Below are 72,089 nucleotides of genomic sequence, written 5' to 3' on the forward strand. Positions count from 1 at the left end.
CTCCAATACAAGGTGAGGAAGCTTAATTTGCAACCTATATTCCAATTCTTCAAGCCAATGCACAAAATCAAGTTGAAATCACTCCAAACCTCTCACTCTCCTCTTTTGGTCGGTTCTGATGTTCAATTGTGGCTAATGAAATGTTGCCTAAGTATATAATAAGGCTCAAATATGGTTCATCTAGTGGGCCACTAGTGTGGTGTTTTGGTAATTAAGCCAAACTATGCAATTTATCAATATTTAATCTAATTTAATCATACCAAATCAGTTTTCAAATAAATATGCCATAAAATCCTATAAATTCTAACGAACACAGAACATTAATCAATTTCAGATATGGCCGTCGATAAGGCCTTCAATTTGTAGTTTAAACATAAAAACACGAATAGATCAATTAATAATCAATAGATAGAAATGCAATATAACAGATATACTTAATCAATTCAATTCCAGATTCCAGTCAGTCAGTCCAGTATTTCAATCAGTTCAATTACCAATCATAATCAGTCTCAGTTTAGTAGTAATCAGTAGTTTAATGGTAAACAGTGGTGAGGGTTGTTACACTTCAATAAGTGAAGGATGCACACACCTCAAAAGGGGACCAGTAAAAGACCTTCTGTAGAGATGTCCCTCTGCTGTCAGACTGAATCTTGCTGACTTCAGTCTAATCTTGTGTGCTTCTTTATGATCATCTGGCAGTTTTCCTTCTTTAAGAAATTCTATTATTACATCCATCCAGCTTGGTCCCATCTCCACACACATTGCTTCATGCTCTGTGTTCAGTGATTCTATGCTTAGACCTAACAAGTAGTCCACCATTATCGTTCTTGCCTCTCTAGGTTTTATTGCACTAGCCAGGTTGGCCAGAGCATCAGCATGGATGTTGTCATCTCGGCTGACCTGTTGTAGTCTACAATTCTAGAATAAGGCCACTAGTCTGCCTACCTCTTTTACATAGGCCAACATCCTTTCATCTCGGGCTGCATATTCGCCTGTTGCCTGGTTGACGATAAGTTGGGAGTCACAGAAGACTATTACCTCGTCAGCTTCTATTGCTACTGCCAATTTTAATCTTATGATCAGTGCTTCATACTCTACTTCATTGTTTGAGGCTCTAAACCCCAAACGAATGGATTGCTCCAATACCTGACCATCTGGCGATACTAGCATTACTCCTGCCCTCGCTCCTTGTCGGTTTGAACTCCCATCGATAAACAGCCGGAAGGAGTCACCAATGTAAATACTGCATGGCCTGAGTTTCTCTTCTTTTCTCTGTTTGGCTATCCCCATCTGGGTTCCTCTTTGTTCACCTCGGCTCAACGGAGCCCGATGTGTGATGGCGCCTGGTATGAACTCGGCCACTAAGTCGGCCAAAACTTGGCCTTTGATTGCTGTTCTAGGTCTGAATTCTAGGTCATATTGGCCCAACACCACTGCCCATCTGGCTATTCTGCCTGTCAGATCTCCCTGCTGCAACAGGGATTTCAAGGGATGCTCAGTTAACACCACAATTTTGTGGGCTTAAAAGTAATGATTTAGCTTCTTGGAAGCCATTACTAAAGCCAGTGTTAACTTCTCCAAGGGTAGATATCTGATCTCTGCATTTGCTAGGGTCTTACTCACGTAGTAAACTGCCCTTTGCTCTCATTTTTCTTCTCTGATTACTACTGCACTCACTGCATGTTCTGAAATTGCCAAGTACAAAAACAGCTTCTCTCTTGGTACTAGATCTAAGAGAATTGGAGCTGTGGTTAAATACTTCTTCAAGTCGTCCAAGGCGACTTCACACTCTTCTGTCCATAAGAAGTCTGTGGCTTTTTTCACTAAGCTGAAAAAAGGTTTACATTTGTCAGAGCTTCTGCTTATGAATCTATTCAGGGCTGCAGCCCTTCCAGTCAACATCTGCACTTGCTTTGCCAATGTTGGGCTCTCCAACTCCAAAATGGCCTTGATTTGATCGGGGCTAGCTTCAATGCCCCTTTTGGTAACTAAGTATCCTAAGAACTTACCAGGCCCGACTCCAAATTCAAACTTCGATGCATTGAGTCGGAGCCGATATGTTCTAAGGATGTCAAAAACTGCTTTTAGGTCGGCCAGATGATTTTCAGGTTCCTTGGTCTTTACGACCATGTCATTTATGTATACCTCCACTGTTCTGCCTATTAGATGCCTGAATATCTTGGTCACCAATCTCTGGTAAGTTGCTCCTGCATTTTTCAACCCAAAAGGCATCACTCTGTAGCAATATAGCCCTTTTGAGGTGATAAATGCAATCTTCTCCTCATCTGGGGGGTACATAGCTATCTGATGGTACCCTCTGTATGCATCCAGGAAGCTCATCCTTCCATGCCCTGAAGTGGTATCCACCAATTCATCAATCTTGGGTAGTGGGAAACTGTCTTTGGGATAAGCCTTGTTCAGGCTGGTGAAGTCCACACAGACCCTCCACTTCCCATTCTTGTTATTCACAACCACCATGTTTGACAACCATGTTGGGTAATTTACCTCTCGAATGGCCTTGGCCTCCAGAAGTTTATCCACCTCCTCTTTTACTGCATCGACATGCATCAACGTCGGCCTTCTTGCTCGCTGGATGACAAGTCTAGCCGACCTGTCCATATTTAGGTTATGACAAGTGACCTCAGGGTTAATGCCAGGCATCTCGTTCGGCGTCTAGGCAAACACCTCAAGGTTTGCTCTCAAGAATGCCTCTAGCTCTTTTTCCTCATCCTCGGCCAAGCCCGAGCCGAGAAGGAAGTAGCGCTCCTCATCTCTTTGCTGGACAAGGACTTTCTTCAAGGCTTCCTCACTCTTCTCGGCTGGCTCTTTGTCGACGTCCTCCAAGACTTCCATGTCCTCATTTTCAATCTCTGTTGGTTCTATTTCTCATATGTTGCAGGTGGATTTCATTGCTGTCATGGAGCAATTCTTTGCCTGTACTTGATCCCTTTTGACCTCCTCAACCCCGTGCTCTGTTGGGAACCGCAATAGCTGTTGCAATGTTGAGGGAACAGCCCCCATTGCATGCAGCCATGGCCTTCCCATGATAACATTGTAAGGGGAGGGAGTGTCAATTACTGTGAACTCAGTTTTTATCTTCTTGGTGCTAGCCTGCACCTCCAAGCTAACTGCTCCCAGGGGCCATGTCGGCGTTCCATTGAACCCGACCATTGAACCATTGGATTGTTCCAGATCATCTTGGTGGAGGCCAAGCTCCTTGTAACACCTGACATACATGATGTCACAAGAGCTGCCCTGATCGATCAGAATTCGCTTTACCTGGCATTCTCCAATCTAAAGGGATATTACCAGGGCATCGGTGTGTGGATGTTGCACTATCTCCAGGTCTTCCTCAATAAAGAACGCCACTGGTCCCTGACACTCGTCTGCTCTAGGTTTTTTCTGCCTGACCTGGTACACATGTTGCAAGTGTTTCACCTTCTGAGTCTCCCCATGTATTTATTCTCATTGACTTTCGAGTGAATCACATTGATCACCCAAGGTCCGCCTGCCTGCGATTGTGGTGCTGGAGGAGGCGGTGTTGCCGGTGCCTGAGGCAGTCTTGCTTGCTCTTCCCTTGTTCTGGTCTCGTCTACAAGGTCCCTTAAATGACCTTGTCATACCAGGTCTTCTAGATGTGCCTTCAGGGCTCTGTACCCCTGAGTCAGATACCCATCTTCATTGTGGTAAGCGCAGTGCTTGCCAAGGCTTCTTCCCATAAATTCACCAGGAGCCCTTACTGGTGCTCTGTAATATGGCTAATTTCGGATTTTCTCCAAGATTTTGTAAATTAGGATTCAGAATATGGTTGTGACTGCCTGTGTAGCCCTTAATCCTATTTCTGGCTTATTGTATCCGTCATTACCTCGGCCTCGCTTTGGCGAGCCATTTCCCCTCTCTTATTTCGACGCCTTTGTCCCCGGCGTGTCTTCCTTAGCCCTCGCGTACTTCTCAATTCTGGCCATCAGTTCCTCCATACTTTTTGGCAGTGTCTTTGCCAATGATTTTCGAAGCAAACAATCATCTTTCAGGTTGTTCTGAAAAGACACAACCGCCACCTCTTGGTTGCATCCTGGTATCCGGTTGAATACCTCATAGTACCTCTTGGCATAGGCCCTAAGGCTTTCATCCTCACTGATTCTCAAAGCCATTAGGGAGTCCACCCTTAATGGCTGCAGCTTGTTTGTCACAAACCTAGCCACAAACGTCTTGGCTTGGCCTTCCCAGGTTTTCACAGTTCCTTTCGGCAACTTGTGAAACCAGTCCGATGCTATTTCCCCGAAGGATGAGGGGAACACCTTGCAAAGTAATGGCTCGTTCCCGGTGTATAGTACCATCGAGTTCAGGTACAAGCCGAGGTGAAAGTTGGGGTCTGATTTACTGTCGTATATCTGGAACCTCGGCATACTGAACCTTTTCGGGGCCTCCAATTTGTCCAACTCTACCGAAAACGGTGTTCTCGGCTTAACTGGGGAGGTTACCTCAGCATTTTATTGTTTCCTCTGGAGGTAATCCCATAGATCCTCCTTGGTCCGTCCTGGAGCTCGGCTATCTCCAGATTTCAGCCTTTTCGGTACGTTGCTTCAGGTGTCATTGTGAGTCCTCTTGGACCTCTCTCCGTTACTTGCGTCGAAACAGAGTTCCTTCCCTTGAACATGCCAATGTTCTTTGGGGTCAGCTTTTTGGTACGATGTGTCCTCCGTGAATCTCCCTTCATTGATTCTCCTCGCCCGACCTCCCTTGAAGGCCGGTGAGAGTGTTCCTTGGTCCTGGTGTGTTGGGGGGCTATTGGGACTGTTTTCTGCCCTCCGTTCTGGGTATTGTTCTTGGCCGCTGGAATCGGCGTGTCTTGCAGCGGGAATGGTGGCTGCATGACGTTATTCTGCATCATGAAATTAACGACCGTTTGTAGGTTTGCCAATTTGTCCACCATTCCCTTCATCTCTTCGTTCCTCCGCAGACATCTATCTTTTCATACCTGGAGGTCATCCTCGTTATAATACCCGCTTCGGTCTGATTTCTTTGGTACGTCGCCTTCCCGGCCAACGTCTTTTTCTCCATGATTCTCATTACAAGTCTCTTCGTTGCAGTTGTCTTCTTTGATGTCAAGGTCAATATATTTCCTACTCCCAGTAGGGATGTCGTCCCCAGCCTTTTTTTTTCATCCGTTGTTGGCCATCTATTTTTCTTTCGTTCCCACAGACAGCGCCAAATTGTGTGTGATAACCAAATTGTGTATGTCAATTTCCAACCATACTGCCAAACAAGTACTCAGCTGGAGAACACTGGCAGAATAGATTAAGCCTAAACGACCTGTCAACAAAAAGAAAAGATTCCGACAGTGGTTCGTCCACCCGGGGACACTCCGACGATCAAGTCAGTTATCTCTCAAAGATAGCAAAAGTGCTTAACTCGCTATTCAGAATATCAAAAGCGTACCTTAGACCCATGAGGGTGCCTCTTTTTTATAGCCAACACTGACCTAATCTCAATAGAAGCCTAACTTTAATGGTCTCTGGAATACTACTAATCTTGGACTTCTAGTAGGATTGGGATAAACTCTTTAAGAGTCTTATCTTTATCCAAACTGAAGTCATCGATTATTCTAGGACTCTTGTTCCTTATTTGCTTATCCTGGATTCCGGTATCTTCGCAGATAACCTTGGTCTATCCGAGATGATCTCGACGTCATGACCAGGATACGTGGCACCTCGGCTGGCACTTTGGTGCCACCTCGGCCACGTGTTGTCACTCAAAAATTATGTCCCCACAATTACATATGCCAAAAATATAATAGGGAGTGTTTGGAAATACACCTTTTTTTTAGTCTTTTTTAATCTTTCTATAAAAAGACTTGATAAAAATAAAGAGATTGATTTAATAATTTTTACGATTTTTTGACTTTTAAACTAAAAAAAATTCCCAAATAAGATCTAAGTACAGTTTTGGCACACAATTACATTGGATTCTAATTACACAAAATTTGAGTTACGAGACATATTCCTTATAAATAAACGTAATACTTACGTCTTTCTTTGTTAATAACTTTTTAATTATATGAATGGAAAAAAGTCATATTTTTTATACTAAAATACATATTATTTTTTTCTTATTTGTCTTTATTACTTTATACCATTTACCTTAATTTTGATCCTTTTAACTTTATTAAAAATGGAATTAGTATAATTATGCTAGAACTATGATATTAATTATATTTTCTCTAAATCTCAAAAAAAAAAAATCTATAATTTACGTGAATAATAATAATATTCTCTTAATAGTTATGTATTTAAATCCACCTAAAACACTACCAACAATAATCATTCACCAAATACGTTTGTTGGACCAATTTTTTTGAGATTTTTAATTTAAAATCTCTAATATTAGAATTTTATAATATAAAAGACATTCAATATTTTTATAGTAATTGGGATCCCTTTACATTTTCACAAAAAAATTGTCTTCAAAGAGAAATTTTCAACTCTTCACAGAGAAATTTATTTCTTCACAGAGAAATTTCAAATTCACAAAGAGAAAAAAATTTCTCTAAAAATATTATTGAGGGACCTTAATTAATAAGAAAAAATATATTGGATCTTTCCTACTACTCAAAGTTGGAGAAAGATGTTTCACTAATTTTCTCAATTTTTTTTCAATTAAGTTACTTGTTACATGAAATATAAGTTTTTTTTTTCTTTTTAAAATTTTTATTTAAATTTATGACCAAATCACTATGTAAATATATATATTTCTCCAAGAGAATGGTTTAAAACACTTGAATTTGTTTACATAAAAAATAAAAATAAAAAAGCTACATGCGTGTGCTGTCAACTGTCCCAAGAGTTTGACACACGTGTCACTTTAATTTCTAATTTTTCAATTGTGATACATTTGATCATAAATTTTGAATTTTATTTTAAATGAGAACAATTAAAGATATCATTACTCAATTTTAAAGGCAAAGATTTGATAAAATATAAACTAATTTGATAAAAATAAATGTCAAAAAAATATTTTTGAATTGTTAAAAATAATTTCTATCTACCAAAAATAAAATTATGTAAAATTGATAAATCTTTTAGACATTTATTTATTTTTTATTTTTACCAAATTAATTTTTATTATGTGTTTGGATGATAATAATGTAATGGGCAATTGTTAGGTTTTTAATGTGTAATCGATATATTTAATATATGAAATGTTTTTAGTTTTGAATTTTTTAATTTAATGGATTGGTTTAATAATAATATCAAAGTTGTCGCTATATTTGACTTTTGAAAAAATAAAAACTAATTTAATGAAAATAAAAACAACCACCTATTACATGATCATTATCCAAACACATAATAAAATTAATTTAGTAAAATAAATAAATAAATAAATACCTAAAGAATTTATCAATTTTAAAATTCAAAAATATTTTTTTGACATTTATTTTTGTCAAATTAGTTTATATTTTATCAAATTGATGACTTTTCCCTTGAAATTGAGCAATAGTATCTTCAATTATCGTTATTTAGGACAAGATTCAAAATTCATGGTCAAATGTGTCACAATTGAAAAGTCAGGAATCAAAGTGACACAAGAACCAAACTATAGGGACCATTAGTATAATTTTTTCAAAAAATATCTATCCTCATTTATTGATAATTAAACCAAATTTGCTGCTTTAATAAGTTAATGATATTGACTACATTTATAACTTACATCCTGGAATAATTATTTGATTGTCTTACCAATATAATTAGGAAAATGTTTAACATCACAAAAAAACCTTCCATAATTAGGAAAATGTTTAAAAAACCTCATCTTATATTCTTTTCTCACATATTTAAGCCTTGTTTGATTTGTCTCTTGAGAAAAAGAAGAAAAAAAAAATTGAGAAAAAATTTCAAAAATTTGTTTAGTTGAAAATTTGTGAAAAAAACAAATCTTAAATCATTTTTCTCTCTGTTACACATCAATCAATATCTTTTTCTTTCTCATTTCTCATTCTCTCACATTCTATACATCAGTCAATCAGTTTTTCTCTCACACCCATCAATTCAATTATAAAATAAATAAATAAATATATCATTCCAAACTCTAAAACTATTTTCAAAATGAGAATAGCTTCTGTCCAGTCCTTAATCGGACTGGACTGTGCTGTTGGGCCCGTGGAGGCCCACCACGGGTCCCGTTTTGATAATCTGAACCGTTTAATGTGTAGAACTCGTCAAGTACTATATGCCTGTAAAAAAATCACATTGATCGGATATCGATAGCTATGTAATCAAAACAGATTTTTGTCAACCGTTAATTTATTCACCGTCAATTTTTTTATACAAAACTGATTTGATCATATAGCTATCGATATCCGATTAACGTGATTTTTTACAGGCATATAGTACTCGACGAGTTCTACATATTGACGGTTCAGATTATCAAAACGGGACCTGTGGTGGGCCCCCACAAGCCCAACAGCGCGGTCCAGTCCGATTAAGGACTGGACAGAAGCCATGCCCTTTCAAAATATACAACCAAAACAAATTTTTAATTTTGTAAATTCTTTTCAGAAAATTCTTTTTCAAAATTATTTCACAAATACACCAAACATGGCCTTTGTATTCTTACCCATTAAAACATAATAATAAAAAAAACACACAATCATTTACTAAAACCATAATTATTTTTAATAAAGATTCCCAATTCAAAAAATCCAAAAAACAAAAACAATTAAACTAGGGCAAAAAATTTTGTTTTCAAAATTCTAAAAAAACCATTTATAATATAAAAAAATTCACTGTATATAATCCAATTACCATAAACTAAACCCTAAACCTCTAAAGCCCATTCATGCTCATTTCTAACCGCTGCCTCTTCCTTCGAAGTAAAATCATTCTCGATATTAAATATCTTCCTCACCTCCTCCAGCATCAAATCCTTGATCTAATCTGCAATTCATTGACAAATTAACTTTAACAAGCCCTTCACATCAAGGTAATTCGTGGCTGAGACGAGTTTGAAGAGCATAGCCAAGTCCTTTTTCACTACGAACTTTGAATCGAACTTTTTCAAATTGGCTTCTTCAGAGATCTTATTCAAATCTGCGTGCTTTGAACAGTACTTGATCGCCATTGTTAGGGTTTCGCTGTCCACATTTGGGAGTGGAATCGTTGTGGTTGTGGATTCTTCATCCTCGATTATACGCTTAATTGTTTCGCATTGGATCGCGATTGACTCTTTTAGGATGAATTCTTTGTTGTCGGAGCTTTTCAATGTGAAACTCTTCTCCGAAGATGAAGATGGAGAAGATGATGAAGATGTTGATATAGTATATCTTTGATTGTACGTTGTTGGGATTTTACACAGATCTTGGAAATATTAAGGTTTGTGTAGACAATGCAAAACCATGAATTCTATACATGGAGAGCTTTCCTTGGTGAAGAAGCAATCTAAATAAATTAGAAAATTGAGGCACTGTTTGGCATGTGCTATTTTAGCAAATTATCTTCTTAGAGTCATAATTAACTTTTTTGGGTCACATCACCTTATCACATCACTTCAAATCTAACTCATAATTTACGTTTTTTTATAAAAAGTCAAAAAATATATTAATTTAGCACATGTCAAACACCCTCTAAATTAGATATGTCAAAATATAATGAGGAGTGTTTGGAAATTGACTTTTTTTTTTTAGCGATTTTTTAATTTTTCTATAAAAAGACTTGATAAAAAATAAAGAGAATGATTTAATAATTTTTATGATGTTTTCTTCTAAAAAATAAACAATTCCCTAATAAGATCTAAGTACAGTTTTGGCACACAATTACATTGGATTCCCATTATAATTAAACATAATACTTACCTCTTTCTTTGTTAATAACTATTTAATTATATGAATGGAAAAAAGTCACCTTTTTCATACTAAAATGCATTTTTTTTTTTCATATTTATCTTTATTACTTTATACCATTTAAATTAATTTTGATCCTTTTAACTTTACTAAAAATGGAATTAGTATAATTATGCTAGAACTGTGATATTAATTATATTTTTTTTCTAAATCTCAAAAAAATTCTCTATAATTTACGTGGATAATAATAATATTCTCTTACTATTTATGTATTTAAATCTAGCAAAAATACTACCAACAATAATATAATTTTCCAAATACATTTGTTGGACCAAATTTTTTTGAAATTTTTAATTTAAGGCCCCATTTATTTTCAGAAGTAGAATGGAGGGAATTCATAGTGAGAGGATTAATAGTGAGGGGATTGTTAGTGAGGGGATTAATAGTGAGGGGATTGATAGTGAGGGGATTAAGTAAAATTGTATTTATTTTGATGATAGTTGTTAGTGTAGGAATTGTTAAATTATTTTTATATAAAATAATAAAACAAATAAAAAAATATAAAAAATTAAACATTAATATTTTAAAAAAAATTCCCAATATATAAAAAATAAAAAAAAAATTCTAATCCCCTCACTATTTTTCTAATACCATCTCTACCTCCTCCTTCCCAATCCCCCTTCCAAGGCCTTTACTAATACAAAGGGATTAGTAGTCCCCTCCCCATCTCTCAAAACAAACATCCCATATAGTAGTCCCACCTCACTATCAATTCCAATTCCCTCCCCATAACCCCAAACAAACGGGGCCTAAGATCCCAGATATTAGGATTTTATAATATAAAGGATACAACATTTTTATAATAGTTAGGATCCGTTAACATTTTCATAAAAAAATTTGTTTTCAAAGAGAAGTTTTCAACTCCTAATAGAGAAATTTATTTTTTCACTGAGAAATTTCAACTTCACAGAGAGAAATAAATTTTTCTAAAAATATTATTGACGAAACTTAACTAATAAGAAAAAAATATTAGACCTCTCCTACTACTCAAAGTTGGAGAGGAATGTTTCACTAATTTTTTCATTTTTTTTTCAATAAAGCTACTTTTTACATGAAATATAAGTGTTTTTTGTTTCTTTTTTAAATTTTTATTTAAATTTATGACCAAATCAATGTAGATATGTGTGTATATATATATATATATTCTCTCCAAAAGAATGGTTTAAAAGACTTGAATTTGTTTACATAAAAAAAAAAAGTTTTATGCATGTGCTGCCCGTGATCATGAATATATCTTATTGATATTTGAGAGGGAGATTTCATAATCTGGCTTTGGGCCAGGGTAATGGCCGGGCAAATTGGGCCAGGCAAGTTTCGGCCGAGCTGGGTTGGGCTAATCCGGTGGTAGTACACTCGATCAAGGCCTAGGTCCGATTTGGTTGGGGTAATTTCGAACTGCGGGCCCGGTTCACTTTATTTGCTCACTGAGTTAGGTGGGTCAGATCCTCTGCAGACCAATCCAACCGAAGAGGAGCTCGATCATAGCGGAGGGCGGCTGAGCCACAGTGGAAGTAATGCGTGTCATAACGAAGCTCAGTCATAACGGAGGGCGGCCTAGCTCTGTTAGAGCATTGCATATCTCGGAAGTTGTACGGTCGTAGGAAGATGAGGTGGCGCTGGGCTATCCGTTCGCGCCAATGCCGTTTGGCGGTTTGGTTAGGTGGTGTTTAGCTGTATTTGCGCTGACACGTGAGAAAATGGGATAGGAAAGCAGGTCCACGCGTCGCCAGGCAAATGGACGCAGAGGCACGCACAGAAGGTATATAAACGTGACTGCGCCCCCATACTGAGGTATGGAACATCTTCTGGTAAGAGAAAAACTAACACATTGTCTCCCCTCTCTTCTCTCTCTCTCTCTCAGTATGTGCTGACTTGACTGTCAGAGGGGTTTTTCGGCAACGCACCGCTGGGTAGCTCACCTTCGTTGTGTTCTCAAGTCGATCAGAGGAAGGCGCAGCTTGGACACGAGGAGTATGAATAATGTCGGATATTTGGTCCCCGTACAATTGGCGCCGTCTGTGGGAGCTCGTCAGATATAACCTTGTCCTCCAAGCTCATCCGATCATCTTTCATGGCGAACAACGACGAAGCACCATTGTCCGCCATTGACGGTGTTACCCCAGAGTCAGTCTGGCGGAGAGACAGATTTCCCGCTGTTCCGAACATGGCAGGCTTGGAGACCTCACTAGGAGGACTCCCCAGAGATGCACGAGATAAGCGCGCCAGAAACACTGATCATTCGCGGAGTCCAGACGGGCACTGGCGGCGAAGAGAGTCACACGTTCAGCACCTGGAACACAAGTTGATGGACCAAGACGCCGTCATCCAAAGAATAGCGGCAGAGATGGAAGCTCTCAACTAGCAAGTCAAAAGGAAGGGTGTTGCTGGAGTGGGTGACTACAGTGAGCGCACCCAACCCCGCCGCTCAAGCAGCCAGAACCAGCAACACACGCCCTCTCGCGCCCAAGATAGTAGTTATCGTCCCTCACGTCTGCTGACGACGTCGAGATATTTCTACTCCGCTCGTTCGAAGGACTTGAGGGACGTCTTGGAAGAACGAGCGCGCCGACGGGAAGCGCAAAGGGTGCCGGTGCTCCAGTGGTTATCCTATGGAGGTCACGCTAGAAAAGAAGTCGTAATGCCGCCACCCCGATCAGTTGTCCCTTTGGATAAAGATTTAGCAAGTTTGAGCACCACCCCTTTCTCCCTTGAGATAGAGACCACACCGCTTCCAGCGGGTTTTCACTAATCCAAGTTTACGCTCTGTAACGGAAAAATCGATCCGTATATGCACGTAAGCCACTTCCGCCAGGTTATGGCTGGATACAGGCGTAATGATGCTCTCATGTGCCTTATTTTCCCGTCGAGTTTGGGCGAATTGGGTTTGAAGTGGTTAGAGAGGCTTCTAGAAGAAAGCATCGAAAGGTGCCAGCAGTTGGCGAAAGCATTCGTGACTCGATTCAAAACCACCACCAAAATGCCAAAGGAAGTTAACCACTTCCTGAGTATCAAGATGGAGCTAGGTGACTCCGTCAAAGCATACAATGCCAGATATTGGAAAACTTTTAACGAGATCCTTGATTGCCCGACCAACCTGGCAATCACTCAATATAAGCGCGGTCTCCCGGTCGGACATAGACTGAGGGACTCGCTTACGATGAATCAACCAACTTCCATGGAGCTGTTGATGCAACGCATCAACGAGTACATTTGAGTAGAGGACGATGCGGTTGCGCCCACCGCGAAGACAAATCTGGTGGCAAAGGACAAAAGACAAACCGTCTAAATGACCGCGTAAGGGAATCAGATCGTAGTACAGATCGTAGAAACCGAGGAAAAGGTCGCCGTAACGACCGAGCAGATTATCCTCGCGATGACGGGACAGATGCAAACATAAAGTTGAACACTCGAATGGGCATCACCATGATTTTCAAGATCCCAATCTACCGCATACTTAGTGAAAATTCGCGACGAGGTTTACGTCCGGTTTCCCACTAAGTTAGGCGATACACAGAAAGGCTTCAATCCGCAGTACCGCTGCACATTTCATAGGGAGCGAGGGCACCGGACGGAGGATTGTTTGCCCCTAAAATAGCACTTGGAGGAGTTGGTCGCTGCCGGTCACTTGGATCGTTACATTGACGAGGGTGTCAAGGCCATACACCATGCTCCAGTTGAGCTAAATGGTTTGGACGCCCTAGAAGCACCCCCCCAAGGAGTGGTCAATGTGATCCACGGTATAGTAAAGCTGGCACAGGTATGCAAGCTTTGAGGGATGATAAAAAAAGCGGAACATATGAGGAAGTTTTGTCAATCCAGCCTGCGATCAAAAAAGGCAAGACTAAGGAGAAAAATGTGCTTATCTTCTCAAGCAGGGATCTTGAGCGCATTCAAACGCCGCACAATGACACTCTGGTGGTCACCCTTCATGTCAAGGACTTTGATGTTAAGCGCATTTTGATCGACCAAGGTAGCTCGGTCGAGATCATGTACTACAACGCCTTCAAGCAGCTCAAACTCAAATATACAGATTTGGCTCCAGCAACCTCACTGCTGGTTGGTTTTAACTCACAACTGAAGTGGTCAATGGGAAAGGTAATCCTATCGGTCAAAGCTGGATCCGTGGTCAAGCAGGTGGAGTTCTGGGTGTTAAAGGTGTCGTCCACATACAATTTAATCCTAGGTAGGGGATGGCTTCCCGCCATGCAGACGGTGGCGTCGACCTACCACTAGGTTATGAGGTTCCTTTCGGCTACGGGGGAAGTTGAGGAGATTTAGGGCAATCAAGTCATGGCTAAGTAATGTTTCGTGGCAGTGAATGGGAGCCGAGCAGCCAAAGGCGTCGTGCAAATGATCGATGGCCTGAAAGATCAAAGTGTCCTGGATGATGTGGACACTTCGACCGAGGAAAAGGCTGTTGAAGATTTGGTGAAGGTGCGAATTGGCACAGAAAATCCTGACAAGGTTTTTTTGCTGGGATCTAGCCTGACCGCCCAAGAACAGACGGAGATAGTGGAGTTCTTGGTGGCGAATATCGAAGTATTTGTATAGGCCCCATACGACATGCCTAGGATTGATCCAAGCTTTATTTGCCACCAACTCAATGTCTTCCCAAACGCACGTCCTGTCATTCAAAAAACGAGGAGATCAACCCTTCATCACGCCGAGGTAGTTGAGGAGGAAGTCAAAACCTGCTGGAAGGTAGGGCAATCCAGGAAGTGCACTACCCTCGATGAGTTTCAAACACGGTCGTTGTATCCAAGAAGAATGGAAAATGGCGAGTTTGCGTTATTTACAAGACGGTCAATTGAGCTTGCCCTAAAGACAGTTTTCCTTTGCCCAAAATCAACCAGCTGGTGGATTTTACAGCCAGACACAGCCGGCTTAGTTTCTTAGATGCCTATCACGGTTATCACCAAGTCGCCATGCATGAATCGGACCGTAGGATAACCTCTTTCACAATGCCGAGGGGATTGTTCTGCTATAGAGTCATGCCTTTTGGTTTGAAAAATACCGGGGGCGACTTTCCAGAGGATGGTGACCAAGATGTTCGCCCCTCTACTCGGCCGCACGATGGAGGCTTACATCGACGACACAATGGTCAAAAGCAAACATCAGGTCGACCACTTGACCAACCTAGCTAAAATGTTCGCCATTCTTAAACAACACAAGCTACGCTTGAATGCGTCAAAGTGCGTCTTCGACGTGGGGTCAAGGATATTCTTGGTCTTCCTAGTCACCAACCGAGGCATCGAGGCAGACCCCTCACAAATCAGAGCCATACAAGAATTGAAGCAGCCCAACTTGGCAAAGGACGTACAACATCTTGCCGGTATGGCAGCCGCGCTTAATCGATTCATAAGCCGATCATCAGATCGTTGCCGACCTTTCTTTCGAGCCTTGAAGTCCAAGTTTTCATGGGACGAAGAATGTGATAGGGCCTTGGCCAAGCTAAAGACATATTTGTCTTCCGCCCCACTCTTGGTGACACCCAAGCACGGTGAAGAACTCTACCTTTATCTAGCTGTTTCTCAATATGCAGTTAGTGCGGTGCTCGTCCGGGCAGAAGGTATCCAGCATCTCCCAATCTTTTACGTGAGCAAAACCTTGTTACCGGTAGAGTCAAGTACTTGCCGCTAGAAAAACTTTCTTTGGCGCTAATGATGGCCTCCAGGAAATTGGCACACTACTTTCATGCTCACACAATCGTGGTGTTGACCGAATTCCCTTTGAAAGCCTTATTTGAGTGGGAGGATTTCTCCGGCCAAATTCTGAAATGGGCAGTCGAATTGGGGCAATTCGACATCAAGTTTCAACCCCGAACCGCCATTAAAGCCCAAGCATTGGCCAACTTTGTTGCTGAATTCTCGCCTGGAATTCACCCGGTATGCCCAGTGGATCTTACCGCGGCAGCCTGGGTGAAAGAGGTAAGCGCGACGGAAATTACACAACAAAGCAATGTTGGTGACACGGAACTTGCACACCCATCCACAAATCCATCAGTTGGAGGTGTACTTCAACTTGGCAATATGACGTTGGATTTGGGAATAATAGGTCAACCTGTTGGATCTGGCACCGCATCGTCGAGGAGGGATGAAGACACGTCTGTTGTAATCATTAGCAACGAGCTTGTAGCAGAAATAACTGAGCAGCCGAGCAACAGTGATCACCTCAACCTGCAAGCATCCCAGGATTCCTCATAATGCTGAAAACTTTTCATTATATGACGTCTCAAACCGGCACAGCGCTGGGCTGGGCATAGTTTTGATCTCACCAGACGGACTAACCATCGAACACTTTATCACGCTCGGATTCCCAGCGTCAAACAATGAGGCTAAGTACGAAGCACTGCTGGCTGGACTTAAAAGCGCGCTCTAATTGAACGCATTCGAGCTGCTAGTCTACAGCGACTTCCAACTCGTTGTAAACCAAGTGTCTAAAGAGTTCGAAGCCAAAGATGAAAGAATGACCAAATACCAAGCTCTAGTAAGAGAACACATTAAGAAATTCCAAGCAATAAGGGTCCAACAAATTGGCCGTGAAGATAACGGCCAAGCAAATGAGTTGGCTGGACTAGCTACCATGTTCAACAGATCAACCCCCAGCCCTTTCCTGATTGAGTTCCTCCCAAGACCCAGCATTGAGGACTCGGAGCAGACGGAAGTATTCTGCACCAAGCTTGGTCCCTCTTGGATGGACCCTATCATCATTTTCCTTAAAGAAAGAACCCTGCCGGCCGACAAAAAGGAAGCACATAAAGTCCGGGTGAAGTTAGAGCGGTTTTGGCTCTCTCCATCTGGCGCTTTATATAAGAAGTCATTCATCGGTCCATACCTCAAGTGTGTTCATCCAAACAGGGTGGAAGCTTTCCTTTACAAGATCCACGAAGGCATGTACAGAAGTCACATCGAGGGAGATCTTTAGCCTACCGCGCTATTTTGCAAGGATACTGGTGGTCATGCATGCAAGCAGATGCACAGAAATATGTTAAAAAATGCGACAAATGCCAAAAGTTCGCCCACCAAATTCACCAGCTGGCCAAAGAACTTCTCTCCCTCACAAGTCCTTGGCCTTTCACAATGTGGAGGCTGGACATAGTGGGACCACTTCCAACAGCGCCAGGCAACCGGAAGTTCTTCATTGCAGCGACAGATTACTTCACCAAGTGGGTTGAAGCCGAGCCCTTAGCGACTATCAAAGAAAAAGATGTCAAGAGGTTTGTTTGGCAGAACGTGATTATGCGATTTGGCGTCCCCAAGGCTTTGATTTCTGATAATTGCACCCAATTTGATGGACGGTTGTTCAAAGGATTTTGTGAGGAATTGAAGATAGAATTCTACAACTCCACCCCGGCCTACCCTCGGTCCAACGTCCAAGCTAAAGCATCAAACAAGACCATTCTAGATGGATTGAAGAAAAAGCTGGAGAAAGCCAAAGGCAAGTGGGCCGAGGAACTTCCTAGTGTCCTCTGGGCATATCGGACAACTCCGAGACGCTCGACCGGGGAGACTCCTTTTGCCTTGGCATATGGCATGGAGGCAGTTATCCCATTAGAGATCGGCATGCCCACCATTTGCAGCGAAAATTTTGAGCTCGAACTGAACTTTGACGCCATCGCCTTGGAATTGGACCTAGCTAACGTACGCCGAGAAAAGGCGTTAATCCACGTGGCCGCATATCAACAAGAATTATTCAGAAAGTACAACAAAAGAGTGCACCCCAGACCGTTTAAAGTCGAGGACTGGGTTTTAAGGCTGGTGCCGGGTGAAGAAAAGCTAGGGGCAAACTGGGAAAGGCCTTATAAAATAATCGGTCAAGCGGGTAGGAGGGCATACCACCTAGAGGACTTGGATGGCAAGAGTGTACCTCGGCCATGGAATGCGGCCAATCTCAAACTGTACTATTTTTAGTCTTTGTCTTTTGTGTGTAATTTTTTGTAAAGGGACAAGTTTCCCCTCTATTTACCAATGTAATACTCCATTTGCCAATGTAATAGGAATGAATTATTTTTGCGTAGGAAGTTTGTTGTGTCTACAATAATATAGTGAATGAGGGGCAACCGCCTTATAAGCCGAGATGCCTTACCCCGGCTAAAAAAGTTGATGATTTGTTCAACTCTATGGTTTTAGCCGAAATGTGTTACCCCGGCTAAAAGAATTGATGATTTGTTCAACTCTATGGTTTTAGCCGAGATGTCTTATCCCAGTGAGAAGAGTTAGTGATTTGCTCAGCTCTAGTTTTTTGCCGAGATGTTTTATACCGGCTAGAAGAGTTGGTGATTTGCTCAACTCTAGTATTTTTGCCGAGATGTTTTATCCTGGCTAGGAGAGTTGCTAATTTGTTCAACTCTAGTATTTTTGCCGAGATGTTTTATTCCGGCTAGAAAAGTTGGTGATTTACTCAACTCTAGTATTTTTGCCAAGATGTTTTGTCCCGGCTAGAAGAGTTGATAATTTGTTCAACTCTAGTATTTTTGCCGAGACGTTTTATCCCGGCGAGAAGAGTTGGTGATTTGTTCAACTCTAGTATTTTAGTCGAGATGTTTTACCCGGCTAAAAGGGTTGATGATTTGTTTAACTCCAGGATTTTCACCGAGATATTTATTCTAGCTAGATGCATTGATGACTTTGTTAACAAAGTGATAATTTTTAGTCTTTCAAGACCGAGATAATTTTCTCGGTTCAATCAATCTGTAACACGCTGGGCATGAATAGCGCGATTGCAAGATGAACAACAACTGACATTACAAGAATATAAGCAAAATGAGAACTTTTCATTGATTGAGAAATTTAGTACATAAGGTGGGGCTTGTAGCCTGGTTACAAAAAAGAAAGAAAAAACAGAAGACAAGACTAAACAACGCTAATGGGAAGAGGTCGGCAAAATCATGCCCGGCCCCTTCTGTCGCGGCTTCACTGCAACCTTGTCTTTCTTGCTGCGCTCTTTCTGGCCGCCATCGTCCTCGGCCTCTTCTTCCGCCTCTTCTTGCAAAGAGTTGAAGACTTCGTTGGCATAAGGAATCAGAAAGACCAGCAGGAAAGCGGGGGGAGGAGAAGCGAACACCTTGGTCTCAAATCCCTGGCCGAGTTTTTCATAAGCGGCCTTCCAACCAGACTTAAAATAGATGTCCTTGGTGGCTTTAAATTGCTTGGTATAATTGTTTTCAGCCTCTTTGAAACTGAGATTGTTAGCCTCGTCCACAGCGGTCTGCTTCGCTTGTCTTTCGGCTTCAAATTGGGCCTTCAGTTCGTCCATCTCTTGCTCGACCCTACCGAGCTGGCCAAAAAGTCTAGCGTTGTCGGCGTTGGCCATTTCAAGTGAAGTCTTAGCCCGGCCAAGCTCAACGGCTACATTTTTACCGGCATTGTTTAGCTCGGTAACTTTGTGGCGCAGGTTCACAATGCGGTCCATGACCATGTGTTATTTCTGGATGGCCTGTAACAAGAAAGGTGTTAGCCGAAATAAGAAGACTAACCGAGCAAGGAGTTGGTTAGATTTCAAAATGTACCTTGGTCATGGACTTGACAGCGGATTTCATGAGCTGGGTGTCAGGAACATGTTCGCTCCCAGTCACGTTGCTCAGCAGCAGCAGTGCCTTCGATAAGTCAAAGGCAAGGAGGTGCTTCTTGTCCCCCTTGACAAATACGGTGGTCGGGATCTCTTTGCCCCGGTGTTTGAGCTTCGGCTTCCACGGTGCAGCTGGCTTAGCCTCCTACGTTGCTTGTTCAGTGCTTAGTTCGGCCACAAGCTTTGCTGAGGGGTCGACTGACCGGGGTCGCTTGCCAGCTCGGCGGGACTTAGGGAGGCGGCCATGGAAGCCAGAGCGATCATGGTCCCCGAGTTCTGGTCGACGGAGGGGGCAGGAAGTGGCATGCTCGGTATCTCAGTGGAAATAACTGTAACCAGGTTCTTGATCCTGCTCTTTTTCGCCATTTCTTCTTCCTCGATCAGCCGTATGAGGGGCACATCTAGCAGACTTGGGTCAGGTGGGGGAGATGGAGCCCGGAGGAAGTCTGTGACCTTACTCCTGCGCGGTGCTGAATAGCGGTAGGAGGGGACGTAGCCGAGGAGATCGTGACAATCTCGGTGCCGGTATCTCAGCACGGCCTTGATCGCTTTCTCGTTGGGATACTGGTAGTTTGCTTGCAATTCTTTAATAGCTGTAAAAGAAGAAAAAAGAAAAATAATTAGCTCAAGGCAAACAATTTTTGTAAAAAAGATCAGTTAGGAAGATAAGCTTACAAGATGAACCGAAGTTCTTGCTAATGTACCAACTAGGCACATAAACTATTTCGTAGTTACCGGTCACCTAGAAAAAGTCGTTGTCGTTCATGTCTTTGTCCAGCGTGCTGGTCACTAATCTTTCCCTACCTGGCCTTATTTTCAGATAATAGTTGAAGTCGTCTTTTGTTCAACAGAGCGTGTATTGACGCAAGATCTCGACTAGGCCCAGGTTTAAACCGAGCCAGTTGTTCAGCTCAGCCACGCCGTTTATAATTCGGAAGGTGTTAGTAGATACTTGGGTGGGTGCTAGCCCGGTTCTTCTTAAGAATTCGCACATGAGAGGCTATACCAGGAAACGCAACCCGCCCTCAATCATGCTCAGTACGGTGAAGGGACAGGATTCTAATCTGCCCAACAGATTTATGCCCTCCTCACCGAGCTCGAGGTGTACGGCGACGAGAACGTCGTACTCCTCGCGGAACACGATAAGGGCGTTCGGCGTGTCTACAAGGAAGTGGAAGCGTCCCATGAATGACCGGCTCGTTCAGCTCGGCAGTGTTGGTTTGATTAAATTTTGCACAGCGACTGCTGGGTCTTTGAGAGCCCTTGTGTTGACTCTGTAGTTAAAAGCCAAGTGTAAGTGATAGCGTGGTCGCACAAACGAGCTTGAGTTCTACCAGGTCACTTTGGGCGCAACAACACCTCGGTCTTATTGGATTAGTTCAATAGCTCGGTCAATCGAACCGGACCATATATTAGCCCAGTCGAGCGTCCTAGAGCTTTCTTAACTTGGCTCTCGGCTAAGTCCTACAAACTTGGAACTAGCTCGGTCCACTTATGATTTTGGATCAAATGAAGATATGTAGCCCGGTCAGTCGCAGATCCTCGCGTGTTCATCATAGAAGGTGATGAACAGTTAAGGGAGAAGGGGCATAAATGGTTTTTGATGGCCACACCCTAGGTTAACTTTATTCGAAGTCCTAAAACCTACTGTCATCATGCCCTAGACTCAACTATGACAGTTACAGGCCCAAGTATACAATAAAAACATGAATAACAGATGAAAAGTAGTGGAGGGTTGAGGACTTACAGGTTAGGGCATGGACGGTGGCTCGAAGCAGTGGGACAGGGCCCCCAACGACAGCGAAGGTGAAGAATAGGCTTGCGAGGAGGCTCCAATCTCAGTAGAATGAGTGAGAGGCGAGAGCTCTGGTTTGCAGGGTTGCTTCAGAATTGAAGATGAACAAAAAATGAAGGGATATAAAGGGAAGAACGACAAATATAAGAGGGGAAGAGAGACGCCAAAGTTTGAATCTAAAGAGACAGAGTGAGGCGGCTGGGTTGGCTGCTCGAGGCCAATGAATGGGCGACATGCGTCTGTAATGACAGTGGCATCAGTATTGAAAGGATAGGTTGGTAAGTTGAGGCGCCGACCGAGCAAGGCACAAGACCGAGCGTGGGACTTAGCACGGTGAATAGCTTGCGATTAGGGGTGAGCAGCGGATATGCCGATCTGCCCAAACTGACCTAACCGAACCGATCCGCCGCATTTTGGACGGATACGTGATGACGAACGGACGGTTACGGATTGATTTTTTCCAATCTGCCTAGTTTTGGACGGATGGCGGATTTGAAGTTCATTTGGCCGTAATCGAACCGCTAAATCGCCGAGCACCCCTAATAATTTGTAAGACTTTGTGTTTTCAATTTGTTTATATATTTTATTTGTGTTTTCAATTGAAAAAGAATTTAAATATTCTGTTGAATATATTCTGTTGAAAAAGAGTTTTCGACTTAAATATATTTTTTGAATTGAAAAAAATAAATGTATTATTCATCTATATATTTTAGTTTTTAAATCTAACTCTAAAAATAATAAATAAAAAAGATTATATATGTTAGTTGGTTTTTGTTTTTAAAAACAGATATGGATGTAACAATACAGAGGTATACAATCTCTACTACTGCTCTGTTCATAATTTTGTTGGTTTGAATTGTTTTTATATTTTAAGAACCACAGATTATAATACTTTACGTGGATGAGATATGCTGTGATTGTAATATGTGGATAAAATTTCAAACTTTCTTTCTTTGGATGAGGCATGCAATGATTGTAATACTCCATTAAGTCATTGATTGTATTTTTTTTTTTTTTTTTTGAGAAAGTGCACAAGTTGAATTATGTTAAAAATTCATAAAATTTTAAACCGCTAAACTGATTCGCATCCATCCATTAATCCGCCAATCTGCTCAATCCACATCTGTCGGATTGGTGGACGGATGCGGATTGATTTTCTCCAATCCGCTAGTCTGGCAGACGGATGGCAAATTGGAAGTTCCGTAGCTGTAACCGACTCGTGCCTACCCCTACATGCGATGTAAGGCCGAGCAGATGAATGACCCCGGCCGGAGCATGTAATCCCGGTCACGCTACCGCTGACGGAATTAAGGGGCAATTGAAAGGGAGATTTCATAATCTGGCTTTGGGCCATGGTAATGGCCGGGCAAATTGGGCCAGGCAAGTTTGGGCCGAGTTAGGTTGGGCTAATTCGGTGGTAGTACGCTCGGTCAAGGCCCAGGCCTGATTTGGTCGGGGTAATGCGGGCCCGGTTCACTTTATTTGCTCGCTGAGTTAGGTGGGTCAGATCCTCTGCAGACCAATCCAACCGAGCAGGAGCTCGGTCATAGCGGAGGGTGGCTGAGCCGCAGCGGAAGTAATGCATGTCATAACGGAGCTCAGTCATAACAGAGGGCGGCCGAGCTCGGTCATAACAGAGCTCGATTCAGAGCATTGCATATCTCGGAAGTAGTGCGGTCGTAGGAAGAGGGGGCGACGCCGGACTGTCCGTTCGCGCCAACGTCGTTTGGCGGTTTGGTTAGGTGGTGTTTAGCTGTATTTGCGCTGATACGTGGGAAAGTGGGATAGGAGAGTAGGTCCATGCGTCGCCAGGCGAATGGATGCAGAGGCACGCGCAGAAGGTATATAAGCGTGACTACGCCCCTATACTGAGGTATGGAACCTCTTCTGGTGAGAGAAAAACTAACACATTGTCTCCCCTCTCTTCTCTCTCTCTCTCTCTCTCTCTCTCTCTCTCTCAGTGTGTGTTGACTTGACTGTCGAAGGGGTTTTCCGGCAACGCACTATCGGGTAGCTCACCTTCGTTATGTTCTCAGGTTGATCAGAGGAAGGTGCAGCTTGGACATGAGGAGTATGGATAACATCGGATATTTGGCCCCCATACAATATTTATCCTCATATATATATACGTGTGCTACTTGATTAAGTTAATAATGTTTACTATATTTATAACTTATGTCCTTGAATAATTATTTGATTGCCTTACCAATTTGGAAGATGTTTAAGACCACAAAAACCTTCAATAATTAGGAAAATGTTAAAAAATCTCATCTTATATTTGTTTCTCACATATTTTGGCCTTATTCGATTTGTCTCTTGAGAAGGAAAAAACAAAAATTGACTAAAAATTTCAAAAAATTGTTTGGTTGAAAATTTGTGAAAAAAAACAAATCTGAAATCATTTTTCTCTCTACTATACTTCAATCAATCTTTTTTTCTTTCTCGTCTCTCCTTCTCTCACATCCTATACATCATTCAATCAATTTTTCTCTAACACCCATCTATTCAACTATAAAAAAAAAAAAAAAAAATTTAAATCATCCCAAACTCTAAAACTATTTTTAAAACATACAACCAAACAAATTTTTAAATTTTGTAAACTCTTTTAGAAAATTATTTTTCTAAAAGAGTTTACAAAAAAAAAATTCAAAATTATTTCACAAATACACCAAGCATGGCCTTTGTATTTGACCCATTAAAACATGATAATAAAAAATAAAAATAAAAAAACACAACCATTTACCAAGATCATAATTATTTTCAAAAAGATTTCCAATTCAAAAAATCCAAAAAACAAAAACAATTAAACTAGGGCAAAAAATTTTGTATTCAAAATCCTAAAAAAAAAAATTATAATATGAAATTTTTCATTGTATATAATCCAATTACCATAAACTAAACCCTAAACCTCGAAAGCCCATTCATGCTCATTCTGAACTGTCGTCTCTTCCTCTGGAGTGAAATCATTCTTGATATTGAATGTCTTTCTCACCTCCTCCGGCATCAAATCCTTGATCTGATCTGCAATTCGTTGACAAATCAACTCTAGCAAGCCCTTCACATCAAGGTAATTCGCGGCAGAGACGAGTTTGAAGAGCACAACCAAGTCCTTCTTTGCTACAAACTCTAAATCGTACTTTTTTAGATCGGCTTCTTCAGAGATCTTCTTTGAATCTGTGTGCTTTGAACAATAATCGATCGCCATTGTTAGGGTTTCGCTATCCACATTTAGGAGTGGAATTGTTGTGATTGTGGATTCTTCGTCCTCAATTATGCGCTTGATTGTTTCGAATTGAATCGTGATTGACTCTTTTAGGATGAATTCTTTGTTGTCAGAGCTTTTCAATGTGAAGCTCTTCTCCGAAGATGAAGACAGAGAAGAAGATGAACATGCAAACATAGTGTATCTTTGATTGTACGTTGTTTGGATTTTACACAGATATTGAAAATATTAGGGTTTGTATAGACAATGCAGAACCATGAATTTTATATATAGAGGGCTTTCCTTGGTGAAGAAGTAACCTAAATAAATTAGAAAATTGAGGCACTATTTAGCATGCATTATTTTAACATATTATCTTATTTGAGTCACAATCATATCATTTAGGTTACATCACCTTATCACATCACTTCAAATCTAACTCATATTTCACAATTTTTTTCATAAAAAATTAAAATATATACTAATTTAACACATGCCAAACACCCTCTAAATTACATATGCCAAAAATATAATAGGGAGTGTTTGGAAATTGACCTTTTTTATACTGATTTTTTTATTTTTTATTTTTTATTTTTTATTTTTATAAAAAGACTTGATAAAAAATAAAGAGAATGATTTAATAATTTTTATGATTTTTTGACTTTTTAACTAAAAATAATTCACAAATAAGATCTAAGTACAATTTTGGCACACAATTACATTGGATTCTCATTATAATCAAACGTAATATTTACCTCTTTCTTTGTTAATAACTTTTTAGTTATATAAATGGAAAAAAGTCATATTTTTTTTGTACTCAATTGCATATTATTTTTTTCTTATTTATCTTTACTACTTTATATCATTTACATTAATTTTGATTTTTTTAACTTTATTAAAAATAGAGTCAGTATAATTATACTAGAATTGTGATATTAATTGTATTTTATTTAAATCTCAAAGAATTTTTCTATAATTTACGTGGATAACAAATAATACTCTTAATATTCATGTATTTAAATCTAACTAAAATACCACCAATAATAATAATTTACTAAATACATTTATTGGACCAATTTTTTTTGATGTTTTTAATTTAAGGTGCCTGATATTAAAATTTTATCAAATAAAGAACATGTAACATTTTTGTAGTAGTTTGGATCTCTCAACATTTTCACAAAGAAATTTGTCTTCATAGAGAAATTTCAATTTCACAAAGAGAAATAAATTTCTTTAAAAATATTATAGAGAGACCTTAACTAATAAGAAAACATATATTGGACATCTCTTACTATTTATAGTTGGAGATGGATATTTTACTATTTTTTTCAATTAAGCTACTTCTTACACGAAATTTAAGTTTTTTTCTTTTCTTTTTTAAATTTTTGTTCAAATTTATGACCAAATCACTATGTTTGTATATATATATATATATATATATATATTCCCAAGAGAATGGTTTAAAAGACTTGAATTTGTTTACATTAAAAAAAAAATTGCATTCGTGTGCTGCCATGATCATGATTATATCTTGAATATATTTATCCTCGTTTATTGATAATTAAACCAAATTTGCTATTTGAATAACTTAATAATGTTTACTATATTTATAACTTATATCCTGGAATAATTATTTGATTGCCTTACCAATATAATTAGGAAAATGTTTAAGACCACAAAAACCTTTGATAATTAGAAAAATGCTAAAATCTCATCATATATCCGTTTCTCACATATTTTGGCCTTATCTGATTTGTCTCTTGAGAAGGGGAAGAAAAAAAAATTGTGAAAAAATTTCAAAAATTTGTTTAGTTGAAAATTTGTGAAAAAAACAAATCTAAAATCATTTTTCTCTCTACTATACTTCAATCAATCGTTTTTTCTTTCTCCTCTCTCCTTCTCTCACATCCTATACATAATTTGATCCACAATGATGTGATAGGATATATGTCAACTTTTAATTTGTCATATACGTCTATCTCTCTTACCGCATCATTGTCAGTAAATTTAGAAATTCAAATTGTGGATCTCTAACATTACTCATATAATTATAACAAATGAAATTGTAAAATGTGAGCTCTCGTCTCATTAGAAATATGAAACATTGAGTCTATTTTTTTTAGGATTGTGCTTGTTATTTGGAAGGGGAGTTTATTATGGATTCTATTTCATGATTTGATTGTTTTGTTTTATAAGCTTATATAGGTATATTATTTATGGAAAAAAAAAATTCAAATTAACTCAATAATCGCAATTTTATCATTTTATCATATTTATCTTTTACAAAACTTAAAAAAATCAAAACTAAACAATCTATTTTAATGTGCATACAATTATTTGATCAATCTCATTTCCTTACGAATAACATGCTTGCAATGACTTACAAACTGAACATCATATAGTCAAAATAAGGCCCATAATGAGCCCTACAAGGAACCTCCAAGTTAGATGATAGGAGAGAATCCATTCACTTTTTCTCTGTGGATGACTACGAGTGAGTGATTGTGACCAAAATTAATATGATAGTTCTAGAAAGAATTACTTAACAGTTGAACAGAGAAAAAGAAAATACACGAACGACTTTACGCTTGCACGGTTGCACTTCATCACACTTGCACTTTCCATGTTTTCGTAATTTTTTTTCTTTGTCCCATTGTCAAGCAATTCTTCCATAATCAAACCACAAAATAATTTTATCCTGTGAAAATTAAATAAATTTGTGGATAAATCTTTTCTTCTTTTTTTTTTTTTTTTTTTTTGACAAGGTCTTGCTACCACAAAATATAAATTTGTAATTTTTTTATTTTTTTATTTTTTTTATAAAATTTTGGCACATGTATTTCTTAGTCTTTGTGGGAACAAAGCTTACAATTAACAAACACATGAAGAAGTAGGAAGTTTCCATATATGGATTCCAAATCCTCCTCGAATCTAACTTGGAGAGAGAGCTCCTATATATGTCTCTCTATATAGATGCACACCCCCAAAACCACCCATTCTTGTTTGTTTTCTATCAAGCAGTCAAGTTTTGTAGTTGAGAAAAGTGGAGTCTGGTTGTAGCATAATAATCCACTTCTAATTACAATCCATCAAATACCATAATGTCATCATCATTGGAGAAGAAGATGCTGATACTGAGGAACTCTGATGGAGAGGAATTCATCGTACCAGAGGTGATTGCAGTAGACTATAAAAAACATGATGGAAGATGAATGTGCCTCCAACACTGTTCCAGTGCCTAATGTCGATGCCAATATACTCGCGATGGCAATTGAATTCTGTAAGAAGCATGCTGAATCTGAAGCCGAAGCAGCCAGTGATCTCAAAACGTTGGACTCTGAGTTTGCAGATAGAGGTCAGGAAGCTCTTTACGATCTGATAACGGCAGCCAACTTTCTTGATGTGAAGGAATTGCTGGATGCACTGTGCCAGAATCCGGCGGAAATGATCAAAGGAAAGTCGGTTCACCAGATTCGCATCCAATTTCTGGGTTACCAACTTTTTGAGATACTCACATCCAATTTTATTTGGAATATTTGGTGTGACAGAGATTTTGATTAAGCATATAGTACAAATTGTGTGTTTATTTATTGACAGAGAGGGTTGAAATAAGATTCTCATTAACTTTCTAGGGTTGATCCAGACCATATTATGAACCGATTGACACATTCATCCATTCAATCCAAATTTTAGAACTTAAATTAATTTCCTTAAAAAACTAAAAATTAATTTAATAAAAATAATACTAAAAAGATGTTTTGAATTTTCAAAATCCATTTTTCCACAAAAGAAAGAAAATAATATAAAAATGACAAGTGCTTTTTCCATCTTTCATTAATTTTTTCTCTCACCAAATTAGTATTAAATGTTTCTAAAAAATAGATTCCGAAATCAAAAATTGAACAGTGATTACATTTGGTATAGGAACCGAATTAGTGTAACCAATCAATAGGACAACCTACCAAATGAATAAGGTGAGACCGATCCAGTCTCATGCTTAACCGATCAAGTTATCTCTACCCGGCTTCATTTGAAGTCATTGGTCAATAATACCATGCGACAATATATTAGGTAGGCCTACTGTACTTTCTCTAAGGGCTAAACATGGAGTTTCTAAATTGATATCTTGAGCCTGAGAATAACATACGAGTTATTGTGAAGCAGATGTTGATGTTCGAATCTGATCAATTATCAAACGGACCCAAACCCAAATTAAAAGAAAAGAATCCATTACCGATGTACATTTTGGGATCTAGTGTTTCCTCCTAAAATTACTAGGACACATGCAAATGACTCTTTATGATAATGAGTATTTATGTCTGCAACAAAATTTCCAACTAAAATTATGGGAGTCGCCCAAAATCCTGTCACCAAAGATGAAGCGGAAAGGATGGACGGAATTTGGCTCACGTCAAACATGCAGCCACATGCAACAATGGTGCAGAGGATTATTTAAAAGTGAAGAGCTGAGTTAGAGAGCACATAAAGAAGGTGAGCTTACAACTTTCAGAAGTCACGTAGATTGCATTGGAATGCATTTCGACAGGGCAGTCAATTGTCAAAAGATGCCTGAATATTATTATATCAAAGTTAGAATACATGTATCCCGCAACAAGAATCTTACCTTGATCTCGTGGTTGAGCACAATTCATGATTTTACAGCTTAAAACTAAAATGATGGAATCAAACAGAGAATCAGTGTAGAAAGATGAAGTTTATGACAATATGCACATAATATTACACACAGGTAATCAATACCCTTCATATGGGCTACTCCATGCTAATTTTCAGAGCACTAAATTCATGAAAGGGATGGGCGTGGCAGTCGCTTAGCAATTTCCTGCCCAAAAAAAAAAGTATGAGCTCCAACTTTCACAGGGAGCATGTATCCATTTGACATGAAGATAATACTACCCAAGCTTTTCAAGGACGATATCATAGGATCATTTCTAGTTGCAATGTCTGAAGTATCCACTACAACTTTTGATAATTATTGTCAAGTAATATAATTACTAATTTAAAAATACATGTTGAAATTTCTGTAATATTGATTGATGTTTATTGATTGATATATATTGGATTACAAATTACAACTTCTATAAATAGAAAAGAAAGTGGTAGTAGGTGTAGTGTAGTGGAGGTGGTAGGTGAAGTGGGTGCTAGTGGAGATGGTAGGTGTGGAGAGAAATTCTAACAGCCCCCCGCAAACTCAAGGAGGATAGGAACTAACCAACTTGAGTTTGGAGAGAGTGTACAAAACAAGAAAATACAGAAAAATAAAAAAGGATAGGAGACACTGTATGGTCGTGTCAGACCGTTGATGAAGACACTGAATGGTGGTGTCATAACGTTGTAGAGGACACTGAATGGCGGTGTCAGACCGCTGTAGAAGACAGTTTATGGGGTCATGTCGGACCGTTGTAGAAGACAGTTTATGGGGTCATGTCGGACCGTTGTAGAAAAACAGTTTATGGGGTCATGTCGGACCGTTGTAGAAGACAGTTTATGGGGTCATGTCGGACTGTTGTAGAAGACAATGTTGTGACAGTTTACGGAGTCTTGCTGGACCCTTGTAGAAACTAACCGGAATCTATGTCGGGACAGTTTATAGAGTCTTGTCGGACCCATAAAGGAGCTAACCGGAATCAATGTCGGGACAGTTTACAGAGTCTTGGCGGACCCTTAAAAAAGCTAACCGGTATCAAATGTCGGGACAGTTTATAGAGTCTTGTCGGACCCTTAAAAAATCGCATCCTCAAAAGGTGCGCTCAATTTTTCAAAAGGCGTGCCATCAAAAGGCGTGCCCTAATTCATCAAAAGGTGTACCGGACATGATGGCGAGGCACGTGGGCACCTTGGCTTGCGTGCCCGTTTGTCGGCTGGTGGCAAGAGGCGCGCGATGCGCGTGGCTGCCTCGGCTATAAGACAGAGGCTGAGGCTGAGGCTGAGGCAAAAAACCTGCGAGAGAAATTCTGAGAGAGATTTTGGAGAGAGATTCTGTAACACTCTGTTTTCTGAGAGAGAGTTTTGAGAGAGATACTGTGTAACACTCTGGTGCCTAGAAAATGGCTTCATCGTCTTCCCGCGGGCTGCTCACCCTCTTTCCCGACCTCAACGAGTCAACGAGAGAGAGAACTGGTGCGGTGGCACTGGAAACTCAACCAAGCGCCCCGGAGTTTGCTCCGTTGAACTTTCCGATGCGGGCTGTGGAGCAAAGAATGGCAGGGCAGTCAGATGTTGAAGCCAATCAATATACACTGAAGTCATGTGTGGAAACCATGACTGCGGTTACAAATTTGTCGAACCGGCTGCAGAGTAGAACAAATGAGGTGCAGCATTTGAACGGCCAACTGGCTCTGCTCCAACGCATGTATAAGGATGCGCGAGCAGAGATAAGTGTGTTGAAAGCAGAAAATAAGGAGCTGAAGCGGAAGGCCACCGTGATGTTCCGATTTGGAGGTCCGCCATATGCTGCAGTGGAGGAGCACGGAGTAAATGTGCTCGGTGGCGGGGGAAACACGGAGGCAACACCGTCAAGGGCCGCCCAGGACGGAAGCAAAAAAAAGAGACCAGCGGCAGAGTAGGTCGGTGGGTGACCGTCTGCAGAAAAAGAAAACAAATCTGTTGTTTGTGAGTGTTGGATGTTTTCTTTCTTTTTTTTTTTTTTTTTTTTTTTTTTGTGTAAAATGGTGATCGGGGTGAACTCCCATGAATAAAAGAAGGTTGGTGTGCATGTCTTCCGCTTTTTTTTTTTTTTTTTTTTTTTTTTTTTTTTTTTTTTTTAATCAAAAAATATATATATATATATATATATATGTTATAGACTCTAGTGGAAGGAATGATGAGTGTGGCGACAGCACATTGTGGGAAGTCTGTTAAAATAAAAAATGAGAATCATGATGTCTGTGCAGAGAGAGGGTCGGGTGTAAAAGAAGGGAATAATAATAATAATAATAATAATAATAGATGAATGGGAAAGCCTGGTGGGACTTCAGAGCTGTGATTGCCGAAGAGGTCGTCTCGATGCCCTCAGTCGAATCGCTAACAACGAGAGGAATCTCTGGCACCGACTCGATTCGGGGGCCGCGAGCCAGGACGAGGGAGGGAACGGCGGAGGCCATGGCAGACGAAGCCATAGAACAATTGTCCTCCGTTATTCTGTTGATGTTGCCAGATCTCAACGTCGAGTGTGATCTTGCCACTCCTTCGAATAAGGTTTCAATAAGGACGGCAGTCGATCTGACCTTGCCGGTGAGGGAGATCAGAGAGCGATCGAGATCGCAGAAATCGCGGCGACTGGCAGAGACCATCGGTGCTTCGATCATCCGCAACTGGCGGAGATTGAGGCGGCGTTAGAGAAGAGAGATGACGGCGTAGATCTAGATTAGATTTGCGGCGGAACTCAGACGGTGAGGGCGGCGCCACCGCGAGTGATTTTTGGCTCTGTCGCCTTGCAAGATCGACGACGACGACGAAGGGAGGGAGAGAGACCGACGGGCGCGACGGAGGAGACAGAGTAGTTAGATGAGAGAGATGGGCAGTTCGGATAAGGGAACAGGTGTGGTTGATTGCAGCGTTGGAACAATTGTATGGGTTCGGCGACGGAATGGCTCTGTTGCAGTAAGCCACTATTACCATTCAGTGACCGTTGGGAGTCGATTTTCGGAGATGGGGCTTGTGTCTAGTGTTTGTGTTTGTGCTTGGACAGCAGCTGGGGAGGAAGCACATGCAGAGTGATCAAGGTATGTGTAGAGGTCCGGCAGGCGGCCAAGGCGAGGCTGCCGCCCGCCGGTGAAGCAGAATTACTAGCTTCTCAACCTTGCTCTGATACCATGTTGAAATTTCTGTAATATTGATTGATGTTTATTGATTGATATATATTGGATTACAAATTACAACTTCTATAAATAGAAAAGAAAGTGGTAGTAGGTGTAGTGTAGTGGAGGTGGTAGGTGAAGTGGGTGCTAGTGGAGATGGTAGGTGTGGAGAGAAATTCTAACAATACATATAATGGATTTAAATTATCATAGTACTAAATGCATGAGAAAGGGGCAGCCAGAAGGAAACAGCTAGAATGTTAAGTCATGAAAATAAATACTCGAGACAATTCAACAAAGCCCCAATGCAACGATTTGGGGAAGCCCTGATAACAACACATCGTATAACATAAGTTTACTAAAACAAAAACAGTTTGTTACACAGGAAGACAAGAACCAATGACGTTAACATTTAGTATTGTAAGTTTTTTTTATTTTTGAAGTTTACTAAAATATGTTGTTCAAATCAATATTTATTTTTGTTTATTATCTTTTTCAAAACTATAAATGATAATAAATGATATACATGGTCAAATACAAGCAGAAAATCATTTTGAAACAATGGTACGTTTACCTTTAAATTATAGATATGGGTAGCCTTTCATAGAGAGGCAGTGGTTTTCCTTTCATTAATTGATCGGCAAAAAATCAAATATTTTGTGTTCTGAACATACCTCAAACAGCTGATTTATATTATCAGCTGTCTTTGCAGATGTCTCAATGAAAAACATTCCATTCTTCTCAGCAAAGTCAACGCCATCCTTCAGGGGAAAAGATATAAATAAATGAATGTGTTAAGTTAGCAAACTAAATCTTGATTTGTAAATACAAAGGAAAAGCTGATGTAAGTAACGTCCAGTACTCAAGTTGGCCACTCACTTGAATTGGTACTTCACGTTGCTCTTGAAGATCGGCTTTGTTACCAACTAAAGCCATGACTATATCAGGGCTTCCATGTTTTTGTAGTTCCTGTAGCAAGCCACAATAAATCAATAGTAATGAATACACACAATAGCATAGTCAGCAATTTATAAAAAATTAAGAAAACATTTGTGGATCGTACAACTTGATTTTTGGGTGGTCACACAAATGTCCAAGTTGTGAACCACAGGAGCAAGGAGAACAAAGGTGAAAAGAGAACAAGAGTGTAAAGCAAAGAAGAAGAAGAAACCTTAATTTTTGATGCTCAAGGCACATTAAATCACAAGAGGGAGGAAACAAAGATGAGAAAAGAACAAGAGTGTAAAGATGAAGACCCAACAATATAAATGATGAATACACAATGCTCAAGCTTTTCTAAAATTTTTTAAACAAACTATTCAACAGGAAAGCCTACTTACATGTGTTTCAAAACATAAATAGCTAGATTTTTAGTGGGTTACTCTTGAAATTGAATCTCTTTCTATCTTTAGTAGACTTTTAACTTGTAAGGAGATGAGAAGACAATCCTTGTTTAAAATTTTTTGCAATAATTTACTGTAGAATGTCCTCTATATTCCTGGACAACTATTTTCGACGTGAGTCAAGGTTGGAGGAGACAAGTATTAAAATAACCACAAATATCACCACTTTGCAGTTCTCACGAACTCTATTTCAAGGGGGAGCTTTAGCCAATCCAAGATTGCAATTCATTAGCAATGGAAAACCACTTATTCATCTTTAAACTAGCTAGCATTTCTATAGTGCCATTGTCAGTTTTCCATAGTTAATCAATGAAACATGTTTCATTAAGATCCATCCGGTGCTAAAAAAAACTGATATGTCAAGTCCTTTTGATTTTCATCTCTCAACAAACTTTCAACATCCAAAATTTTCAATCAGTTTTGCGCTTCTAAATCCTATACCTCCAAATTTTACATAATTATCTTGACAATACCAAATCTGATGCTTTACTTTAACAACAATATTGAGTTTCCACTGTAGTCTCACAAAAAAAGCTATTGTCTTAAACCAGCCCTTTCTACATTAAATCCTGATTGAAGAAAATTAGAATGCATTTAACTATATCCTACAACTAATAAACCAAAACTGAAATAGAGAAAATCATCTTCCAATATGTGCAAATCATACCTTAACCCAATACTGTGCTTTATTGAACGAATCAGGATTTGTTATATCATACACGATAACTGAAACTGCAGCACCACGGTAATATAGTGGTGCCAGTGCTGCATACCTGAACAAGACACGTCCAGGATTAGACGTTAATATGCTCTCTCAAAAGAGTCTTAAAATGATTCTGGGAAGGTGAAATTGGTAACAAAAATAAATATAATTAATATATATATTGATTTTAGCCAACAGTAATACCTCTCTTGACCAGCAGTATCCCATATTTCAAACTTCACTGTTGTAGAATCTTGCAAGGCAATTGTTTGCGACAAAAATGAAGCTCCAACTGTTACCTGAAATTTTTGCAAGAAAAAAAAGTGACAAATATAAGTGCATCTTTCATGTACTTAATTTCTGGGTATTTAAGAGAGTATAAATACTCAAATTGCCAAATGATTGACCACAACTTACACCAAAACTGAAAAAACACGAGATGTTACCAAACCAATGCAATGAAGCATCCTTACCTTTGATGTTGGATCAAACTGACCACGAACAAAGCGAAGAACAATGCAGCTTTTCCCTACACCAGAATCCCCTAATAGCACCAGCTGCAGACAATGGTTGAACAAAAGACTAGCCACATTCAGGCAATAAAAAGAAGGGCCCCAATCTTGAAATCCATAATATGATCAGTCATACTAAATCCAATAAGCTTTTAATTTTATCTCTAACAACGCGCATAATCCCCACGCCTCCCTAACAGGCACACAAAAATTAAAGCGGACTATGATGTCAAACCACATGAACCTACATTATACTACGACAAACATGGGTGGTAGAAATGTAAGAAATCATCTCAAACAGGATAAGTAAAGCCTTAACTAGTCAAAATGGCAATTTAAGAGAAAATATTTGACACTATCTAACATTGGTATGACTAATCATTGAATCCCATGTTACAGCATAGACTCTCCACTCTCTCTCCTCAAGCCACAGCAAGTCCATTCATATTCTATGTTTTCCGTTGTCTTAGATACGTCATATTAGCATGCCCACCAAGATATATTTGCATTATCTGAGTGTAGAAATTTAATGTATAAAGAGAAATAGAGAATTGTATTATTGATTGATTTATATTGATATCTATTACAATGATTCATGATTCCTATATATAGAAGAGGGTGAGTGTGTAGTAGGTAAGGAGTAGGTGAAGTGGAGGTGGTAGTGGTGTAGTGGGTTAGGTTTAGTGGAGTAGGTGAGGTGGTAGTGGTGTAGTGGGTTAGGTTTAGTGGAGTAGGTTTAAGTGGGTGAAGTAGGTGGAGAGTAGGTGGATTTTAACAGCCCCCGCAAACTCAAGGGGGATAGGAACTAACCAACTTGAGTTTGGAGAGAGTAACAAAACAAGAAAATACATAAAAATAAAAGAGGATAAGAGACACTGTATGGTCGTGTCAGACCATTGGTGAAGACACTGGATGGTGGTGTCATAACGTTGTAGAGGACACTGTATGGCGGTGTCAGACCGATGTAGAAGACAGTTTATGGGGTCATGTCGGACCGTTGTAGCAGACACTGTTGTGACAGTTGTTGTGACAGTTTACAGAGTCTTGCTGGACCCTTGTAGAAACTAACCGGAATCAATGTCGGGACAGTTTACAGAGTCTTGTCGGACCCTTGTAGAAACTAACCGGAATCAATGTCAGGACAGTTTACAGAGTCTTGTCGGACCCATGAAGGAGCTAACCGGAATCAATGTCGGGACAGTTTACAGAGTCTTGTCGGACCCTTAAAAAGTCGCACCCTGGCGTGCCCAATCTTTCAAAAGGCGTGCCATCAAAAGGCGTGCCCAATCCATAAAAAGGCATGCCATCAAAAGGCGTGCCATCAAAAGGCGCGCCCACTTCATCAAAAGACGTGCCCGACAGAAAGCGTCGAGCCATCAAAAGGGGCGCCTGACACGCGGCGATGCACGTGATTGACAGAGCGCGTGTCGGCCTCGTCGTCTCTGTCTTTATAAACCAAAGCGAAGTCTGAGGCTTGGAAGCATAACAAACCAGTTGAAACCTCTTCGTTCTCTGTAACATTCTGTAACCAACCCTTCTCTGAAACACTCAGCAACCCAAAAACATGGCTTCTTCTTCCCGTTTAGCTACCCAGAACATAGCCTCTTCTTCCCGTGGTCTGCTCACTCTCTTTCCCGACCTCAACGAGTCAACAAGAGAGATAACTGGTGCGGTGGCTTGTGAACCTCAACCAAACACCTCTGGTTTTGCTCCGTTGAACTTTCCGATGCGGTCGGTGGAGCAAAAAATGGCAGTGCAAACGGATATTGAAGCTAATCAGTATACATTGAAGTCCTGTGTTAAAACTATGACTGCGGTCACAAACTTGTCGCACCGGCTGCAGAGTAGGACAAATGAGGTGCAGCAGTTAAACGCCCAACTGGCTCTGCTCCAACGCATGTATAAGGATGCGCGAGCAGAGATAAGTGTGCTAAAGGCGGAAAATAAGGAGCTGAAGCGGAAGGTCACCGTTATGTTCCGATTTGGAGGTCCGCCATATGCTGTAGTGGAGGAGCAGGGTGGAGTGATCGTGCCCAGTGGAGTGGGAAACACGGAGGCAACACCGTCAAGGGCCGCCCAGGACGGAGGCAAGAAGAAAAGACCGGCGGAATAGGCGAAAAAGTGAGGTCGGTGGGTGGCCGTCTGCAGAAAAGAAAACAAATCTTGTGGTGTTGTGGTTTGTGTTGTTGTGGTTGCTTTTTTTTTTTTTTGTTAAAATTGTGATCGGGGTTGATCCCTGAGATGAATAAAAGATGGTTTGGTGTGCAAAGCTATATGGTATGAATGGAATTTGAAAAAGATTAAAAAATAATGTGAAAGAAAAATAAAGAAAGAAATAATAAAAATATATTTGAAATCAAAATGAAAGATGGGGGAAATAAGGAAAGTGGTTTGGAGAAAATAAATAAAAATAATGGATTTTGAAATCAAACGGAGGAGAGAGAGGGGACAAGCCCATGTGAGAGAAAGAGGGGAAAAATGATAGCCGATGCACCCAAAAATAATCTAGCTGCTATCCACAGGCGCTTAGGGGAAGGAAATGATAGCAAGAGACGGCCAACACCATAAATGGCTATAGCAAAGAAATGGAGTATCAAGCTCAATGGGCTAGGATTTAGACCAGAGAGTAAAGCCACTGGTCCTGTTGAACACACACCTCCAAGGCTCAAATAATCAAAACATGCTTCACGCATTTCCTTCCTTGCTTGATCAGGAGATGCACAAAACACCTTATACAGGGCTCCAGTCATTCCTCCACCAGTTAAAGGATGACGCATGTTGAAAGCATCACCTATTAATAGTGCTCCAAGAGTAGGGTAAGGAGCAGCTGGCATACTTCTATTGGGCATTGTTCTAATACTTCCCTTATCAATTGCAGCTATAAATGAATCATGCAGCTCAGGTGGAACCTGGGGAGCCACCAGAGGGAAGCAAAGCCGAAGGCTGCTGCAAAGCCGAAGGCTGTAAAAGCGAAAAAGGAAAAGAAGGCTCCGGCTAAGACAAAAGCTGCTGCGCCAAAAGCTAAAGCCGCTGTGAAGCCCAAGCCAGCAGCAAAGGCCAAGCCAGCTGCGAAGCCAAAAGCTGCTGTGAAACCGAAGGCTGCCGTGAAGCTGAAAGCTGCAGTGAAGCTCAAGGCTGTGGCGAAGCCCAAACCAAAGCCGAAGGCGAAGGATCCTAACAAGAGGCAAATGAGCATGGAGGAGAAGCATAGATTGAGTGTTGGGTTGCAGAGTTTGCCCCAGGAAAAGATGCCACAGTTAGTGCAGATTATGAAGAAGAGGAATTCACATTGGCCTCAAGAGAGAGGACACCAGCTGGGTGATTGATAGTAGTGCCTCCATTCATGTTGCATCTCGAGAGGAATTCTTCACTTCCTATGCATTCCATTCGAGGTCGAAGCACATCGACATGAGGTACCATTAGATAAAAGAAATTCTTAATCATAAGTTGTTAGAACTTAGAAAAATTCATACTGATGATAATGGTTCTGATATGTTAACAAAAACTCTAGCAAGGGAGAAACTTGAGACTTGTTACTCGATCGCTGGGATAGAGAATCCCTCCACCTAGTCGAAAAAGAGGAGATTAAGTGTTGGGTTGGGTTTCCCTCCTATGTAGAGGATGACCCAAGCATTTTGGTAATGCCCATGTGAGCTACTTAAGCCTACATGGAGAGAAGCTTGGTTTTTTGGCCCATTTGTAAGAGAGTATTTAAGCTCCATTTTGGTACTAGAAAATCTGAGAGAGAGAGAGAGAGAGAGAGAGAGAGAGAGAGACGAGAGCACCCACAAAACAGAGAAGAAAAAAAGAAAACAACAGTTTTTTATAAACCCTATCCAGTTTTGATCAAACAATTCGATCAACAAGCATTCGTGGTCCGATTGAGCTAAAATTTGGTAGGCGAGTTCACAACTCAAGGCTCTAAGATTTGAACAGTATCCTATTTTTGGTGAGATCTTTCCTTTTTTATTGCCAAGAGTGTTTATTTCTTGAGTTTGTATCTTTGTTGTTTGCTTCTAGTTATAACTAAGAAGAACTTGTTGTACACCCATTATTTGTTGATAGTAGAGATTTTGGTGGACTACGGTCCCGTTGTTTTTCCTTCTCACACCAAAAAAGTTTACGTAAAAATTGCTCGTGTGTTTTTGTGCTTGTGCCTTTGGATCCATTTTGTTATATATATTTGCTCTATTTAGTTGCTTCCTAATAGATTCGCATAAAGAGGAAGAATATTTTATTTCCGCTAATTTTTGTTTGATTTGGATTGTTGAATCGGTGTTTGTTTCTCCCATCAAAGTGGTATCAGAGCCAGGTTCATATTGTTGAGCATCATGTGTTGAATGATGGAAGCTAATTTGAGTAAAATGGTTACTTTGAATGGTTCTAATTATCACTTGAAAAGGAAAAATGGAAAACCTTTATGTGAAGCAATTTCATTTACTAGTGTTTGCAACTGAGAAGCCAGATAGTAAATCTAATGAAGAATGGACCATGTTGCATCGACAAGTATGTGGATACATTAGGCAGTAGGTGGATGATAATGTTTGGAACCATATTAGTGAAGAGACACATGCACACTCACTTTGAAACAAACTTGAACAATTGTATGCCCGAAAGACTGGAAACAATAAAATGTTTCTGATGAACTAATTGATGACTTTGAGATACCAAGATGGAACCCCATTGACAGATCACTTGAACACATTCCAAGGAATAATTAATCAGCTGGCTGGGATGGGTATCAAGTTTGATGATAAGGTACAAGAGTTGTGCTTACTTGGTACATTACCTGATTCTTGGGAGACATTCAGAATGTCATTATCTAACTCGGCCCTAGATGGTGTAAACAATATGGATCTAGCTAAGAGCAATGTTTTAAATAAAGAGATGAGAAGGAAATCACAAGGATCCTCTTCACAGTCAGAGGTTTTGGTTACAGAAAGGAGGGGCAGAAGTAAAAGCAGAGGTCCTAAGAACAAAGATAAAAGCAGAAACAAGTCCAACAAGTTTGCTAATGTTGAGTGCTATCATTGTGGCATAAAAGGGCACACCAAGAAACATTGCAGAAAATTGAAGAGATAGAATAAGGAGAGAGTGAATGAGAAAAAGAACAATGATGAAAAGGTTGATGATCTTGTTGCCACCACCACAACTTCAGAAGACTTTGAGATGATTGATAGTCGCGCCTGCATTCATGCTACATCTCGAGAGGAATTTTTCACTTCCTATACACCTGGTGACTTTGGGAAACAACTAAATAGAGCACAATATATATAACAAAAAGGATCTAAAGGCGCACACACAAAAACACACAAGCAATTTTCATGTGAAAAACCTTCTCGGTGTGAGGAGGAAAAACCACAAGACCATAGTCCGCCAAAATCTCCACTATTAACAAATAATTGGTGTACAACAAGTTCTTTCTAATTATAACTAGAGGCAAACAACAAAGATACAAACTCAAGAAATAAACATTCTTGGCAACTAAAAAAGAGAGAACTCACCAAAAACAGGGTACTGTTCTGACCCAGAAAACTAGCTTCAAAATGCTCGAAGTCTAATCTCCACCGATCAGATCTTAGAGCCTTGAGTTGTGAACTCGCCTACCAAATTTCAACTCAATCAGACTACGAATGCTTGCCGATCGAACTGTTTGATCAAAGCTCGACAGAGTTTAACAAAAACTGTTGTATTCCTTTTTCTTCTCTGTTTTGTTGGTGCTTTTGTCTCCTTCTCTATCAAATTTTCTAGCAGCAAAATGGAGCTTAAATACTCCCTCACAAATGGGCCAAAAAACCTAGCTTCTCTCCATGTGGGCTTAAGTAGCTCACACGAGCTTTACCAAAATGTTTGGGCCATCCTCCACATAGGAGAGAAACCCAACCCAACACTTAGGCTAAGTTTGGCATCTTTAAAAAAAATCAAAAAGTCAAAAAGTCACTATCCTATTTAAGTCACATCATTTTATTTAAGTCACATCACCTCTCTACCACATTACTTCAAACCCAACCCATATTTCATAAAAAGTCAAAAAGTACACTTATTTAGAATATCCCAAACAACCCCTTAATCTCATCCTTTTCGACTAGGTGGAGGGATTCTCCATCCTGGCGATCGAGCAACAAGTCTCTAGCTTCTCCCTTACTAGAGCTTTTGTTAACATATCAGAAACATTCTAGCAACTTATGATTAAGAATTTCTATTATCCAATGGTACCTCATGTCGATATGCTTCGACCTTGAATGGAATGTAGAGTTCTTAGCCAAGTGAATAGCACTTTGGTTATCACAAAACAACACATATTGTTGTTGTTTGAAACCAAGCTCCATCAAGAACTTTTACATCCATAACAACTCTTTACAAGCTTCCATTGCTGCAATAAACTCTACCTCTGTTGTAGAGAGTGCAACACATTTTTGCAACCTTGACTGCCAAGAAACAACTCCGCCTAAGAAAGTGATCAAATAACCCGAAGTAGACTTATGGGTATCCACATTTCCTGCCATATCAAGTGGTTTTAAAACCCACATTATGAAAGTTCTGTTAGGTTCTTAGTAACGATCAGCAACCTTTTCTTCTTTTACTTCACATAGCTTTTCGTCTCCTTGATAGCTAGAAGTTCTCCAAAAGTATGAAAAGCTAGAGGACTTTGTACCATCCATTCCAACGTGGTTGGATTCTATTCAACAACCCAAGGAAGGACTTGGAGAATATCTTTTGTTGTTTCCATTACTTGAAGTGATTGTTACGACCACGAAATGACAAATCCCAACTACGGATATATAAGAGCCAAAACTGCTAAGGGCATATGACCAGCATAATAATTTGGAATGCAAGGTGGCATACCCGAAAGCCCTAAGAAATGCATAGGAAAGAAGGTCGGATTAACCCCAAAAAAAGCGATCCAAAAATGGATTTGACATAAAGTTTCAGGGTATGTCTGACCAAAGATTTTACCTACCCAATAGTGAAATCCTGCAAACAAAGCAAAAAGGGCTCCCATAGAAAGTACATAATGGAAATATGCAACCACATAATAAGTATCATGTAGAGCAATGTCTAGCTTAGAATTAGCCAGGACTATTCCAGTGAGTCCCCCTATGGCAAGCCTCATATGCCACAACTGCACTGTCAACTCATCCTCTATTGCATTAATAATGCCTTTGGAGAGCCTTGCTTGCAATATGTATAAAGGAGAAAACTTCTTGCCTTTGAGCTACAGCCATAGTACCCCTAGTGAGCTTCTACTGACCATCATTGAAGGTGCTGCAATACCCCTCATCATCAAAGTTTACTTGCAGAAATTAAGTTCATGCGGATGTCAGGAATATGCTTTACATCTTTAAGAACCAACCCAGTGCCATTATTCATCTCCAAGTGAACGTCTCCAACACCAATGATTTTGGCCAAGCCATCATTGCCCATCTTTACTATCCCAAAGTCATCAGGTGTATAGGAAGTGAAGAATTCCTCTCGAGATGTAGCATGAATGGAGGTGGGACTATCAATCACCCAACTGGTGTCATGACATGCAATATTAATGACATCATCATCGTAAAGGACTAAGAAGTCTTCTGAAGTAGTGGTGGCAACACCATCATCAACCTTTTCATCATTGTTCTTTTTCTCATTCACACTCTCTCCTTGTTCTCTCTCTTCAATTTTCTGCAATGTTTCTTGATGTGCCCTTTCGTGCCACAATGATAGTACTCAATATTAGCAAACTTGTTAGACTAGCTTCTACTTTTGTCTTTGTTCTTAGGACCTCTGCTCTTATTTCTCCCCCTCCTTTCTGTAACCAAAACCTTTGATTGTGAAGAGGATCCCTGTGATTTCCTTCTCATCTCTGTATTTAAAACACTGTTATTAGCCAGATCCATATTGATTACACCATCTGGAGCCGAGTTAGATAATGACATTCTGAACGTCTCCCAAGAATCAGGCAATGTACCAAGTAAGCACAACTCCTATACCTCATCATCAAACTTGATACCCATCCCAGCCAGCTAATTAATTATTTTTTTTTGAATAACAACAAAATTTTATTAAAACGGGAAAGAGAGAGAGGACAAGAAGTTCTCATACAAGGAAAGAAAAAAGAGAAGAAAAAGCAAAACCAATCGCAAAACTCAAAACTCTAAGAATGGCAAACAGCAGCCCAATCCCTAGAGATCAAAAATAAAGGGACTCTTTTAAAAGGAGGAGACACAAATGCCCAAAAAGAAGCCAAATTTCAGCCTTATCCCACAAAGCCTCTACGCTTACTTCCTTGTCTTCAAAAATTCGAACATTTCTCTCCAACCATATAACCCAAAAAATAGCAAAAACAATGCCTAACCACGTTGTTTTGGCTTTCTTGGTATTCCCAAACCCGTCAAACCGAATAAGAAGCATATGCATACACTCCCGTGGAGCAACCCACTGCACATCACATAATCTGAAAAGATGCTGCCATAATACTGTAGCCACCGGGCAATGAAGAAAGAGATGATCAGCTACCTCCAAATTACTCTTGCACATCACACACCATTGGGGGCATAGAGAGTGATTAGGCCTTCTCCTCTGAAGAACATCATTAGTTGTAACACCCTTTTGAGCCAAAGACCACATGAAAAACTTCACTTTATGAGGGACACTCGTTTTCCAAAGAATCTTATGAAAAGGGAATAAGGGAACCGAGAGATTATCAATAATCTTATCAAAAAAGGATTTGCATGAAAAGACCCCAGAAGAGACAAGATTCCACACCCTACTATCGGAAGACGAAGAAAGAGAAACCCCCTTGAGCACAACCAACAAAGAAACCAATTCCCCCGCCTCCCTATCATTCAAGTTTCTAATGAGATCAAAATTCCAGGATATGGGTGCCATAGACGAGCAAACCACCAACGCTATAGACACATTCGGAGAACGAGCCAACCTGTAAAGAAGGGGAAAAGATCTAGCAAACGAAACATCCCCTAACCAAACATCCTCCCAAAACCGAACATTCTCCCCATTCCCCACTTTGAATGAAAGACAATTAGACACAAGAGGATACAAACGAGAAATGGATTTCCACGAAGAACGACGATTGCCTCTATTAACTACATTAGAATCCCTACCATTGGATTGAATTCCATACTTGCTTTTAATAACTGAACACCATAACGACTCACTGTCAAAAGGAAATCTCCACAACCATTTGCCCAAAAAAACAATATTCCTAGCAACGATGTTTCCTATAGCCAAGCCACCTTTTGCCCTAGAAAGAGAAACAATCTCCCACCTAACCAAATGAACTCCTTTACCCTCCTCACACCCTTCCCAGAGAAAATCCCTCATCAATTTCTCAATCCTTCTTGCAATGTTAACCGGAACTTTGAAAAGGAACAGGAAATAAATAGGAATAGATCCTAATACGAATTGTACCAATGTATACCTCCCTCCCTTAGACAACAAAGCTCGCTTCCATCCCTCCAATTTTTTCCTAATTTTGACAAGAACAGGTTCCCAAAAAGACACCAATCTAGGATCTCCTCCTAACGAAAGCCCTAAATATTTGAGGGGAAAGGAATCGATTGAACATCCCAACATGGCCGCCACCTTATGCACATGACTATCGGCCAAATTAATACCCACAACACTGCTTTTGCTAAGATTGACTTTGAGGCCCGACACTATTTCAAAAATTCTTAGAATCTTCAGCAGACTCCCTACCTTGCTTTCCTCCTTTGATGAGAAGAAAATAGTATCATCTGCAAATTGTAAGTGAGTCATACCTATCCTATCCCTTCCCACTACAAACCCTTCAATGACACCCTTATCCTTAGCTAAATCAATAATCCTACCCAACACATCAGCAACAAAAATAAACAAAAATGATAATAAAGGATCACCCTGTCTTAGACCCCTGGATGCTTGGAAAAAATCCCCCGCCTTGCCATTCACAATAATTGCCATACTGCAGGACGACAAGCAACCCCAAATCCATTTCCTCCACCTAACACCAAACCCCTTCCTTTCCAAAACAAAATCCACAAAACCCCAATCAACATGGTCATATGCCTTCTCAAAATCTACCTTAAATACAATACCCTCCTTACGTAGTCCCCTATACTCCTCCACAATCTCGTTGGCCACTAAAACTACATCCAAAATCTGCCAACCCTGCACGAATGCACCTTGTGCCGAAGAAATAGTTCTCTCCAGGACAACTCTTAGCCTTCTAAAAAGCGCTTTAGCTAAAATCTTATAAAGAGATGTGACCAAGCTAATGGGTCTAAAATCCCCAATCTTGATTGACTTCTCCTTCTTGGGAATTAGACAAATGAAGGATGCACTGGTGCACAAATTAACCTGCCCGCTCTCAAAAAACTCAAAAAAAACCCTCATAAGATCCCTTTTTACAATTTCCCAACAATCTTGAAATACTGCCATTGAAAAACCATCTGGGCCAGGAGCCTTTTCTCTGTCGCACTCAAATACAGCCTGTCTCACCTCATCTTCGTCGAAGGGTCTTTCCAACCAACTAGCAGACGCTAAATCCACTGGGACCCAATTAATGCCTTCAATCCCTGGACGATCCACGCCCCCATCAAAGTATAGATTTGAATAAAAATTAAAAATTCCCTTGATTAATTATTCCTTGGAATGTGTTCAAGACTCAAGTGATCTGTCAATGTGGTTCCATCTCGGTATTTCAAAGTCATCAATTGCTTTATCAAAAACATTTTATTGTTTCCTGTCTTTCAAGCATACAACTGTTCAAGTTTGTTCCAAAATGAGTGTGCATGTGTCTCTCTACTAATATGGTTCAAAACATTATCATCCACCCACTGCCTAATGTATCTAAATACTTGCCGATGCAACAAGGTCCATTCTTTATCAGATTTACTATTTGGCTTCTCAGTAGCAAACATTGGTAAATGAAATTGCTTCACATAATGAAGGCCTTCTAGTTTTCTTTTTCATTTTTCCTTTAGTAAACTTCGTCATAGAATTTGGATAGCTCATAGGATAGACTCCTTTATTCTAAGAGATAGGAAGGAAAGGCAATCCTTACCCTCTTCCTTCCCTTAGAAGGAATAGACAAATGATTAGCTACCACTGAGTAGAGTAATAGCCACAAGAAGGGCATCTCTTTCTCTATTCTTAGGAAGGAATAGCAAGATGGGAATTGATAGCTACAATATTGACTCTCGTGCAAACTACAATATCGATCCTAAATTAAATAAATATTCCAATAAAATTCAAAATATTTCTTTATATTTTAATAAAATAAATATCAAAATCCCCTATGTGATCACTTTGTAGAGATTTGACTATAATATAGTTTTCCTGATTGAAAAAGGAAAGAAAAAATTCAGTAAACAAGCCCCATGCATCAGCGGCATGTACCAAAAAATAAACGACTTATAAAACAAAGCAACTCAAATAAAAAACACCTTCTTCCAACATTTCCGATTCGGATATGTGAATCTATTTTGCACTCACCCTTGTTTAAGACCGTGACTTCAGTCAAACGGCATGCTGCCATGTGTTTCCTTACTACCCTAATGCAATGTCTTCCCCTTGTCCAAACATATATGCGGTTATTTGTTGCAACTTCCATAAGCTGATTATAACTTATTTTAATTTGGGAGTCTGTGCCAGACTGTTTGGTGCAGCTTCTACTTATAGCTTATTAGGCAGAAATAGCTTCAATAAGCTAAAACAAACAGATTATTTAGAAATTGGAGAAGAGGTGCTTTTAGATTCTGCTTTCTAATTGATGCTTTTAGCTTAGAAAAAGCTCTAAGAGACCAAGCTATCTCCTATATTAGTCTTTGCTCCAAATTCCCCACACTCTTGTGAAAGGAAAGTAGATTAGGAAATTTGAAAGAAGACCTTACAGAAGAAAGAAATTTTAAAAAGTGAAGTGTAAGAGAAAATATCAAACTACATTGCAAACGAACTGGGGGTGGTGGCCTAGTGGACACAAGGAGGCTAGCCAAGGAGCTACCACCGGGGATGGTGGCCTAGTAGAGAAGGCATCCCTCTCCGCAGGCGTGACTCAGGTTCGACTCATGGGAGGGGGTGAATTTGCTACTTTGCAGCTAGCTTTTTACAGAGACCTCGCCCTGTACTTTGATTGAAACCTGAGCTCATCTGTAGCGTGTGGTTGAGCTCCATTGGTGTTTTGGTGGTGGATCCCTTCCTATGGGTTGGGTTAAATCAGACCAGAAACCAGTTACCCTGGGGCATGAGTCCACAGATGCGGTGATGACATCTCAGAGAATCCTTTTTTCTTCAAAAAAAAAAAGAAAAAAAAGAGGCTAAGTAGCTATGAGTTTTACTTTGTCCTGAATAAAGAGAATCAATAATGTATGCATTTATGTAACACAGTACTCTTTGACTTTCTGCCTTCATAGTTTCCACCATTTCTGAAGTCCCCACACAAACTATGATTCCTTAATCTTTTTATCAATTGTTATATCCACATTTCCAACCTCAATGAAAGATGCATGATTGTAAACACTCTTTCTTAAGTCTATGATATTTGAAGGGAACAGTTCAATACTTTTGACCCTTCGGTCTTGTCCTGCAGCTAAAAGATTGAGATTCAGATAGATCTAACCCTAAGGCTATGTTTGGAGCATGGATTTGAAAAGAGATCTGGAAAGGGAAAGGGAAAGGGAAAGGGAAAATGTGTGTAAAATGTAGGCGAAATATAGTTATATTTCATTCACATTTCACTTCTTCTTTTTTTGCCTTTTGTCCTTTCCAAATCCCTACCCAAATCCATGAGCTAAGGCATAAAAATCACTAAATAATCGATATAGCCAAAAACCATTAAGTTAAAGTCATGATTGCACATTGTAAGCTTTTCAACCATAAAACCTAAACCCACCAAACATCAAAGGTATACAAAGCATATAAACCATAGCAGTTCTCAAACTAATATCATAAAGCATCTCTTAGAACAGTCTATATTAAGTATAAGCATATCTTGGTACTCTCTCTCTCTCTCTCTCTCAAATACATTTAATTTTATGTAGGATTGAGTGCCAATTGAAGTTTTTGCAAAAACTATGTTACCCTAATCAAAACAGGAAATTTACCTTCACCCTTAGATTTTTAGCATCAGAGACTCCACCAATATCAGGATTAAGTCCATCAGGCCGCCCTGAAGTCCTATCTGCAAATACCAACTACCTCCAATTAATCAAATTTTAAATCAATCCCCAAATGGATCGCTGATTCAACGCTTCATACAAAAAAAAAAATATATATATATATATATATATAAACTCAAATAATCAAACACAGACACTCCACAAACATTAATTTCAATCTTATTCAGCTAAAAAATCGAAGAAATCGACAAAATCATGAAGATCGCAAAATTGTTTCAGGTCATTACCTGGAAGAGAGGAAGAGCAGCCCATATCTGAGGCTAGACCGTACAATTATATGTAGGTGTATATATAAACACAGATATATGTATATTTACGATTGCATATAGTTGGTTAAAATTTGATTTTTTATTTAAAAAATTTGTAAAAGAGTATGTCTCCAAATTGGCCTGATTTAGGGTTTAACGCAGAGAGGAGAGAGCTGAAGTGAGTAATTTAGCCTGCTTTTGGTTATATTTTGTAAATATTATTTTGAGTTTATGGGTTGTGGAATTATGATTTGAGTGTAGAAAATTTGTTTGGTTATGATTTTTAAATAGAGTGTTAAATTGTGTTTTGAAAATGTATTTTGAATTAAGTTTTGAAAGTTTGATGTGACATGTGAAAGGTGGAGAAAAATAATTAGATAACAAATGAAGGATGAAGGATTTATTTTCAGATAACAGATGAAGGATTTATTTACCAGATCAATGGGAGTTGAATAGTTATCGCCGGTGATGGAATGTGTATACTGATTGAATATGCCACTGTTTGCTCGTCGGATTCGACAATAAATTTAATAAATTTGACCTTAAAAAAATTAAAAATAAATTAAGATGAATTTCTCAAATAATTTCCCTATAACAAAATATGTAAATAAATTTGTGATTAATTTCACCTCGCAGTCGTCATTGTTTGGTTGCCCGTAATAAGAATCGTCCGCAGCGCACAAATCGTAACTCAGTCGATTTGTGAAATATGATACCAGTACAGAGCGGGTTGGGTGGATTCATTATTTATAAAATGCGTCTGAAACGCATCCGTGATGAATTTGAAGTACAGATGTTTGATACAGAGAAGCTACCCGTGATGAATATGAAGGACTGATGTAGATAAGCTTCACGTGAAAGTTACAGAGACGATGAAGAAAGTAGAAACGTTGAAAGGGAGATACAAGCTGCCAAACAGATTTTCAAAATATAATTTGAATTAATACGCGGAATCAATTTTTAAACGTCGTATCCAAACATCATACGCGAGCTCACGTGTTAAAAATTAATTTGAATTAACAACCAAACTAAGCCTTAGCAATTTTAATGCTAGGGAGGGAGAGAGTATGGAGATAGAGAATTGCTATCGAAAGATCTACAATGGCTGTTTCCAGAGAAGGAACTGTGCATTACTGATGGTACATTGGTTTGGAAACAGCTAGTTCCGCTCTGAGAATAGAGTGAACACAAGGCGCCTAATCGGATTGAGGTGGGTCGGGATTCAAGCGGGTTTGGAACCGAATCGATTGTCCGTTTAGTAAAAGTCTGGTCCGAATTTGGGCTTATTTATGGGCCTTCTAACATTTAATTGGGCCTTCTTAGCTAATTTTGAGCCTACTTGTGTGATCCTACGGAGGTGCGGTTTTGCTGCCATTTAGAAAAACAATAATGTTTGAGAATAGTGTGTTTGGTTTGAGTTTTTTGAATTAAGTTGAAAATTTAGTTTTTTAGTTTTCGTATTTTTTTGTTTTTAGTGAATATTTTTAAAATTTTAAACATTTTTTTTACTTTTTTAGATGCACCTTACTTAGATGTATCTAAAAAGTAAAAAATTTATAAAAAAATATTTTAAAATTTTAATAAATACATAAAAATACAAAAAATGTACTGAATTCTCATATTTTTTTATATTTTTGGTATTTAGTGAATTTTTAAAAGATTTTTTTCACAAATTTTTTACTTTTTAGGTATATTTATGTTAGGTATGTCTAAAAAGTAAAAAAAATTACTTAAAATATTAAAAAAAATCAATAAAAACAAAAAAACACAGAAAATAAGAAAGTAGAATTTTTTAAAAAGTATTTTTTAAAAAACACAACCAAGCAAGCTTATAACTCTAATAATGTGTAGAGTACCCATGTGAAGGTGGGATCCACACTCTTCTCTCTATCTTTTTCTACTCTTTCTCTCTTCTACTTTGTTAGAGCCTTACTTAGAGCTCTCAAATTAGGGCTATATATTATTACTTCTAGAAAAAAGGCATATTGTTGCTTCTTGTTGATGACGTGTAGCCATATTCTCACGCCACATGTCTAAATAACCATGTTACACTTAATCACACCAGTACTTCATCAACTATTAGTTAATAGATAAGTTTATGTATACAAAAACTATTTACGAAATAAGACACAGATTTCTCATTGTATCCTATTTTGTAAATGATTTATGTGTTCCTAGCATTATTATTAGTTATATAACCTTATTTTCATTTATGAATTTGTACATTTCGATTCTTTCAATTATAAAAATGTATCACTTTTACTCCTACATATCTCTTTTAGAAGGGAAGCATTTGTACGATTTTTATAATTGAGAGACCAATATATATGAATTTATAAATGAAGAGAGTAAAATAATAATCGTTAATAGTTGAAAATGTGTTGGTGTAATTAACCTTTAAAAAAAATAATTTCAAAGAAATTGTATTGAACAATACAATAGCAATAAAATTGAAATAGTCAAATGGTAAAATTAAACTGATTTTACCAAATTTTTCTTATAATTTTGAGTCAATCTAAATATAAGATGTGATAGACAATTTTAATAGATTAATAATCTTTTGTTAATCCTTTAATTTAATTTGTCCAAACAAAAATAGTCACCAGGTAATTTATAATTATTTTTTGATCTTATCATTTATATGTAATTCTTCCTAAAATGTTTTATATATTTTGGGGTAAAAAGTGCAAAAAGAACGGAACATAGAAAGGGGGAGAAAAATAGTTAGCTTGTTTGGTTGTGGTTTTTAGAAAATTTTACTTTTTTATTTTTCATATTTTAATGTTTTCAATGATTTTTTTTTAATATTTTAAGAATTTTTTTTTTAATTTTTAGATACACCTAACATAAATGCACTTAAAAAGTATAATATTTGTGAAAAAAATCTTTAAAAAATACATTAAATATCAAAATATACAAAAAATAATATGAAATTTCAATACATTTTTTTGTATTTTTGTGTATTTATTAATTTGTTTAAATATTTTTTCATAAATTTTTTATTATTTGGATACATCTAAATAAGATACATCTAATTAAAAAAATAAAAAAATTACTTGAAATTTTAAAAATATTCACTAAAAATAAAAAAATATAAAAAAAATTAATTTTTAAAAAATTAAATTCAAAAAATTGAAACCAAATATATTGAGCAGTAAGGAAGAGACGGTGGCATATGCCCCAAATGGGTTAGCAAGTGAGATGTGAGGCGAATAAGTGTTTGACATGTTTGGGTGATATTTGGTGTAATTGATTGGACTAACCAACTTCTCAGGGGACAGTCCCACCTGAAGTTTGGAGATAAAATGGGTCCTTTTTTTGGCAATACGCACTTATCATATCATCTACACCATTCTAGACTTATTGCTTCACTCTTTGGAAACTCTTTGATTGCTTCCGTTATCTTTTCATACCCCAATCTTTATACTGTAGTTGTTGACATTTGACAACTAACCAACTTTAAAGAATAAATTTTACAAAATATATATATACATATATTTTTATGACTGAATGTCTGGATCAATTTACGCGCACTTCAATTAATTTTAAGATTTAAATAAAATATTTTTTCATATAAATTAGACAAATTTCAAGCAGGGCACTAAATAATTTTAAGATTTACGTAAAATATTTTTTTCACATAAATCAGACAAATGTCAAACAGAGACACAAAATGAGATTTGGGTTCTCTTTCATCATGTGAACTTTAGATTCATGTATTAGAACTAAGTTTCTCCACTATGGTTACCAAAGTTAGTGGTATTAGATTTTATGAGATCTTGATAATCAGCCAATCTAATCACTTTGCTAAACATGTACTATTGTTTTCAAAAAGTTACCAACACTGAAAAAATGCATAGAAATTAATGTAGTGTGTCACTCTCATAATATGGAAAGTAAAATTTTTTTTGTAGTTTTTTTTTGTTTGTTTGTTTGTTTTTTTTTCTACTTTTTTATTAAAATATGAGAAGAAAAAAAATATATTTAAAAAGGACTTTTTTGTTTTTTTTTTTTTTGTTTTTTTTTCTTTTTTAACGCTAGAAGTAAAATGAATGAAAATAAATCTTTGATTTTTTTGTGTGAGTTAAATTTTTTTTTATTTTTTAACTTTTTTAAGTAACTTTTTAATTAAAATAATCACTTATTAAATGACCCTTAAATATGAATGACCCTTTTGTTTCTTAATTATTTTTCATCCATTCCATATTTGTGGGACTCTCTTTGAAATTATTCGGCCAAGCAAATATGTTTTTTTTTTATAGATAAATTTAAAATTCAAATATAAAATTAAACTCTTACTTCTCTGGGATGCAAAAGACATCGAGAAACTCATGTCCATGTGGGTTTGAAGCATGACCATGAGGTCGGTGCCCTTATCTTGGTGATATTTTGAGGTTGGTGATTAGACTAACTCCCCATTCAAGGACAATCCCAACAACAGATTGGAAATATATGGCACCAATTTTCAATAATATATGATTGTTATTTATTAATATTCACGGGAGAAATCATATCTCATATCTTTATATTTTTTTATATTCTTTTTATGGTTTTTAATTTGCATTCGCACTGAGGATCCAAACTGTTTATCCTGTAGGTTTCACAATGAAGATCATCGATGTAAAAAATTAACTTCATCGAACAACTATAAATATAGGAATAAATTGCATTTTATTTTATAAAATAGATAGTTTAAATTTAATTGTATTTACTATTCATTTTATAAAATAAAATAAAATGTAATTTATTTTTGTATTTACAATTTTATGATAAAGTTAATTTTTTTTGTATATATAACCTTTATCGTGAAGCTTACAAGTTAAACGGTTTGAATCATCAATACAAATTCATATTCAAACCTACAAGAAGAATATATAGAAGTGTGAAAAGGAGCTTATCCCAATACTCACACCTTAGCCTCCTGATTTTTTGGGCTAACTTCTCAATCTCTTCAATTCCCTCCAATTCCTTCCCAAAGTAATTGGCCAACCATTATTTGTGCTCTATGTTCTCAAGTCCAAAGTGAACATCCAATTAGGGATAATTAGGAATGTGCAACCTCTAAATTCGAATTAATTTAAATCGGCTCAAATTAATATGTGCAGTTTGAGAAAATGAGAGAGTTAGGTGATGCAAAATTGATAAGTTGGTTGGTCTCTGTGTCAAAATTTGTCAATTCACTTATGAATCAATCCAACCCACTTATACCATACGTAAAATTACCTTACATCTGTCCACACACAACCTCTCTACAAATCCTAAAACCATCAATTAAATGACACATAACCATCATTTTTATCGCATATATATTTTTTAGTTTTGGGTTTAGATTTTCTCAAATTGTCATTTTAAATTGAGAGAGTTTTTGGGCTTAGTAGGCCCATTTTAGAATCTATTTCAGTGATTTAAACCGTTTTATTTTTTAAGACTCATTGAGTATAATATTTATACAAAAAATTAAAATGATTGGATATCAGTAACTATAGGTTTGAAACATAATTGTTTTAAAAAAAATAGATGATAAATATAATTTTAAAAATAGTCATTCAATTTTTTGTAATACAAATTTGATTCAAGCATATAGTTACCGATATCCAACCATTCTAATTTTTTATGTGAATGACTATTCTACTCAACGAGCCCTTAAAGAGTGAACGGTTCAAATCATCAAAATCGGTTCCAAAATAGACCTACCAAATCTAAACTTTCTCTCAAATTGAGATAACCAACTTGAAAAAAAAAAGCTAAACCCATATATTTTGTTCTAATTTGATTGCTTAAAAATAGAAGAAGAGACAAAGTGGTAGTCTAAGACTTATTTTGGGAAGTAGGTTAAAATTTGATTTTTTTTTTCAACTTTTTTGTTTTTTTTTTAATTTAAAAAACGTAAAAATAAAAAAAAGTAGAGAAGTGTAACTCAAAACCCAAAAATTTGCTTTTAGCCAAGTTCCTCCAATGGTATAATTAAAGTGGGTGTTAAGGAGAAATTTGTGTATGCCAATAGAGTAGCCTGTAACACTACTTTTTACCAATTATATATATATATATATATATCATATATTATTCCTCAAACACTAAAGATAAATGTAATAGATTATACTGTTAAAATCAATTACAATACTAAAAATATATCACATGATATATACCATATCTAGTTATAAAAATTATTTTTGTGTTAAATATTTGTTAGGTATATAAAATAATGGGCATGGCTTCTGTCCAGTTCTTAATCGGATTGGATCGTACTGTTGGGCCCGTGGAGGCCCACCACGGGTCCTGTTTTGATATTCTGAACCGTCAATGTATAGAACCGTCAATGTGTAGAACTTCGTCGAGTACTATATGCTTGTAAAAAATCATGTTAATCGGATATCGATAGTTATGTGATCAAATCAATTTTGTATAAAAAAATGGATGGTGAATAAATTAACGGTTAACAAAAATCTGTTTTGATCACAAAGCTATCGATATCCGATCAACGTGATTTTTTACAAACATATAGTACTCGACGGGTTCTACACATTGAACGGTTCAGATTATGAAAACGGGACCCGTGGTGGGCCTCCACAGGCCCAATAGGACGATCGGACTACAGAAGCCATTCCCTGAAATAATATATTATGGTCCCATTAGAAATGCACTCTCATTTACTCTCCACTCTTTTCCTTTTATTTTGAGTAAGGTTAGGAGTTTGAAATATTTTATTAATATTTTTACTAAATATTTCACATAATTACGTGACTCATATAAAATCTACATAATATGATAAAATATTGATAACACATAATTTCAAACATTTTTCTTTTATTTTTCTTATTTCTGCCATTTGCGGAGAGGTGACAATGGTTGCACTGTCTCAACCCCTCTTAGGGCATCCATAACGGAAGTGTTAAAATTATGTGTTAAAGTGTGTTATATGATAAAAAATGTTAAAAGTGAGACCTAAAAATATATGTTAAGAGTTTGTTAATTTAGTCAGTGAATAGTGAATGAATGGTGATACAATAGATGTATTAAGGTGTGTTATAAATATATATATATATATATATATATATATATATGTGTATATAATAAATAAAATAAATAAATAGTTTAGTTTAATCAAAAATTTCAAGCCCAAAATTAAATTTGAAGTCTAAAAAAAAATCCTAACAAGTAAAAAAAAAAAAAAAATTTGCCGTTGACCGGTCAACCGGTAAGACCAAATTTTTTTTTTCTCCTTTTCTAGAAGGATTCAGAGCCGGATGTCCGGAAGACTTCCTGGGGGACGTCCCACACGCACATTCGCTCTCTCCTTCGCTGACTAAAACGCTTGCTGCAGATAACACACATATTAACATCTGACATTAACACACACCACTAACACACACGTTAACAACTCCATTGCAGCCCCAAAAAACACCCTCAGCTAGCCAAAACTTGGCACCTGACACTAACACATAGCTTAGTGTGTCCATTGTGAATGCTCTTATCTCTCTCTCTCACTGCCTCTATCTTTTTTCTCTCCCTTCTTCTCCACTTTGTTAAGATACTCTTGACAATTAGCCTCCGTTTGGGAAGTTGGTTTAGAAGTCTTTTTTGGCTAAAATAACTACAAAAAATAAAATAGACTTTTTAGTTCAATAAGACAAAACATCACATTCAACCCATAATCATTACATTATTTCTCTCACAAAAAAATTTAAAAAATCAAAAAAATCAAAAGTCCTTTCCAAACCAAGCTTTTTAGCCCCATGTTAAAATAGCTAAAAAAGTCAAAAAGCCAAAAAGCCAACCCACTTCCCAAACGAATTAGCAAACATGGTGGCTAAAAGCGAAATTGCCCCTATTGATAATATTATTTTTTAGTTTAAAAATCAAAAAATTTATTAAAAAAATTAAAAAGTCAATAATCTATATTAAAAATTAAAGATTTTCTTTTTTCTTTACTTTTTGAATATTTTTTCATAAAAAATTAAAAAATTATTCTAAACATACTAGTTTTTTTACATCATATTTTAGTCAAAAAATTAAAAATTATTAAAAAAACATGTTCCCAAACGAGCCCGAGAGACCATTTAGGCTTATTTTGACAAATTAATTAAAAGTTAATTTTTTTTTAACTATTTGGTTTTTTTAAGTCACGCTACTGCTCTATTTTTTACACATTTAAAAAAATCAAAAATAAATAAATAAATATTTTTTAACCTGTGTTCCAAAATATGCCTTATACTTGGGCCTCGTTTGGAACATAATTAAGGTCTCGTTTAGAAATAAATTATTTTAATAATTTTTTTAATTTTTTATGAAAAGATGTGCAAAAAATAAAAAGAGTGATGTGACAATTTATAGTAACTTTTTAACTAAAATAGTTACTCTCCAAACAAGACTTAAGGCTGTGTTTAGCATGAGTTACTTTGGCTATTTTAGTCACAAAAGATAAAATATGTTAAAAAATCAATAAGATAAAATATCACATTCAAATCATAACTATTTCATTTTTTTCTCACAAAATTCAAAAAATCAAAAAATTTATCCCAAACGAGAGTTTTTAGCCTCAACTTGTTTTGGAAAGATTGTTAAAAGATGACTTTTTAGTTTTTTTTTTTTTTGACTTTTCTTTAAAAAATGGGTAAAAAATGTAAAAAGTCAAAAAACCAACCTACATCCCAAATAAAGGCTTAAAAGTATTTTTTTATCACATTTTTTATACGTTTTTTTTTTAAAAAAAAATTAACTTTTAATTTACTTCTCAAAACAAGTCAGTCTTACTAGCACTCCTTTTGCTTTAGGATAAAAATATTTATTGTATTATATCTTATTGATTTTTAAAATATATATACACGAATCAAAATAAAATTTTAATAAAAGTGTAAAAATATTAATGAGGTATTAAAAAAAAAGATAATTTATAAATATACTCTAAAAAAATAATCTCGTGCTAGTCACGTGCCAACTCTCCTTTATTATTGACAACAAAATCTTCATTGTGTGACATTGTAATTTAAGAGATTTATGGCCTAATTAAACATAATATAATAAAAAAGGGTACATGATGTTAAATGTAATTAATAAGAGATGGGAAAATTTATTAATTGATTTTGAGACATTACATGATCATAAGGCCAATCACAAACTCATATTTTTAGTTTATTTTTTTATATTTTGTAATTACTTAACATAAAATTATAGATTCTATTTCTTTCATTAATTACAATACGTATAAAACTCCACATGACACTACTCCTACACCAAGACCAACTAATAACTTCTCCACAGAGATAGGAGATATATTAGGAAAAATTATTTGGTAGTTTTCAGAATGATGAGTCGGTGTCTTAAAAAATGTTATATATAAAGAGTAAGAGTTATGTATAAGAGATTAAGTAAAAAATTTAATAAATTATTTATTAAAATAATTCAAAATTACATATGTGATGTGAGTTTGTGTAAACCTAACACGTATGTAAAATATTTAATAAATTATTTAGAATTTCTAATATGTTTTAATAATTTTTGCCATGTTACACATTCATGATACATTGCAGATTCAGTTATATGACAGCATGCTCTATCCAGCCAACTCATAACACGTTTCAATCTCTCAGCTGGTCCCACCAACCACTCGAAGAGAAAAAATTATGAGCACGATAAAGATAAGAAAAATGCTTGAGAGCACTAAAAAGAGAATATTAGGAGGAGTACTAATGATGTGGTAGTGGGCCCCGCCCATTTTTTATGTCTTGTTTTTATTTTTTGTCATTCTCAATGCATTAGTGTTATTAGTGATGCATTTTTTAGTGGTCTAAATCATTATTGTAAAGATAAAGATAAAACAATAATATTACAATGTGCCATTTTGGGAAGGATGAAAAACGTCACGTTTTTTTCCATGGAAGAAAAACGTCAAGTTATCGAAAACGTCAGGACTTGCATTTGGGAAGTCACAAAAAAACTGCCTTGTGAAATTACGTAAATACCCTCTATGTTAATAAATAACCTAAAATTTCAAAGTTTGGCAAGGGTATATTGGTCATTTTATTTTGATTTGATGCCATAAATAAATATTAAACTAAAAAGTAAAAAAGTCAGCTTTTTACCAACTTCCCAAATCACCTTCAAAAAAGTCAAAAAACTTGGTAAAAAGGCAAAAGCCAACTTTTTACCAACTTCCCAAAACACCCCAATATTAAACTTAACGGCTCAAAAATTATTTTAAATTATTGTTTTATTATTCATATTTATATTCTGCTTACGAACTGTATATTACACAAATGTAATTTCTGTTGGAAATTGTTGGAAAATTTTAGGTAAAATCAGAATTTTTTCTTAACTTTTGTCTATTATTTAAGTAGGACTCGAGCGTCAAAGTTGACGGGTCAAAGTGGTAATGCGTTCTATGCCGCGTTGTGATTCATGTGGTATATTTGGTTGCTCAAAACCATTACCGAGTGAATGAGAAATTGAAGCCAAAGTATGCTCTATGGAAATGAAGTTTTGGTGAAAAATCCTTTAAGGTTTGAATAAGGCTTGTCCCACATTGATTTAGTGGGAAATTTTGAATGGATTTATAAATCATGGTGTTGGAACTTGAGGTGTGCCCCAAGGGGTACCCAAGTGTTTTAGAGAGTGAGGTTATGGGCAAAATGAGCTAGACCCATTGGATCCAAAAATCACCACGCGCCGCCGCCGTCCGGGCGGGCTGGGCTTGGGCGCGAGTGCGTGGTGTGAGGTTGGGTTGTTCGGCCCAATACCTATTTTTTTGGGCAAAAAATATTTGAATTTAATTTTATTTTACGTTTTACTATACACCCTAACAGGGCCTTCCCGTTTTTTATTTGAATAGATTCAAATCTGTTTAAATTCAAAACCAATCATACCTGTTCAAACAGGTTTGCACCTGTTTAATTCAAAACCTGCAGCTACCACTACATCTATAAATAGGATAGCCCTCATTTGATGTAAAAACATTCAGAAATTTCGTACTTCACCTCTGCAAATTTATTCTTCATTCTGCTGCATTTAATTTTTGTGAGAAAGAGTATAAACACTTAGTGTGTTCGTTAGGCAAACAATTTGTAATGCTACTATTGTTTGTAGTTGATCATTTCATCCTGAGAGATAGACGTCCGCATTCTGAAAACACTGTGGAGAGGACGAATCTGTCTTAAGGACACAGTGTCAAACACTGAACTTGATCAGATATTTAGTAGAAGAAATTAATCAAATAAGTTGTTTAATTTATTATTCTGTTTCATTTGTTTATTAAATCAGATTTTAATTTTATTTTTGTAACAAAATAAAATATATTTTTATTTATTTATTTATTTCTAGTTTGATTTTTGTAATCAAACAAATTCTCTCATTTCCTTTATTTCTTTATATTCTTATTATTGTTTAGTACACAACAGAATTTAATCTATTTAAGTACAGTGAAGATTGTCCAACAATCTTAAGACAGACTATTTTTTGGTATCTTCATTGTATTTAATTTTGTGTGATTTCATAAAGACATATTCTGGTTGGAAAAACAAACAGTGGTTTATGCTATTTGACAGATAGTAGTAATATACTGTCTCTTTTCTTTGACAACTAGTAGTAATATACTGGTGTCATTAACAATTGCAGAATATTAATTTGTGTTACAAAAAATTATTGTGGTATTTTATTTTTCTAGTTTTAGTAACAAGGAAAACAAAATTATTTTGTGTAATAATTTATTTTTTGGTTTTAGTAACTAGAAATTAATTTGTGTTTTAATTTTTTTGATTTTTGTAATCAGAGATTATGGCTACTGCTACTGAAACTGCAACTGGAAATGGTATTCCAATTGTTACACCAACACCGGTCCTTATCCAGAACCATATTCATGTACCAATAAATCATGGAGAAAAATCGAAAAAATTTAACGGTACTGAGTTTAAGAGATGGCAACAGAAGATGCTATTCTATCTTTCAACTCTTAATTTGGCCCGGTTTCTCCATGAAGAGGCTCCAGCACTTAAAGAGGGTGAAAGTGATCGGCAAGTTGTTGCCGCTGTAAATGCTTGGAAACATTCAGATTTCTTGTGCAGAAACTACATCCTCAATGACCTTGACAACATGCTGTATAATGTTTACAGTCCTTTGAAATCAGCAAAAGAATTGTGGGATTCTTTGGAGAATAAATACAAGACAGAGGATGCCGGCACGAAGAAATTTGTTGTCGGTAAATTTCTGGACTTTGTTATGGTAGACTCCAAAATGGTAATTTCTCAAGTTCAAAGTTTTCAATTAATTTTATATGATATTCATTCTGAGGGTATGTCTCTGAGCGAGTATTTCCAAGTCCCTGTTTTAGTGGAAAACTTACCACCGGTTTGAAAAGATTTCAAAAATTATTTAAAATATAAACGCAAAGAGATAACCATGGATGAACTAATTGTAAGACTGAGAATTAAGGAAGATAACCGTAAGGCTGAAAAGAGGAATGGGAAAAATTCCATTGAGTCCAAGGCTAATATGGATGAACAAGTTCATAAACCACATAACAAAAAGAGGAAGTTTACTGGAGATGGTCCTAAACAACGCGATAGCAACAAAAAGTTCAAAGGAAAATGCTATAACTGTGACAAGACTGGATATCGAGCTTTTGACTGCCGCCGCCCTAAGAAGGATCATGGAAGTACAAGCAAGAAGACTACCAATCAGGCCAATGTAACTGAACTAGATTACATATCTGACGGAGTGAATGACATCAACCTCTCTGCTGTGGTGTCTGAGGCTAATTTGGTTGGAAATCCCAAGGAGTGGTGGGTTGACACTGGAACACCTCGTCATATTTGTGCAGACAAGAAGATGTTCACTACCTATAATGAGGTTGCAAATGGTGACAACTTTTTATGGGAAATTCTTCTACTTCTGCTGTGGCTGGACAAGGAAAAATGATCTTGAAGATGACATCAGGGAAAAAACTGACCCTCAACAACGTACTGCGTGTACCTGACATTCGGAAGAATTTAATTTCTGGTTTTTTGTTAAGTAAAAATGGTTTTAGACTTATTTTTTAGTCTGATAAATTTGTATTAACAAAGAGTGATATGTATGTTGGCAAGGGATACATGAGTGATGGTCTCTTTAAGTTGAATGTAATAACAGTTGTACCAAAAGTTGCTATGAATAAGAATAACATATCTTTTGTTTATATTCTAGAGTCGAATTTATGGCATGGTAGATGTCACGACCCAAACCCGCCCCTATGGGTTTAGCACCGTAACCGGCCAATAATCCGTGATTATCGAAGGCCTTCTTAACAGTAATAACAGTAATACAGAGCACAGGGGCTGGCGGAAGCCAAAACAGTAAATGAAGGATGTTCAATGAGCTGTGAGAGTCTGTATGCAAAAAGACTTTTCATAACACATTCACATTCGGAACAAAAACAGTATGTACATACATCATATACAGGCATTCAGGTTATGTAGCACTTGGGCCCTTTTAAAACTTTTGGAAAGTGTATTTGAATCATGTATTATGTTTTGAGAATCTTTGGTGTTGTTATACCTTGGTTTTCGATGAGTGAAAATTTATTTAAACATGTTGGGATTGCTCGTTCACGCTTGTTCGCGTTGAAAAGTTGTTTGGAAACTTGAAAATCATGTTCTGGGGTCGACACCGGTCTTGGTGGTGTCGACACCTTCTCTTTTGTTTGCCATAAGGGTCGACACCAAAGCTAGGAAGGGTCGACCCTTGTCCTGAATTTGTTCACTGCATTTTGGTGTCGACACCAGCCTAGGGAAAGGTCGACACCTGTAGTGCAGTCTCACTTAGTGTTCCAGATTTCTTCTTAGGTGTCGACACCTGTGTTGTGAAGGGTCGATACCTGCGAATTTTTTCCAGATTTTTCTTACGGTTTGGACCTACCTTTTTGGGGATATTTTGACTAAATATTTTGAGTTGACTTTGGGGCTTATATCTATTTTTGACCTAGTACTATATAAAGGTTCTCACTTGACCTTTTCTCTCACTTTTTCTTCCATTTCCTCTCTTCAAACCGTGAAACACCTTCTCTCTCTCTCAAAAGGTACTTTTACTCAAAGATCCTTAGATCTACTTGTTTGAAGACCTCTACTCACCTTGTTCCTTTGAGATAAAGTGTAGAGCTTGTCGAGGGCTTCATTGTGATCGGAGCAAAGCTTGGTTTCTCTTCCGTCGACTTTTGGGTTTTTCTTCCTTCTTCATTTGAGCTTCTATGTTTAAGGTAGGGATTTCCTTGTTCTTTTTCAATACTTCGTCTATAGATAGACATGTGGTAGTTTTATATTGCATGAAAATCATATCCATGTTGGATTTGTTTCAAATCATGAGAAGAAACCTAGGGTTGGTTGTTTGAAAATGGTTATTTTATCATTGATGGTTGTCTTGGGCTAATTAGAATGTAAATTAGTATGTTATAGTTGAAAGAATAAAAAGTCCTAAATTATATTTTGATTTGGTAAATTAAAATGGATGGTAGTTAACCTATGTTGTAAATCTCTATTGTTAATGTGAGTTGGGTGAAGGTGTTAATGCGAGTTGAGTGAAGGTGTTAATGCCTAAGGGGCTAACTTTGGTTTTTGAAATGGTTTTGAAATAAATGTAGTGGATTAATGTGAGTTATGGCTTTATTATCAACGGAACTGGTTTTGTAAAACAAAAGGAAACGGAATTTGTTTTATGAAATGAGAAAAGTATCTTTGATAAGTATGAAAATTGGATTGTTGTTTCTTGAGTGTTAAACACACACACATGGGGGTTGTATCTTTAACTACCGTGTTAGTGTTGTTGGTAGGTTTATGGTCTCATAGCAATTGAGTCTTTAATAGATGTACTAAATATTTACATCTAGAGGTTTTGTCCTTGGTCATCGGTGGAGGATGACACGGTTGTGTTGAATTGTCGTGTATGCATTATACCATTGTTGATTGAACATCGTATGTGATGAAGTGTTGAGATACATTATATATGTATACTTGCTCGAGAGGAGGTAGTTATGTGTTCATATACTTTAACACATTGCTTGTATCTTGATGGTTTATGTATATGTCTTATACATGTTAATTATGCCCTGTTGTATTTTGGTTGGTGGTGTTATACCTTGCGCTAAAAATCAAAGGTACCGTGACCTTCCAGCTAGCGCCTGGAGAACTGACTGAGCTGAGAATCTAAGGTACCATACCCTTCCAGCTAGCGCCTGGTAAACTGGTAATGTTGTTGTGAGAGGTGTATCTTTGGCTTACTACGCACATAGCTAGTAGAGCAAAGTTTTGTTGTTGATGTTTCAGTGTGTCTGGGAATATCATGGATTGTGTCGGTTACAGTTTTGGAGGGCCGAGTTGCCTCATTGGTTTATCTTATGCATGTTGGTGAGTTGTTATCTCCCTTTTTATAACGGTGCATGTATAGATTTGATTGTATCGGGAAGAAGCCAAAATGTCATTCTGTCTTTTGGAAAGTGTGAAGGAGAACGAATATTTTAAAGAAATATATGTTTTGAAAAGGCACATCTGTGTATGTTTGGAAAATGGAAGAGAGTAGTGGGCCTAGTGAATTTATTTCCTAAGGAATTGTTAATGTTATGAAGATTGTGAACGGGGGTTAATGAAAAGAAAGAAAAAAAAATTGAATCGTCTATGGCGTTGATTGAAATGGTTGTTTTCGAGAAAAGTTCATACTTATGTATATTTTGTACAAACTGTCACATTACTATCCTAGTATGAGATTGAGCATTCATGAACATAGCTATCTGTAAGTTGTTATTGTTGAGGGCCATGTTGAGATCCCTACTGGACTATATGTTCATCCTACGTTGTTGAATCTTTTTCAGGTGTTGAGCTGAATGTGCTGCAAGATTTGGATCTTCTTATTTGTTGGCCACGGGGCCTCTCTTGTGTTGGTGGAATGCCATATGTGTAAAAGGGTTGTACCCTTCTTCTTGATTCGTTAATGATGCAAGCCCATGGGCAATTTATTTATTATACTCGTGTTGTATTTACTTACATATGAATGAGAGCAATGTTATTCACTTTTACGAGTTGAATATACTAGTTTATTTCCGCATGTTATCTCTGAAATGGAATTAAGTTAATGAAATTGGTAATACTTCGAGTAATAAAAAGTAGGGCGTGACAGGTTAGGGACTAGGGGTGGGCGCGGGTCGGTTGCGGCCATGAAACCTTCAATTCGTCATCCGTCTGCCAAATTAGCGGATTGGAGAAAATCAATCCGCATCCGTCCGCCAATCCGGCGGATGTGGATTGAGCGGATTGGCGGTTTGGCGGATGGATGGGAATCGGTTTGGCGGTTTAAGGTTTTATAAATTTTCAACATAATTCAACTTGTGCACTTCCTCAAAAAAAAGAAAAATATTACAGTCAATGACTTAAAAAATTATTATAATCACTGTATATCTCATCCAAAAAAAGAAAGTTTGAAACTTTAAAATATCACAATCATTGCATGGCTCATCCACATATTATGATTCATCTACATAAAGTATTACAATTGTGGTTCTTAAAATATAATAACAATTCAAACCACCAAAACCATGAATAAGGCAGTTGTAGAGATTGTATGTCTATGTATTGTTACATCTATATATGTTTTTGAAAACAAAAACCAACCATCATATATCATATTTTCTATTTATTATTTTTAGAGTTAAATTTAAAAATAAAAAAATACGTTTATTTTTTTTAATTCAAAAAATATATTCAAGTTGAATTTTTTTTTTCAACCAAATATTTAAACTCTTTTTTAAGTGAAAACACAAACAAAATATTTAAATAAATTGAAAACATAAAGTCTTATAAATTATTAGGAGTGCTCGTGGTTTGGCGGTTCGGTTGCGGCCAAAGGAATCTCAAATCCGCCATCCGTCCGCCAAATTGGCGGATTGGAGAAAATCAATCCGCAACCGTCCGCTTGTCATCACGCATCCGTCCAAAATGCGGCGGTTCGGTCGGTTTTGGCGGATCGGTATATCCGCTGCTCACCCCTATTAGGGACCAAATCCCTACCATCACAGTACAGTACAAGTCTCATACAGTCTATACAAACACAGAGACAGAAATGGGAAATCTAAAACACCCCGAAGCAGCCTTGGCTTGACGCACTCGGAACCTCGAAGTGAGGCACAATGGTTGGCTTGACAAAAAGAGAGTTTAACCCAACGCTCCTAGCTCCGATCCGGTGCCTGGACACCTACATATATATATGAACAGTGAGCTAAAGCCCAGTGAATAACAGTTATGTAAAGAGGTTAAGAATGAATGTCCTTTCAGTCAATAAGCAATCATATCAGTCATTTAGAAACCATAGCAATTATATGTGGTACATCCGATAGCAAACAGTACAGTAGGTCTTAACAGGCCGAACAGTCAGTTGATGGCCATCATAACAATAAATAGTAGTGGTTCTAACATGGGAACCGACAGAGATCTCTGTGACAATAGCAGTAATAGTGCAGTAACAGTAAATTGCTATGGATGCCACAAATACAGTTTACAAATAGGACAAACATTTGTTCAGTAAGAAATATCATTTCAGAAAGCAGTGCAGTTGATCATTCAGAAAATATTCATGATTGAATATATCTTTACAACATTGTTACTCACAGAGCACTGGGCTATAAGCAGCTAATGAGCGTCCTCGGATGCCAACCCTATAGTTACAGAACGAACACACACTAAGTTATACACTTGGGTTTAATAACTTAACCCCTTACTTGACTCGGTGTGGTTCTACATCAATAACCTCATTAAGATGCCTTAAACTAGGCTTAGGAATGCCTAAGATGAAATGATGATACAAAGATGTACTTTAAAACAATTTTCAAATTTTTCAGAAAACAGGGGTCTCGCTCGAGCGTGGCTTTCTATGCTCGAACGTACATGCAGATAAAAGGAGCTTCGCTCAAGCGTGACTTTCCTCGCTCGAGCGGACTGCAAAAGTACTGGATGCACGAAATTCACGCTCGACGGGCGCTCGACCCCCGCTCGAGCGCGAGACACAAATCCTCGCTCGAGCGTGCATTCTCTCGCTCGAGCGGACTGTAAACACATGCAAAGTACTGGATACACACATTTCACGCTCGAGCGTTACTTTACTCGCTTGAGCGGACTGCATGAACTCAGAGTGTACGCTCGAGCGTAAAGTTCTTCGCTCGAGCGTGGATCCAAAATCTGGAATTTCCAGATTTGTCTCCAAGCACAAAACTCAATCTTTAAAGCATCAAATTCAATCCTTTTGGGCTAATTTTCTGGAAAACACTTTAAAACCCATAATATGACATGTTTTGAAGATCAATTTGCAAAATCAAAGCCCAAAGGCGAGTCAATTAAACACAATTTCAAATAAACTTCAAGAACATGATGAACATATGACATGCAAGTGTTCAATTGAAATCAAAGCTTCCAATACATAATCAAATGAGTCGAAACTTCCAAAAACATGATGAATTCATGAACTATAATCAAGATATGGACATGCATGTAGCAATTTCCATGAAAACAACCTCAAAATGCTAGAACATGTACATGCATGCATGATTTAAGCTTCAATTCAACATTTTGAACCAATTCTAGACTCTAATCACCAAACTTCCATGAAACATGCAAGATACAACTTAAATACAAGTTCAAGAAGATGATTCTCCTATCTTAGGTCCTCAATTTCAAGAATGGAAGCTCAATTTGTGCAATTATCCTCTAAATCTTCTAATTCTCCAAGTAATTCTCTAGATGAAACAATTCTCTCTCAAGTCTCTCTCTCTCTCTCTCTCTCGATTTTGGCCTAGAAAATGGCTGAGAGTGATGTGTGATCAAGTGTAATAAAGCTTCAACATTGTCTTAGGTAGTGGCCCACTAAGCGGCAAAATGGTAGATAAGTCCAACTAATGCAATTTAGCTTATTTAATCCAATTTAATCATACCAAATCAAATTTCAACTAAATTTACCATAAAATCACATTAATTCTAATTAACACAAAACACTAATCAGTTCCGGATTCAGCCGCCGATAAGACCTTCAATTTGCAGTTTAAAACATAAAACATAAACAGATCATTAGCAGTCAAACAGATAGACATGCATTCAAACTAATACGCTCAATCAATCAGTCAGAATTTCAGTCAATCAGTCACTTAACATGCTTAATCATAGATTAGCACTAATCAGTGGTGAGGGTTGTCACAGTAGATTAGGACATGTAAATTATGATGCTTTGCGTAGATTAATTGGTTTGGATTATATACCAAAGTTTAAAATTAATCTTAATCATAAATGTGAAGTTTGTGTAGAAACGAAACTAACTAAGGCTCCATTTAAATCGATTGAAAGGAAAACTGAATCTCTAGAATTAATTCATACTGATGTATGTGATCTAAAATTTATTCAAACTAGAGGAATCAAAAAGTATTTCATAACATTTATTGATGATTGCACAAGATATTGTTATGTTTATTTACTTAGAAGTAAAGATGAAGTCTAAGAAATGTTTAAACTCTACAAAACAGAAGTTGAAAATCAACTTGGTAAAACCATTAAAATGGTTAGAAGTGATAGGGGTGGTGAATATGATGCACCATTAAATGAATTTTGTGCACACCATGGCATTATTCACAAAACTACAGCACCCTATTCTCTTTAGCAAAATGGGATTGCTGAAAGAAAGAATAGAACCCTTAAAGAAATGATGAATGTCATGTTACTAAATTCAGGCTTACCACAGAACTTGTGGGGGGAAGCAATATTGTCTGCTAATTATGTTCTTAACAGAATACCCCACAAGAAAACCAACATTACTCCTTATGATTTGTGGAAAGGTTAACCGCCTTCCTACAAATACTTAAAAGTGTGGGGGTGCTTGGCAAAAGTTGAAGTTCCTGTTCCTAAAAAGACTAAGATTGGACCAAAAACAGTAGATTGTGTGTTTATTGGTTATGCTCAGAATAGTAGTGTATATCGGTTTCTGACTTATAAATCAGAAATACCTGATATAAATGTGAACACTATTATAGAATCAAGGAATGCTGTATTTTTTGAACATGTCTTTCCTTACAAGAAATGACAGGAATTAAGTTCACAGAAAAGAACTTATGATTGTACACAAAGTCAAAAGACTAATGACAATCAAACACAAGAGACTAGTAATGGTCTCGACCAACAGGATTTAACTGATAATGAACCAAGACGAAGTAAGCGAGCGAGAACATCAAAATCCTTTGGTCCAGATTTTCTGACATACCTGTTAGAAAATGAACCTGAAAGCTATAAGGCAGCAATGACAGGTCATAAAGCACCTTTGTAGAAAGAGACTGTTAATAATGAAATTGAATCCATTATGCAAAATCATACTTGAGAATTGGTGGATCTTCCACCTGGTTCTAAACCTCTTGGATATAAATGGATATTCAAGAGAAAAATGAAAGCAGATGGTTCAATTGACAAGTATAAAGCAAGACTTGTAGTAAAAGGTTACAGACAAAAAGAAGGTCTGGACTATTTTGACACATATTCCCCTGTGACAAGAATAATATCCATTCGCATGCTTATTTCTATAGCAGCGTTGTTTAATTTAGAAATACATCAAATGGATGCTAAGACAATTTTCTTAAACGGTGATCTAAATGAAGAGATCTATATGGAGCAACCCGAAGGATTTGTAGTGTCGGGGCAAGAAAAGAAAGTTTGTCGGCTTGTAAAGTCTCTTTATGGATTAAAACATGCACCTAAGCAATGGCATGAAAAATTTGATCATGTAATGCTTACTAATGGGTTTAAGATAAACGAATGTGACAAATGCGTCTATGTTAAAAACACTGACCAAGGATATGTCATAGTTTGTCTTTATGTGGATGACATGCTTATTATTGGAAGCAGTCAAAACATGATCAAATCAACTAAACAAATGCTTAACAAAAGATTTGATATGAAAGATATGTGGGTCGCAGATGTTATATTAGGAATGAAAATTACTAAAACATTTGACGGATATGCGTTATCTCAATCTCATTATATTGAGAAAATTCTTGATAAATTTATCAAGGATGATATGAATTTAGCTAGAACACTTGTAGACGTCAATCTTTATTTATCAAAAAATAAAGGTGATGCAGTGTCTCAGTTAAAATACTCTCAAATCATTGGAAGCCTAATGCACCTAATGAATTGTACTCGTCCTGATATAGCTTATGCTATCAGTAAATTGAGTAGGTACACTAGTAACCCCGAAGAAGACCATTGGAAGGCAATCATTCGGGTTCTTAGATATCTAAGATTCACCCGTGATCATGATTAGAACTTTACTCGATATCCAGCAGTACTTGAAGGTTATTGTGATGGCAATTGGATATCGGACACTAAAGATTCAAAATCCACTAGTGGATATGTCTTTACTCTTGGAGGTGCTGCTGTTTCTTGGAAATCCACGAAACAAACCTGCATCGCACGATCCACAATGTAATCTAAGTTCATTGCTTTAGACAAAGCAGGAGAAGAAGCAGAATGGCTTCATCACTTCTTAGAAGACATTCCAATGTGGCCAAAATCTGTGCCAGCTATTTGCATTCATTATGATAGTCAACCTGCAATAGGCAGGGCACAAAATCACATGTATAACGATAAGTCACGACATATTCGACATCGACATAATACCGTAAGGTAATTGTTGTCAAATAGAATAATCTCAATAGATTATATAAAATCTAAAGAGAATATTACGGATCCGTTAACAAAAGATTTGACAAAAGAGCTAGTGTATAGTTCATCGAAGGGGATGAGATTAAAGCCTATTACATAAGAGTCGTCATAATGGTAACCCTACTTATATGACTGGAGATCCCAAGAACTAAGTTCAAAGGGACAACTAAGTTATGTATGGCTCGCTAGAAATCACCAAGGGATTTAAATTCCCTACCCATTCCTATGGTGAGAGTGATATCTGCAACATATGTTGTATGCAGGGTTATAAGAATAAGCTATGCTTTTAATGATTACTTATATCTTGATTTAGGTATAAAAATCAAGACAAATATAAAGAGATACTTACAATAAGAATCACCTATATGAATGTTGAACTGGGGCCGGTTCTAGGAGAATGAAAGAGGCTAAATTCTCTAGAAACACTCACGAAAATCAGGAGCGTTCAAGGCCAAAATGAACACAACAGTGAGAACCACGATGTGTTAGAAGATATTTTGTGTGAAATCTATTGTCTTGGCTTACACAAACGGCTGAACAATTCAAGGCATCACGTCCATTGGTTAGCTAGTAAGTCCGATAGATTATCACTAGGGAAGGTTTAAGGCCGAAAGCTACCTATCCTGATGCAAAATATTTTCGACTTATACTCTTTTGATAAAGTCAGCATATTGTTGCATTTCTGTTGTCATCAAATTCCATTCATGTGGGGGATTGTTGGAAATGGTTGGAAAATTCTGAGTAAAACCAGAATTTTTTCCTAACTTTGGTCTATTATTTAGGTGGGACCCGAGCGTCAAAGTTGGCGGGTCAAAGTGGTAACGCGTTCTATGTCGTGTTGTGATTCACGTAGTATATTTAGTTGCTCAAAACCATTACCGAGTGAATGGGAAATTGAAACCAAAGTGTGTTCCATGGAAATGGAGTTTTGGTAAAAAATCCTTTAATGTTTGAATAAGGCTTGTCCCACATTGATTTGATGGAAAGTTTTGAATGGGTTTATAAGGCATGGGGTTGGAACTTGGGGTGTGCCCTAAGAGGTACCCAAGTGTTTTAGAAAGGGTGGTTATGGGCAAAATAGGCTAGCCCCATTGGACCCAAAAATCACCACGCGCGCGGGGCAGCCGTCCGTCCGGTCGGTTGTTCGGGCGGGCTGGGCTTGGGCGCGGGTAAATAAAATTAGTACACAATAAAATTTAATCTATTTAAATACAGTGAAAATTACCCAACAATTTCTACAACACAATCACTAATCTAAAAAAATTTAGTTTGATATTTCTGGATTAGCAGACTTGAAAATAAAAACATCCCATTTTTTTCACTTACCTTTGCAGACTGTCTGTCTACTTCTATTTATGTATTTCTGATAGGTGCACATTTATTCATTTATTTTTGGAGAAATTAACCATTCACAGGGAATTTTCAAAAATTATTATGAAAAAATTTATGACTCTGCTTGGTTTAAATTCTTAAAAATTATTTTTAAATGGATTTTCATGTCTTTATTGAATTTTTTTCATATTTTAATCACTTTTTATATTTTGTAAATACATCAAGATTAGATATATATATATATATAAAGTAAAAAAAAAATAACTAAGGACTGGTTTGGCAAGTTTTAAAAAAGTCAAAAAGTCACTATCCTATTTAAGTCATGCTATCTTATTTAAATCACATCACCTCTCTAACATATCACTTCAAACCCAACCCAAATTTCATAAAAAGTCAAAAAGTACACTTATTTAGATCATCTCAAACAACCCCTAAATATGAAGAAAAAAGAAAGCCATAACAAAAATGCACAGAGATTTTTATTTATTTTTAGTATTTTTTTTGATATTTTCGTCAATTTTTTTTTTTACTTTTTAGATGTATCTAGATTAGGTACAATTAAAAAGTACCAAACAATTAATTAAAATATGAAAAAAATCACTAAACATAAATGACAATTCATTTAAAAATAATTTTTGAAAAATCAAATTAAACAAAGCCTATTATTTTAATTTTTAATATTTATAATGTTTACTATTATTTGTAAGTAATTTTTTTGACTAGCACTGGTAGGTAATTCTCCCTAATTTTGTTTTTCCTATTC

The 72,089-nt window shown here is 37.3% G+C and overlaps 2 protein-coding genes across 3 annotated transcripts; one reads left to right on the forward strand and one right to left on the reverse strand.

Annotated features, from left to right (window-relative positions):
- The first annotated feature begins 27,657 nt into the window (after positions 1 to 27,657).
- LOC114310431 (SKP1-like protein 6) lies at positions 27,658 to 28,020 on the forward strand. The gene has a single exon (XM_028256407.2). The coding sequence runs from the start codon at positions 27,658 to 27,660 to the stop codon at positions 28,018 to 28,020; it is 363 nt and encodes a 120-aa protein (XP_028112208.2).
- Positions 28,021 to 29,014: 994 nt separating this feature from the next.
- Positions 29,015 to 48,482, reverse strand: LOC114310459 (ras-related protein RABF1-like). Of its 2 annotated transcripts, none has more exons than XM_082873212.1 (8): positions 48,279 to 48,482; positions 47,977 to 48,053; positions 34,856 to 34,939; positions 34,587 to 34,681; positions 34,347 to 34,452; positions 33,156 to 33,245; positions 32,951 to 33,037; positions 29,015 to 29,299 (listed from the first exon to the last, which is right to left on the reverse strand). In XM_082873212.1, exons 1-8 carry the CDS (start codon positions 48,301 to 48,303, stop codon positions 29,261 to 29,263), a joined length of 603 nt encoding a protein of 200 aa, XP_082729338.1. In that variant the 5' UTR covers positions 48,304 to 48,482; the 3' UTR covers positions 29,015 to 29,260. The 2 variants fall into 2 exon arrangements, with proteins under 2 accessions (XP_082729338.1, XP_082729342.1); XM_082873216.1 differs by having other exon boundaries at positions 33,139 to 33,245; positions 48,279 to 48,459.
- Positions 48,483 to 72,089: the final 23,607 nt, after the last annotated feature.

This window comes from Camellia sinensis, chromosome 1 (assembly GCF_055761805.1).
Source record: "Camellia sinensis isolate YWXY chromosome 1, ASM5576180v1, whole genome shotgun sequence".
NCBI classification, from domain to species: Eukaryota; Viridiplantae; Streptophyta; class Magnoliopsida; order Ericales; family Theaceae; genus Camellia; species Camellia sinensis.

Excerpts from the sequence above, each read along its gene's own strand:
- LOC114310431 (XM_028256407.2), top strand. The coding sequence starts at position 27,658 with ATGATGGAAGATGAATGTGCCTCCAACACTGTTCCAGTGCCTAATGTC.
- LOC114310459 (XM_082873212.1), bottom strand. The coding sequence starts at position 48,303 with ATGGGCTGCTCTTCCTCTCTTCCAG. Across the intron at positions 34,682-34,855 it reads AGTTTGATCCAACATCAAAG|GTAACAGTTGGAGCTTCATT; the intron begins GTAAGGATGCTT and ends CAAAAATTTCAG. Across the intron at positions 34,453-34,586 it reads GATACTGCTGGTCAAGAGAG|GTATGCAGCACTGGCACCAC; the intron begins GTATTACTGTTG and ends TGTCTTGTTCAG.